This window comes from Setaria italica, chromosome VI (genome assembly GCF_000263155.2).
Source record: "Setaria italica strain Yugu1 chromosome VI, Setaria_italica_v2.0, whole genome shotgun sequence".
Lineage (NCBI taxonomy): Eukaryota > Viridiplantae > Streptophyta > Magnoliopsida > Poales > Poaceae > Setaria > Setaria italica.
Window position 1 is genome coordinate 23,437,449 of NC_028455.1, and position 72,089 is coordinate 23,509,537.

At 45.7% G+C, this 72,089-nt stretch overlaps 2 protein-coding genes across 2 annotated transcripts; both read left to right on the top strand.

Annotated features, from left to right (window-relative positions):
- Positions 1-16,808: 16,808 nt before the first annotated feature.
- On the top strand, positions 16,809-18,714 carry LOC101763431 (cytochrome P450 76C2). Its single transcript, XM_004973281.2, has 2 exons — positions 16,809-17,782; positions 17,908-18,714. The coding sequence occupies exons 1-2, from the start codon at positions 16,868-16,870 to the stop codon at positions 18,511-18,513; spliced, it is 1,521 nt and encodes a 506-aa protein (XP_004973338.1). The 5' UTR covers positions 16,809-16,867; the 3' UTR covers positions 18,514-18,714.
- Positions 18,715-66,335: 47,621 nt separating this feature from the next.
- On the top strand, positions 66,336-67,659 carry LOC101763837 (auxin-induced in root cultures protein 12). Its single transcript, XM_004973282.2, has one exon. The coding sequence runs from the start codon at positions 66,642-66,644 to the stop codon at positions 67,410-67,412; it is 771 nt and encodes a 256-aa protein (XP_004973339.1). The 5' UTR covers positions 66,336-66,641; the 3' UTR covers positions 67,413-67,659.
- The last annotated feature ends 4,430 nt before the right edge of the window (positions 67,660-72,089 follow it).

Consider the following 72,089-nt stretch of genomic DNA (forward strand, 5'->3'; position numbering starts at 1 on the left):
TTTGCAATCAGTTAGATATAACCTATTCACTTCTTGAATCAAGATGAAAGATGCTGGTTTTGCAGGGTCTGGGGCTAGTGAAAAATGAAGCAATGACTAATCAACGAGCCCCTCAGGAGATTACAGGTACCAATGTCTGGTCAATCGATATTGTTTTTACTCTAAATTTTATATTCTCGTTTTGATGGTTCAGGTTATGACCCTCCCGTGACTGAATTTTTTCCTGAGCACAAGAGACGCAGAGAGTAGACTGTGGAGATCTAGTTAATTTTGCCGATGCAGTGAGTCGTGGTGGACCCATGGCAATACATTTACAATGCATATGGACATTAGAGTATATGTCAGTTTATTTCCTCCTGGTGATTGGCTCGCACTGCTAGAGCCTTTTGGAAGCTGTAGAGGAAGAGAAAAAGAGAAATATCCAACTGCCCAAAGAGGTCCTCGACGAGATCGAGATCACCACCTAGTTGGAAGTCATGTTCTTGGAGCAATCCGGAGTGTAAATGTTTGATGTTGTAGTTTGTACTTTGTAGTAATCACAGATGTATAGAGATTTTTTGTTGACAAGATCAAGTGTCCATGTAGGATCTGTGCAATGATATGTAGATGGTTTGACATGATCTATATCACCTTTTCTTTTGATATGAAATATATATGGATGTTTCAAATTCTGGAATGTGATGGCTATGTTAAAAAAATGGTCTCTAACTTTTTTGCAAAATATAAACATGCATGCCTTATTTGTATGTGTTGAAAAAAATATATACTATCTTAAAGTGTGAATCTGGTTCAGTAATCCTCTTATGTGGTATAAAAAAGAAAAATGACAGATTCAGAATAGAGTGGAATATGGTAATCTGAATTTTTTTTCAGAAATTGTTGATTCCTTCATGGCAAAAGAACAACATTGCGAATGACCGGTTCATGACAAAAATTAATAAATGGCAAACGATATAGATTATATGGTCCCTTAAATAGCTGGTCCTTCTAAAACAATATAGATAAGTTCACATGTTCCAACCGACACAACTTAGATGAAAAATAAGCATGAGTAAAAACAAATTTCTGCTGTAACACAATAAGGTTACATATTTTCTTTATTTGTCGGTCCATCAAAATTCAATTTCCTAGCAGGCAACAACAATCAACCCCAAGTAAGAGACTTGTGTATCCTCCTCTAATATATGGAACACTCATGAAAGAAGAATTCCCATACCTATTGAAGTGTGGCATTGTGGTATTAGCAAATCTATCTTCAATCAATGGAGCAGCCACAGTCCAAGTCTTCCCATAGGCATCAGTTGCCAAGTGTGGCATTGTACTATTAGCATCAATGCTACCATCATTTAGATCCTGTCATAGAATATGAAAATGTTCATAAAAATAGCATGTAAGCAAATAATATGAAAAATGAATGCAGTCAAAGTCAAAAGTCTAACAATAAATTTCTTTGGACCAGCACCTTCATAACTATTTTCCGCTACGTTCTTTGATTCTTCTCCTGTAGTCAAACACATAAAGTTAATAATACAAGCATAGAATAAAAAATAATGCTAGAATTGGTACAATAAAAACCTTTCTTTTTAGCACTTTCTTCTTCTTGCCTGTATTCTTTTCAAGGGAGGTGGTCCCTCGTTTACTCTTTGCACCTTTTACCACCTCAGGAACTCTAAACGATATTGTACCTTTAAATGTATCTGTTGCGAAGTCAGCTGAAACAACAGGAGCCTCATTGGATTGCTCTTCCATCTTGCTTAGAGAATTATCTGCATCCAAATCCAACTTATCCATGGATTTCTCCAAAAGATCAAGAAGTTATTTTGACTTTGAACACTTCAATGCAATAGATGTTGCCTTCCATGAGATACGTGCGGCATGCATTTTTAAACTTTCCTCCTCAGGTCCTTGTTTCTTAATATAAAATCCTCTCTTTGCATATTTTGTCCATCTATGCAGTATATATTGCGAAGGCAAAATGAAAACATCGTTCACATTGAAGACTTTGAAGGCATGCTTGCAAAATATACTTATCAGATATGGATGCCATGTTTCATCAATTTGTATTAGATGCTGTATTATTGTAATTTCAAATTTGTATATATACGTACCTATGGATTCATACTTCTTGCAAGCACATGTAATGGTACTATCTGCTTTGTTGAATATGACAGTTGCTCCATAATCAGAATGCATATACGTAACCGTATATGTCAAAATTGACCCTTCAGTTTGCAACAACTTACAAGAGAATGAAAAATGTTTGTTAAATTCTTCCTCAAACTCTTTATACATCCTCCCTGTATATGACTCAGCTGCTGTCTTCAACAGAGGAATATGAGTAACTGGGCTCTTTCGACGTGAATTAAAATCTTCATCCAACTTATTATTACGAGGACTACTGGAACCTTCTCATATTCTTCAAGGAGTTCCGAAAGACCTAGTTTTCTATGAAATCTTTTCTTGAGTACATTATTCATACTTTTGCTCCTTTGGGTCGAGTTCATATTAGCTGTAAATGAGTCACGATACACGGCAGCCCATTTTGCCCTCAAATCATATAGGTTTACCATCCATTTGTTGTCCTCAAGGTTGTACTCACGCAACAATTCATCCCACTTCTTTCTGAAGTAAAACTCCGATCTGTCTTCATAGACACATCTCTTAAAATCAGGTAGAAATTTCTCAAGATGCTTTTGAATTACATGGCTGAGATGTTTAGCAGCATTAAGGTAAATATGCCACAAACAGAGGCGATGATTTATGTTTGGAAATACATAAGCAATTGCTCCTGCCATGGCCGCATCTTGATCAATGAAGATTGTGCTAGGATGTTTGCCTGACATTGCTGTTAGAAAGGTTTCAAAGAACCAAACAAATGATGGTATAGTCTCGTTAAACATCAATGCAGCCCCAAAAATTATAGTTTGCTTGTGATGGTTGGTTTCGAGGAATGGAGCAAAAGGCATTTCAAACTTATTAGTCTGAAATGTTATGTCAAATGACACAGCATCACCAAAGCATGCATAATCCATGATAGATTGGCTATCTACCCAAAAGAAATTAGCTATCCGACCATCTTTCTTGTCTATTTGCATGGCATAAAAAATATTGGATCCTCTATCTGCTTATGCTTCAAGTATTCTAGTAGTGTTTCCGTGTCATTGGAGTCGAAGTACTTCATGCACTCACGGCCAATCTCATTATTGCAATCCATTCATGATAATGGCACTTTGTCCACTCCTCCATAAAATTCCTTCACAAACTCAAAAACCTGGGCTGGCTTCATCCCGGATTCCCTTATCTGCCCAATTAGCTTCCTGTCCGCTTCTTGAACACTTCGTTGGGACCTCAGCTTCTCCCTTTTATTTGGACTAGCAAGGTAATCGTTGTGATCAAGTGCAACCTTTTTCATTATCGAAATCCCCTCTTTACTAATACTAAACTGAACACGAGCATCGCAATCGTGTCCTTGTAGTGTCCCTTGATGACTCAGTTTCTCGATGACCTTTGTTACTACAAACCAAATATTTCTGACGTAGAGTCCTATCTCCTCGTTGCTTTGTATGGCTCTTTCTAATACTAAACCCAATCTGTCCTATCTCCTTGTTGCTTTGTATGGCTCTTTCTAATACTAAACCCAGTCTTTCCAGCATAGGTGTTGTACATCTCATAAGCTTTATCCTCTGATTCGAAAGCCATTCGAACTTCAGTAATGATCATAGGTTGCACAACTTCATCAGCCATCTGTTGTACATTATTTCGAGAATTAATGTTACTTACCTTTGCGGTATGAAATATTATGCTCTTAGTTAAATAAATTATTTGTAATTTAGTTACCTTATCTTGTGATTTATCTGCTATTTCTTTAGGTATCATGCAACAAACTCTGATGTCATTGCCGGAGTAGTTCTGTGCAATCTAGCATATATATGGTCACAAATCAGTGGAGGTGGAGGTCATGTAACATGGTCAAACACACACGTGAAAACTCATGATGATCAAAGTATGTGAAGAAAAATATATACTTGCGTTGGCTGCATTCCGTTGTGTGCTAGGGCAGGCATAGACGATACCATAGGCGATGAGTCGAGAACATTGTCCTTCTCCTGGCTTCCTACCGCCATTGCAGCTGTGACATGTGGGGAGGCTTCTCCTGCCATGAAGTGCAGACTCCTAGCCTCCTTCTCCCATGACAGCTGCTATGGCTACGATGCTCGTCGAAGACTTCTATGGTGGCTGTTCTTCCTTGCCACTATCTAGGATCCCACAAATACATCCTCTCTTAGCGTCGCGGGCGTGAAGGGCTCCGGACATTACGGTGATGGAAGCCAGATCAAATTTCGGATGGGAGCCAATGGCCTGAGCCGCAAGCATCGGAGGAAGCCGAGTTGCGAGCCTTTCCCAGGTAGAAACGAGTGATGATGAGCGCAAGTGTCGAATCCGTCGAGCAGCCACACATCACCAATCTAGGGACGGGCTGCAGGGAAGGGACTCTACGGACCGTCCCTACCCAATTTTTTTCCATTTCACCACAAGATGGCCGACAATGTTTTTCCTCCTCGTGCCTTCAGTTGGTTGTGTAAAATCAGAGGGCACTAGTAGAGAATTGGCCTGTAGTCCCGGTTGGTAGGGTGCATATCTCCCGAAAATCCATCCGGGATAAACCAACCGGGACAGGGGGGTCTTTAGTCCCGGGTCTTTTAACCGGGAGTAAAGGTCACCCTTTAGTCCCAGTTATTGTCACCAACCGGGACTAAAGGGCCTGCCATGCCAGGCGCGGGACAAGCCCTTTAGTCCTGGTTGGTAAAAGCAACCGGGAGTAAAGGGTGCCCCTTTAGTCCCGGTTGGGTTTCCCAACCCGGAGTAAAGGGTTACCCTTTAGTTCTGGTTGGAATCCAACCGGGACTAAATGGCGCCCTGCATGGCACCCTGCCTGGCGCCTGAATTTTTCATGCATGCATCACGTACATAGTACCGCGGCCCTTTTGTTAACCTTTAGTAGTTGAGATTTTTTTTAGAATGAAATCAACTAGTATTTAAACGAATGGGATTTAATTATACAATTACTATATATATACACAATTCTTATACACAATTCAACTAGTACAAATCGATCATAATTAGCGCATAATATATATACAAATAAATCAAAGTATCTATCTACAATCTTCCCGTCGAGGTGTTGCTGATCAGAGTGTCTAATTGTCGTCCATCGTAATAAAATTCTCCTTTTGGATCTACCACCTCGTCCATTAGGAATCCAATGAGACCTTCACATATTGCCGCTACTGTTTCTTCCTTCAAGAGTCCTTGTTGAATATTTAACATCTATAATTTGGAAATTTGTGAAAGTTACACGAACAAATAAATATAAGGAGCTAGAAAATAATTAACTAGTAATAGTTTTATTTTACGTACTTTAAAGTTGTGCGGCGTCATCTTTAGTCCCTTGGGTCCCATAAAACTGTGCATGTGCTCACAGATGTAGTAGCCACATAGATTATTTCCGGGTTCCTGTCTTAAGGACTTCAGTGCGGAAAAAAATAAGTTATGAAATATTCGTGTTATACAATGTAATAAATGTGCAGACTTCATACGTACTGGGAAGTCTGTGTTCCATGAAAGTTTTTCTTTGAATGGACCTTTGTGTGTCCTTATGAATTGTTTCCATGCGCTGCGGATTGGAATAATGAATGATATAGTGTAACAGGGATAAAATTTAGGAAACAAACTTTTGCATAGAGATAAAGGTCTAGAATTATTACAAGCCTAGCATGTCTTGCATTTCTTGGTACTCCACCGGATCTTTTCTCAACGAATCGAAGACAGTGACGTGGCTTCTTTCAGGCTCAATTATAATAAGGATCCAGTGGAAGTTGCGTACGTAAAATGTTCATGCATATTAGAGCTAACTAACATGTAGAGATAAGGAAAAAGACAACGAAAGTAGACGGTATACACACACTTAGTTGAAGTTGTATGGAAGTAGTATGAAATCCTTGAATGTTTGCTTGTCTAGGAAATTGTATACTTCAACCAAGGTTTTTTCCGGCGCTAATTGTATCTGTTGTTGGTTAACTACAGATGGATCCATGAAGCCTATATGTAGGTACGCCTCTCGACGGTATGTCTGAATTAGCATCCTACATGAAATGGAAGACGAAGTTAGTACGGTGACGCACGCCAAAATTTACATGTAGAGATAAACGGACACTTACAGAACCCAAGTGCTGATCAGAGAGACGTCCAGGGCATCATGATGGTACACTTCGTATATATCCTTGAAGTCTAGCCACAACACTTTCTCGCCTTCGCCGTAAAAATCTATCGGTTTTACCTTCAGGCCGAGCATCTCCCTCGAGTCGGCGAATGCCATCATGTACCATTGATGGAATGCGTACATCTTTGTTGATAGCTTCTGTACCAATGAAGGCTTTACTAGAGGTTTGGCTAGCTCATAAAGCCATCTCGGCTCAGGGGGCGGTGCAGTTGGCGTCTCAACTTGCCCTAGGCATTCATCAAGTCCCAGACCTGTTTCTTGCATGAACTTCAATACTTCTGCTTGTTGATCCAAGGGCAATGCTTTTACCCTTTGAGCGTCTATTTTTGATAAATGGCTGAGGTTGGGGACAACACCACTGGAAGATGACTTTCCTTTCCTTTTATCCTTTTCATCAGCCTTTACTAAAGCCCGTTCATAGTTTGATAAGAGTGGTATCCTTTTCTTGGCTCCTTCTTCCATCCTGATAAAAAAGTTTAAATCTCTTCGATTTACTGGCGGTGGTTCCATCTCCCTTGCTTTTTTTTCTTCAGCTTGTTTCTTGAACCACTCACTGGCCTCTCGTTGGATTTCTGCCCACTGTTCCGCATGAGACATTGCCTCCCAGCGTTCCTTACGAGTCACTTCAGGCTCCTTTGTTTTCTTCTTTCTCTGTCTTTGCTTGGGAGGTGGTGCTCGTGACTTCTTTAGTGGTGGTGCAGATTCCTTCATGGGAGCCGCTCTTGGTGCCAGCGATGGTGATCGGGTAGGGGTGTTGTTATTGTCGTCATCGCTCCCACCACCAGGATGTGGTGGAGATGGAGACCTTGATATAGATGGAAGAGACAGTCCTGGAGCAGGTTGTGCAGGAGATAACGGTCTCGAGCTATGAGAAGAAGGTCGCTGCTGGGGATCTACGGGGAGCGGTCTTGAGCTCTGAGGAGATGGCTCCGTGCCGGGAATAATGATGTAGCGTTTTCGCCATAGAATGATCCCATGAAGCGCATCTGCCAGTGTCTTTTCCCCGTCGCCTCCCAGGAGGTCGAGCTCTAGACCTTCATATTGGCTATCAACTATTTGCTCTACGCGGACACTGGTGTAGCCAGGTGGAATCTCCATGCCATGACTGCTCTGCCCCGCCAGGGTTGCTAACGCACTCCCGTACGCTACCTGTACATATAGCAGAAGTAAACAAGTTAAACTCCGATCACGAGGTGTGGATCAATTGACAAGATTGCATAAATATTATGTATAAGTATACCTTAATAGTGAGGTTGCCGACCGGTGCATGCAGCTCACATGTGGTGCGTTGCGTGATGGCATCCACGGGGAATCGTTGCTCCTCCATGGGTAACCTAGGCGTCTGCGCATCGGGGACCCCTGTAGAAGCACAACTGCTCAAGAGGCGTTGAGAAGGGTTGGCGTTGTTAGGATTCGGCAATGCTCCAGATTGGGCCAACTCCGCAACTGCGTGGGCCACTCGACGATTGATTTCCTCCATCATTCTTTGTTCTTGTGCCTGCACTTTGGATTCTAGCATCTGCCGCCAGCTCTCCTCGATCTGTTCCTTTCTTCGCTTCTGACTTCTGTACGAGGCGCTGTCGCCTCGGAACCCTCGACAAGTCCTGGGTGCTCCGGATTACCGAGGGCCAATGTGAGCTCATCATTTTCTCGGTCCACCTTCAACCTCCCAGCCTTAGAATCTTCAATGTTCTTCACAAGATGTTCGGCCTTCTCACGTATTGTGTCAATGAAAATCAACGTCCCATCCTCTTGGCTCAGGGAGCCTCCATGAGCGTAGTACCAATTTTTTGATCATTCGGGCCATTCCATAGTTGCAGGTACGATTCCTTGTTCGATCAGATCTTGTTCCATCTTCCTCCATTTGGGAATTGCTGAGCCATAACCACCTCGCCCCAGATGATGATGGTAGCCCTTCTGACTAGCATTTGTAGTGTTGGTCATGATTTTTTTCACACCGTCTTCACTCCTCTTATATTCAACAAATGCATCCCAGTGGTCCCTCAACTTTGGCCACACATTGAAGTCTGGAGTTCGGCCCTTCTTAATGTAGTAGGTATCCAGCATCTTCTTGAATGTCTGGAATTGTGTAGCCATCTTCTTAAGCGTCCACGCTTTCACATCCTTCTCAATATATCCTTCGGGGAATGTGAAATTTCTCTTGATGTCTTCCCACAGCATATTCTTTTATCTCCAGGAGGGCGTACGAATTAGTGCTTCTGCCCTTCCATTCTTTGATGCTGATAGGCACGTTGTCCCGGACGATTGCCCCGATCTGACTCACGTACTTCTTTGCTACTTTCTCGGGAGCAACCGGCCTGCCCTCTTCTGTCATTCCGTGATGACAAGCCTCCCTTCCATCACCTTTGTACGACCTCGAGTCTTCTGCCCTTGCGTCGATCCAGAGGGCTAACAGTTCAAGATTCGTTAATTAGTACGTAGTAGTAACGGTGGCGTGAAACAATACAAGATTCGTTATATATACCTCGCCGGAACCTTCCGCAACGGTAAGGTGTTGCTGGGGCTCTTGCTCTTCATTCCCATTGGCGGACATGTTGAGGAACATGTCCGCCTGGGTGCCCTCTTCATCAGTGTACGATAGTGGAAGGTTGTCGCCACTACCATCACTAGCGATTATCTGCTCCATGAGATACCTTGCGGTCTCATCGTCTGCCATTTCAACTATTGATTGAAACATACATGGAATCATACATGACAGTCATAGAAATTGCCTTAGTTATATGTACATAAGGGTATATACATGAAATCATAAAATAACATGAATCCCACAAAGTCCGGAATATTTATACAAATTTCTACAAATTAGTAGTACTTGTACGAATTTCTAGCAATAACATGAATTTGTACAAATTTCTAGCAATAACATGAATTTTGTACGAATTTCTAGCAATAACATGAATTTGTATGAATTTCTAGCAATAACATGAATTTGTATGAATTTCGCGCGGTCGACGGTGCCTAGGTTGGGACGGCGGAGGCTGGGGCGGCGGAACGGCGGAGGCGGGGATGGAGCGAGGTGGCCGCAGCAACGATTAATTTCTACCAAATTTCTACTAATTTGTCCATATTTATTGGAATTTCTAGCAATAACATGAATTTTGTACGAATTTGTAGCAATAACATGAATTTTGTACGAATTTCTAGCAATAACATGAATTTGTACGAATTTCTAGCAATAACATGAATTTTGTACGAATTTCTAGCAATAACATGAATTTTGTACGAATTTCTAACAATAACATGAATTTTGTACGAATTTCTAGGAATAACATGAATTTGTACGAATTTCTAGCAATAACATGAATTTTGTACAAATTTCTTGCAATAACATGAATTTTGTACAAATTTCTAACAATAACATGAATTTTGTATGAATTTCTAGCTATAACATGAATTTGTACGAATTTCTAGCAATAACATGAATTTTGTACGAATTTCTAGCAATAACATGAATTTTGTCGACGGTGCCTAGGTTGGGACGGCGGCGGCCGGCGCGATGGAGGCGGGATGGCGGAGGCAGGGACGGAACCAGGGACGGTGCCTAGGTTGGGACGGTGGCGGTTAGGGCGGCGGGATGGTGGAGGCGGGGACGGAACCACGACGAAACACGATTCATTTCTAACCTAGGCGGAGCGACGAACCTAATTACTACTAATTTACACTAATTTGATTTTCTAACACATATACAAAAATCTATTGATGATCTAACTAATTACTACTCATTTCTATTTATTTTCTAACTTAAAAAAGGCCCTTGCTGATGCAAGCCGGTGGGCTTGCGTCAGCAAGGCGGTACTCCCGGCGCCAATGCCGGCGCAGTGGACCTCGTGCGCGGTCGACGGTGGTCGGGGCGACGAGGTGGCCGGGGCGGCGGGACGGCGGCGACCGGGGTGGTGGGACGGCGGAGGCGAGGACGGAGCGAAGGTGCGCAGGATGGCAGGATGGCGAAGGCGGGACGGCGATGAGGCGGCGACGAGGATGGAGGTGGCGATGAGGCCCCGCGATGGAGGTGGCCGGCGGCGATGAGGTAGGGGCCGGGGCGCGACGGAGGAGGATCGAGGCGGGCCGGGGCGATGGAGGAAGAGGCTGTCTGGGCGCGGTCAGGCGGTGGGACAACGACGGCCGGGGCAATGGGGGACGATGACGACAGCGGCCGGCGAGGGAGGCGGACGGGCGGCAACGGAGCAGAGCGCGCGCGGGATCTTGGCGAAAATTTCGCTAAGTGTAACTAGCGTGGGGGGTAGAAGGGGCTACAGTGCCTTTTAACCCCGCCTTTTATCCCGGTTCGTAATAGCACCCGAGACAAAAGGGACTTTTGTCTCGGGTCCCATCACCAACCGGGATAAAAGGCCCTCCCCCTTTTATCCCGGTTGGTGACGGGACCCGGGACAAAAAGGTGCATCCGCCAGGTGGGGCTGGGAGCCTACCCTTTTATCCCGGGTGCCACCACCAACCGGGATAAGAGTAAGGGCCTTTTATCCTGGTTGCCAACTGCAATCGGGATAAAAGGGTATGTCCCGACGGGAGTTGAAAACTACCCTTTTATCCCGGTTGCAATTTGCAACTGGGATAAAAGGGGAGCCTTTTGTCCCGGTTGCTGTTGGCACCCAGGACAAAAGGTCCTTTTCCCAGTTTTCTTCTCCCGTCTGTTTTTCGGAAATGGATTTTATTTATGTTTTCACTGCATTTCAGGATAAAAAACAAAAACCTTCACATATTTTGTACATGCAAAAATATATTTAATTAGCAAGTAAATTGACAATAAGTGTGATTTAGTCATTAATTCTGTACCAGTGCATTTAGCCTCTAAAATATTTTTTTACTGTATCGCTGTGATCAAGAAATTATTCAATTAAATAATTTCAATGCGCAAAAAAATCCATGTATGTATGTGGTTAACATTGTTCATGTTTATCTAATAAATCTTCACCTAACAAATTTAAGAACACATGAAATCATACATAGGGTAAATTAAAAATTGTATCAATTACTACACAAAGGTCATGTAAATTTAGCGCATTACAATACAACGTTGTAAAATTTCTTCTTCACGAAAGTTCCTTGATCATGATCGCGGCGTAAGTACGGAGCCTCTTCTTTAGATAGCAGGATGCTTGGATCAACTTCAACGGCGAATGGAGGCATGCCATCAAACTGAACATAATCATCTGATTGGTCTGTTTTATCCTCGACTCCCACAATTTTTCGTTTACCTGGAAGAAATATGTGGCACTTTCGCTCCCATGTCTCTTCTGGATTTCTCTTGGGTTTGCTACACATGTCCTTCACATAGAACACCTGATGCACATCATTGGCAAGTACGAATGGGTCATCACTGTATCCAGTCTTGCTCAGATCTACTATTGTCATTCCGTACTGATCTTTGGTTACGGCAGTTAGCTTCACCCAATTGCAAAGAAATAGAGGGATGTACAGCGGTCGATATTCGAGTTCCCATATCTCCTGTATGAAACCATAATATGACTCCTTGCTATTATTTCTGTCCATGGCATCTATGCGGACACCACTATTCTGGTTCGTGCTTTTCTGGTCCTGGGCTCTCGTGTAAAATGTATAACCATTTATCTCATAGCCTTGGAATTTGACGATTGTGCTAGCAGATCCCCTGGCTAACCAGGCAAGCTGTGGGTGAATCTCAGAGTTACACATAAGTTGTTGGCGCAACCAGGAGGGAAAAGTTTTCATGTGATGATGGGTAAGCCAAGCATCAGATTTGGTCGGGTTTTTGGAAACTACCATCTACCTGTGCTGCTCGATATACGGAGACACAAAGGATGACTGTGGTAGAACAGTGTAGTGTGCCTTGTCAAACAAATCAGTATCATTGCTCAAACTTGATTTCCTTCCAAGGGTGCCCATTCCTCGGAGCCTCCCCTCGTGGCGTGAAGTTGGAACCCCAATCGAGTCAATTGAATCAATAAAATCAACACAAAACTCGATCACCTCCTCTGTTCTATATCCCTTGGCGATGCTTCCTTCTGGACGGGCACGATTAAGAACATAGTTTTTTAGGACTGCCATGAACCTCTCGAAAGGCCACATATTGTGCAGGTATACAGGTCCGAGAATACCAATCTCTTTTACTAGGTGAACCAGTAAGTGCGTCATAATATTGAAGAAGGATGGTGGAAATAACAACTCAAAACTGACAAGACATTGCACCACATCGTTCTGTAGCTTTGATAGCTTGGATGGATCGATTGCCTTCTGCGAAATCGCATTGAGAAACACGCATAGCTTTACAAGCGGCAACCGGATATTTTCTAGGTCATCAACATGTGGCAACTGGGTCATCAACATGTGGCAGTCATGGGCCTTGAGATTTGTAAACTTCTTTTATTTCATATTTATTATTCCCTTTATATTCGAGGAGTACCCAGACGAGACCTTCATACTATTCAAGCATTCAAACATGCTATCCTTCTCTTCCTTGCTGAGAGTGCAACTGGCAGGACGTAAGTAGTGTTGTCCATTATCTCTCTTTTCCGGAAGTAGGTCATCTCATTACCCTATGGCTTTCAGGTCCCATCGTGCTTCCAATGTATCTTTCGAGGTCCCATAAACACCCATGAAGCCTAGCACATTCACGCAAAGATTCTTCATCAGGTGCATCACGTCTATTGCGTTGCGAACCTCTAGAATTTCCCAATAAGGTAGCTCCCAAAATATTGACTTTTTCTTCCACATGGGTGCATGTCCGTTATCGTCATTCGGAACAGGTTGGCTACCAAGACCCTTTCCAAAGACTACATTTACATCCTTTATCATCTCGAAGACATGCTTTCCATTATGGTGTGCATGTTTTTTACGATGGTCTGGCGTCCCTTTGAAATGCATCCCGCTCTTTCTCAGCTGGTGGTGAGCAGGGAGAAATCGACGATGACCCATATAGATGACCTTCTTACAATGCTTCAAATACATGCTGTCTGTGTCGTCTAAACAGTGGGTGCATGCCCGATATCCCTTATTTGTCTGTCCTGAAAGGTTACTCAGTGCAGGCCAATCATTGATGGTTACGAACAACAATGCTCGTAGATTAAAGATCTCTTGTCTATCCTCGTCCCACACATGTACACCTTCTTCCTTCCAGAGCTGTAAAAGGTCATCAACCAACAGTCTTAGGTACACGTCAATGTCGTTGCCGGGTTGTTTTGGGCCTTGGATAAGCACCGGCATCATAATGAACTTCCAGTTCATGCACAGCCAAGGAGGAAGGTTGAACATACATAGGGTCACAGGCCAAGTACTATGGCCACTACTCAACTCACCGAATGGATTGAATCCATCAGTACTTAAACCAAACCTTATGTTCCTTGCTTCACTTTCAAAGTCTGAGAATGCTCTATCAATTGATCTCCACTGTGCCCCATCTGCGGGGTGTCTCAGCATCTCATCTTCCTTACGGTCTTCTTTGTGCCATCGCATCAACTTAGCATTCGCCTTGTTCCTGAACAAGCGCTTCAAGCGTGGTATTATAGGGAAATACCATATCACCTTCGCGGGAACTCTCTTCTTGGGAGACTGCCCCACGACATCACCAGGATCATCTCACCTGATCTTATACCGTAGGGCTTCGCAGACGGGACAAGCATCCAATTTCTCGTATTCATCACCACGATAGAGGATACAGTCATTAGGGCATGCGTGTATCTTCTGAACATCCAATCCGAGAGGGCAAATAATCTATTTAGCTTCATATGTTGTGGACGGTAATTCATTATTCTCGGGGAGAATCTTCTTGACAATGTTCAACATCCCCTGAAATGCCTTATCGGACACACCATTTTTTGCCTTCCATTGCACAAATTGTAGTGTCGTACATAGTTTTTTATGGCCCTGCTGGCAACCTGGGTACAAGAATTTTTGGTGATCATCTATCATGCGCTGCAACTTTGCTGCTTCCTTCTTAGTTTCGCAATCTCTGTATGCATCTCGTATCACCTGATCAAGGTCATCAGTAGGGCTATTTTCTGCAAACTCATCTTCATCAGCCTCGCCCATTGTAGTACCTACAAAAGCTTGGCCTGCAACCGAGTCTGGAATGGTGTCATCTTCCTCCTCCTCCTCGCCATCTTCCATTATGACCCCTATTTCACCGTCTGGTCCAAACCAAATACTTAGGCATGAAACCGTATTTAAACAAGTAGCTGTGAATAGTCCCCCAGGAATCCTTTGAATACTCCTTCTTGTTATTGCATTGGAAGCATGAACAACATACGAACCCATTCTCTGGCTTGTTCGCTTTGGCCACTTCGAGAAAATAATGCAAGCCATCAATAAACACCTTGCTCCGCCTGTCTGCATTATACATCCATTGCCGGTCCATCTGCATCATATTACGCATGAAAATAGATTACACTTGACAATGGATTACGCGTGAAAATTGATTAAAGATCCAAACAACATGGTATAATACAATAACATGAAGATGAAAATACACATATTTTAATTAAAGATCCAAACAACATGATATAATACAACAAGCCATCCACTGGTTATTATCTAGGAGGACTTTAAGCATCCTTGGACGGTGAAGACGAAGGTTCCGCTGACCCAGCCTCATCCTTAGGTTTATTTGTGCCGCCTGAAACGGTAGTACTAAGTGGACATGAAACACCCAGGACTGAGGGTGGAGCATAACGACCAACAAAAGGAGGTTCCTCACCCGCAGCAATAGCTTCTTCATAACGTTGCTGCAAATAACGAAACATTGCTTTTTCCAGCGCGCTCTTTTTCTTCGGCTTATGCTGAGGGTCAACTATGATTTTTCCCTTGCCGAAAGAGGAACCACGATCACCCCCACCATCGCCACTTCCTCCAGTAGCAGAAGCCATCTATGTACAAAAATTATTACCTACTGCATAAGTTGTTGAACTTGAAGACCGTGATCATCTCGCGAGCATGTCCTCAACTGGGCGGCACCGCACTTCGTTATGAAAGAGGTTCGATTCTACGGAAAAGGGGACACGGTCACGATGTCCGTATCCACTCTTTCTCGTAGAATCGAACCTCCTTCTTGACATACGTTGCTGCTCGGCGGAGAACATCCTCTGCGAGATGACCACAGTATGCAAGTTCAACAAGTATGGATTTGAAAAACCTTATTGAATTTGATAAGTTCAACAAGTAGCAGAAGTCATCTATGTACAAAAATTCTTTCCTTACCACTGCAGAAGTTGTTGAACTTGAAGACCGTGATCATCTCGCGAGCATGTTCTCAACTGGGCGGCACCGCACTTCGTCATGAAAGAAGTTAGATGCTACGGAAAAGGGGACACGGTCGTGATGTCTGTATCCACTCTTTCTCATAGAATCGAACCTCCTTCTTGACATACGTTGCTGCTCGGCGGAGAATATCCTCGCAGAGATGAACACGGTATGCAAGTTCAACAAGTATGGATTTGAGAAACCAAATTGAATTTGATAAGATAAACCGTCTAGACAAGGTAGCATCATTCTTAAACCACTGCAAGAATGCATACTATAAATGACACATCAATCTCCCTCACATTCTAGCTCAAAATACTCTCTTCATTTTCTACTTCATCACATTCTAGGAAATAATCTTTCCATCTCCAAAGCATAAATCAAAGCATAAACGAGGATGAAGTAGCAAACCTTCACAACACTTGTGTTAGCTGAGTGAAATTCCCACGAAAATGAGGGAAAAAACTTCGGGCAGCACCTCCTTGCTTCGGCACCACCGGAGAGTAGGTGAAGGTCAGCTCTCTGTCAATGTGCTGGACTGGCTCGGGCTGGAGGAGGAAGAAAGTCCTCTGTCTTGGTATATAATGGGGGATGAGTTTTTATCCCGGTTAAAAACTCCAACCGAGATAAAAAGGAACACCTTTTGTCCCGGTTGAAAGTTTAGTCCCGGTTGGAGCCTCCAACCGGGACAAAAGGGTTCCGCCACCGACGCCCCACACCTAGCCGTTGCAACCAGGACTAAAGGGGGGCCTTTAGTCCCGGTTGCAACTACCAACCGGGACTAACTCTCCCCTCCATTTTTGCCTACCGTGGCGCACCCCCTTTTGTCCCGGGCCAACTTTAAACCGGGATAAAAGGGGGCGCATCGAAAGCCAATTCTCTACTAGTGGCAATAGGGAAAGCATGTCTTAGCCCGTTAGGAGCCGCCCTTCGTGTTTATATAGGTGCACAATTGGCACAAGATTTACACAAGTAACAACCTGGGAGAGCTGGCCAAAGAGTCCTAGTTACAACTCTATCTACAACAAGACTCTTTGGCCAATAAGTTGTTACAATATGATTACAAGACACGATAGGAACGAACTTAAATGTCGATACAAGTAGCTTCATGCATGGACTTTTCTAGTCTCTTATCCCGGCTTGGACTCCAACAACTGCTTTGTTTCCGTCTATGAACTGGAAATATCTACCTTTTCATATTGCTTCCAAGAAATCCTCCAACAGCTACTTTGCACTATAAATAGGTGTCGAAGTGCGTGTATGTCCCAAGCAACTCATTCCGAAGCACGAATCATTTTGCTCGAGATCGAGCACCTAGTGTAGCTAGCTGCAACTAAGATGGCTTCCTTCATCCTTGAAGGCCTAGGATGGCTTGTCGTCGGCCTCTTCTCCCTGTACATCTTCCAGCTGATCCGTGACTCTCGCCGGCGTCTCCCCCCTGGCCCCTGGCCGTCCAAGCCGATCATCGGCGACCTCCTCGACCTCGGGGAGCCCGGGCAGCAGCACCGCACCTTCCAGAAACTCTCCGAACGCTACGGTGACCTGATGTGCCTCCGCTTCGGCTCGGTGCCCCACGTGATCGTCTCCTCGCCGGAGGCGCTCCGCGAGGTCTTCCACGCCGGGGAAAACGGCAAGAAGGTGGACAACATCGCCGGCATCCCGAGCCTGGACGTGCTCACCGCCTGGGGCCACGACTCCCACACCATCTTCGCGCTCCCGAGCCTGGACGACAAGTGGCGCGCCGTCCGCAAGTTCGCCGCCGCGGAGATGCTCGCGCCCAGGCGGATCGCCGGCGCCGGCGCGATGATGCAGGCCAGGATCGTGGAGTCGCTGTACCGGTACCTGTCGGACCACGCAGCGCGCGGCACCACCGTCGCGATCAGGAACGCGGTGATGGACCCCATCCTGAGCCTGCTGCTGGGCCTGCTCTACTCCATCGACCTGGAGCCCAAGGAGAGGGCCATGTTCAGGGACACCATCGAGGAGATCGTCGAGATACTCGGGACCGGCAACGTCTCCGACATGTTCCCGGCGATCGCCCCCCTCGACCTCGAGGGCCTTCGCCGCAGGACCAAGACCCTGCTAGGCATCGTGTACCACCCCTTCGACGAGCAGGTCGTTCTGCGGCGGCGCAGCCGGGAAGCCGGGGAGCCACGCAAGAACGACGTGCTGGACACCGTCCTCGATAAGGAGAGCGAGTGGGAGAAGGAGGGGTCCCTGCTCAGCCCGGAGGTTATCAGAGTACTCCTCTCGGTACGTCCTCTACCTCTCTCTATCTCAGCTCCTTCAACTTCAATAATCATATCAGATGCATGCATTAACTATGTTATATATAAGTATATAACAATTACTGAATTGATCTTGTTGATTACATGTAGGACATATACGGCGCCGGAGGAAGCTCGACCGCGGCTCTCATGGAGTGGGGAATGGTGGATCTCATTCAGAACCCAGAGACAATGCACAAGGCCAAGGAGGAGCTCAAAAGGGTTCTTGGCGACAAGCCATTCATTGAAGAGTCCGACGTCGCCAAGCTCCCATACCTCCAAGCCGTCATCAAGGAGATGCTTCGTCTTCGAGTGGCGCTGCCATTGATGCCTCGCAAGACAGAGGCCGACATCGAGGTCAACGGCTACAGGATCCCTAAGAACACCAACGTGCTCGTCAACGCGTGGGCCATCAACCGCAACGCCCAGGCATGGCCCGACCCGCACAAGTTCATCCCGGAGAGGTTCCTTGACGGCGAGACCAGGAGCCACGTGGGCCAGGATTTTGACATGATCCCGTTCGGTCTCGGCCGCCGCATCTGCCCCGGGATGCCGCTTGCGATGAAGATGATACCCCTCATCCTTGGCACGCTGCTCCATCGCTTCGACTGGGAGCTCCCGGCCGAGGTCAAGGAGAGCGGGATCGACATGAAAGAGAAGTGTGGGGTCGTCTTGACTCTAGTCACCCCCCTCAAGGCCATTCCCAGGGAAATATGAGTACCGTATGGCTCATTTCATCCGGTAATTTGAAGTACGATCCATGTTTCTGATGAGCTGGTCTCCGCCTTTTTTCCGATAATTGTGTCTTTTTTTGTATGTGCTACTATCTTACAGGATACAGAGTATGTAAACGAACCTTATGGTGTTGAAATAAAATTATATGTCGGATTACTAAGCGCAGTTGCGCGAGGGCTCGTATCTCGTTTGCACTATGAATGGATTGATGTGCTTCTTCTATATTTGCTGTGCGACATCATCACCTACAAAGTGTGGAAAATTAGCAGGTCCAGTATTTTCCAGTGTACAAATTATGCCTATCTGCTTGCACCAGCTGCCGTTCAAGGAAAGTGGCAGCGCTTTACTGTCCAATGGAGTAGAGCGTGGTGACGACTAGTCGAGACAACCAAGTTCGTATTTGTTTCTTTGGCGACAAAGACGATGGCGACGCAGCCTGGGAACGTGGTAGGCGTAGTCGATCCTTCACGTCCTGCGAGCTTCCGAGCTTAGACCTGATAGCAGTAGCAGCCGATGCATGGATTGTTGGATTATCTGCACTAGGACTAGTCTCTACATATTTTGCGATTTCTTTTCTCAAACATTGCTGAAACATGATTTTTCATTCACTGTTTAGTGAGTTTTCTCTTCTCAAACATTAGTTGTATTCCCTCCGTCCCAAATTACTATTCGTGTTGATTTTTCTAGATACATAACTTTTACTACGTATCTAGATATAATATATATCTAGGTGCATATCAAATACTATGTAATACTATGTATCTAGAAAAACCAAGACGAATAGTAATTTGGGAAGGACGAAGTACTCTCTAGCCGCCTGAAGCTGATTCAGAGGAGCAGAAGCTAGAGATCAATAGATACACGTTGAGAAGTATACTGTGTAAAGCTGGAACCGGTCAAGCCACGAAGGAAGATCAGTGAATAACACCCGTTGAGAAGTACGCTGTGCCAACCCAATATTAAGGCATATATCGTTATAAACAATATCATCAAGGCATATAGTATATTATTGCATTGCACATGCAAGAGCATGGGTATACTTTTTGGAGCCTCTTGTCTTCTGAGATAATATAGCAGCTCCCTATTCGTTCAAACGCTAGCTGGACCGTTCAACCGGCGGCATGGTGTAACAAATGATTGATGACTGAGGTGAGAAACTTAGGCTTCGCGACAGCAAAAATGAATTCTCTCGACTACTGGTCTTCCTTCGTGGAATTGGCGAGCCTTGTGTTCCTTGACAAGTTGACAGTGGCAAGAAATTCGAAACCGCCGGAGGGGACGACGACCAAGGCGATACCAATGGACGTTATCCTTAATGCTTGTTCTGAAAACGACGCAGAGCAACCCAGTAAAGTTTACTGCCCCAAGGCGTGGCAGGGCAGGATAGAGCTCCTCTTTTTTGAGGATTAGAGTCTAAAAACTCTTTGTAACCCTTAGTTGTATATATCCATCACGTGGATATAGTAGGCTGGATTTTATCAAGAAAGTTTACGCTGAATTGGTATGCACGTTTTGTCTCTATGTGCCTTTTTCCCTCGAGGTCCCTTCAATTTATTGATGTGGACACAATGTGGCTCCGTGCATGAGCGGACGTTGCACCAACCGGCCGGATTTGACCGAGAAGAGAAACCTTGGCTAGCTCTGTCCTATTCATATCCAGATTTGATCGAGATGGTTGGACGGGTAAACTATGCTTAGTGTATTTTAGGTGTTGTTTGTTGGAGTTGTTCCAAATTCACTCCAGGATATAGGCCGGGCTTCTGACGGAGCGAAGCGGAGGCCCGTCGCCGGAGGTTTGGGCCAGAGCTTTGGTTGCTGTTAGGGTTCATGACGACGTCGATGAAGTTTGATCTTCCGCTGCTGAACTACGACACGCGGTTCTCGCTATGGCAAGTCAAGATGCGGGGGATTCTGGCGCAGACTCATGACTATGATGAGGCGCTGGATAGTTTCAGAAAGAGGAAGGCCGAGTGGACTCCAGAAGAGATCTGCAAGGATCAGAAGGCGCTCGCCCTAATACAGTTGCATCTTCATAATGATATTTTGCAGGAGTGTCTGAAAGAGAAAACTGCTGCAGAACTATGGCTGAAACTAGAATCGATCTGTATGTCCAAGGATCTAACCAGTAAGATGCAGATGAAGATGAAGCTGTTCACCCTGAAGATGAAGGAGGAGGATTCAGTGATGAGCCACATCGCTGAATTCAAGAAGATCGTCGCCGACCTAGTGTCGATGGAGGTGAAGTATGATGATGAGGACTTAGGTCTTTTACTGCTATGTTCTTTGCCAAATTCGTGTGCAAATTTTCGTGACACCATACTTTTGAGCCGTGATGAACTAACCCTAAAGGAAGTTTATGAGGCTCTCCAGTCTAGGGAGAAGATGAGAGGCATGGTGCAGAATGACAGGACATCATCCTCCAAGGGCGATGTTTTGTATGTGAGAGGCAGAACTGAAAACAGATCCTCCAATGATGGCAATGATGGAAGAAAAAACTACGAAAGGAGAGGCCGTTCAAAGTCCAAGCCGCATGGTAATAAAAAGTTTTGTGTTTATTGCAAGCTGACAAATCATAATGTTGAGGATTGCAGAAAAGTACAAAATAAGGAGAAGAGAAAAACAAGTCGGCTGGTAAGGTCTTTGTTGCTGCTGCTGCGTCTGATGATGATTCTGGAGATTGTCTGGTAGTATTTGCTGGTTGTGTTGTTGGTCATGATGAATGGATTCTCGATTTCGCATGTTCATTTCATATTTGCACTAACAGAAATTGATTTAGCTCGTATAAGCCTGTGCAGAAAGGGGATGTTATGCGGATGGGAGATGATAACCCGTGTGACATTGTGGGGATTGGATCAGTTCAGATCAAGACTGATGATGGAATGACACGCACGCTGAAAAACGTCAGGTATATACCAGGGATGTCCAAAAATCTTATCTCATTGAGCATGCTTGATGCAGAAGGTTACAAAACGTCAAGTACTCTTGATTATGTTCATGCTGATTTATGAGGCCCTTCCCGTAAGTCCTCACTTGGTGGTGCTCGTTACATGCTTACAATTATTGATGATTAGTCTAGAAGGGTTTGGCCTTATTTTCTGAAACAGAAAGATGATACTTTTGCTGCTTTTAAGGACTGGAAAGTAATGATAGAAAGGCAAACTGAAAGGAAGGTAAAATTGCTTCGTACTGATAATGGTGGAGAATTTTGTTCGCGTGAATTTAATGATTATTGCAGATCGGAAGGCATTGTTAGGCATCACAGCATACCCCATACTTCTCAACAGAATGGTGTGGCCGAACGCATGAACAGAACCATCATATCCAAGGCCCGTTGCATGCTGTCTAATGCCAGGATGAGCAAGCATTTTTGGGCTGAAGCTGCTAATACTGCCTGTTACTTGATAAACAGGTCACCTTCTATTCCACTAAATAAAAGAACTCCAATTGAGGTATGGTCTGGTACGCCTGCTGATTATTCACAGTTGAAAGTTTTTGGATGCACTGCTTATGCTCATGTTGATAATGGAAAATTAGAGCCTAGAGCTGTTAAGTGTCTTTTCCTTGGTTATAGTTTGGGAGTCAAAGGCTATAAATTGTGGAATCCTGAAATAGGAAAGACTTTTATGAGATGGAGTGTTGTTTTCAATGAATCTGTGATGTTTACTGACAGTTTGCCCTTAGATCATGTTCCAGAAAAAGAGCTGCAGCGTATGCGCATGCAGGTGGAGCATGTTGACGATGATACAGGTGTGCAGGTGGAGCCTGTTGATGAGCATGGTGACCATGATAACAATGTTGCTGAGGATGATGCTCATCATGATGTTCAGCAAACTCCTCCTATTTTGCAGTTAGAGGAGGATTTACCTATTGCTCAACGCAAGTCAAAAAGGACAATTGCACCTCCTAAGCGTCTTATTGAAGAGTGTAATTTTTCTTACTATGCTTTGAGTTGTGCTGAACAGGTGGAGAATGTTCATGAGCCAGCAACCTACAAAGAAGCTATTCGTTGTGGTGATACTGAGAATTGGATTTCTGCTATGCATGAGGAGATGCAGTCTCTTGAGAAGAACAGTACATGGGAGATTGTACCTTTGCCTAAGAATAAGAAGACCATCAGCTGCAAATGGATCTTCAAGAGAAAGGAGGGCTTATCTCCAAGCGAGCCTCCAAAGATCTAAGTGGTAAAACACAGTTCAATTCCGGGTGTTGACTACAATGATGTGTTCTCTCCAGTGGTAAAACACAGTTCAATTCGTACTTTCCTTAGTATTGTTGCTTCACATGATCTTGAGCTTGAGCAGTTAGATGTGAAGACTGCGTTTTTGCATGGAGAGCTTGAGGAGGACATATACATGGACCAACCAGAAGGGTTCATAGTGCCTGGCAAGGAAAAATATGTGTGCAAGTTGAAGAGATCCTTGTATGGTTTGAAACAGTCCCCTCGTCAGTGGAACAAGAGGTTTGATTCATTTATGTTAGCACACAGTTTTAAAAGATCTAAGTATGATAGATGTGTTTACATCAAGCATGTTAATGGATCACCTATATATTTGCTGTTATATGTTGATGATATGCTGATTGCTGCCAAGAGTAAGATTGAAATCACTAAGTTAAAGAAGCTATTGAGTAGTGGTTTTGATATGAAAGATCTTGGTAGTGCTAAGAAAATTCTTGGTATGGAAATTAGTAGAGACAGAAAATCTGGTTTGCTATTTCTTAGTCAACAAAATTATATCAAGAAAGTTCTTTAGCGTTTCAACATGCAAAATGCTAAGGCTGTTAGTACCCCTATTGCACCTCACTTTAAGTTGTTAGCTGCTCAGTGTCCTAGTACAGATGCAGAGATTGAATACATGTCAAGGGTTCCTTATTCTAGTGTTGTTGGGTCTTTGATGTATGCCATGGTTTGCTCTCATCCAGATTTGTCATATGCTATGAGTCTTGTTAGTAGATATATGTCTAATCCTGGCAAAGAACATTGGAGGGCAGTTCAGTGGATTTTCAGGTATCTCAGAGGCACAACAGATTCCTGTTTAAAGTTTGGAAGAACTGATAAGGGTCTTATTGGCTATGTGGATTCTGATTATGCTGCTGATCTGGACAGGCGAAGATCACTTACACGTTATGTGTTTACTGTTGGCAGCTGTGCTGTGAGTTGGAGGGCTACTTTACAGTCAGTTGTTGCTTTGTCTACTACTGAAGCAGAATATATGGCTATTTGTGAAGCGTGCAAAGAATTAATTTGGCTGAAAGGTTTGTACGCTGAGCTTTGTGGAGTTGAATCTTGCATAAGTTTGCACTGTGATAGTCAAAGTGCAATTTACCTCACTAAAGATCAGATGTTCCATGAGAGAACTAAGCACATAGATATCAAGTATCATTTTGTGCGTGATGTGATTGAAGAAGGTAAGCTGAAGGTATGCAAGATTAGTACTCATGATAATCCTGCTGATATGATGACAAAACCTATTCCTGTTGCTAAGTTTGAGCTGTGCTCAAGCTTAGTTGGTTTAATTGGATAGTCCAAGAGACTATAGTTGTCACCAGTGGTTTTCTATCTTTGTTATGTTCAGGATGAAGGGTTGATTTATGATACAAGATGAATTTGTTTCAAGGTGGAGTTTGTTGGAGTTGTTCCAAATTCACTCCAGGATATAGGCCGGGCTTCTGACGGAGCGAAGCGGAGGCCCGTCTCGCCCCTGTGCTCGGGGGGGTGCGGGGGGCGGAGCCCTCCGCGGTACAGTACGGTATATACACCCTTGCTAGGGTTTCGTGGAGACTTGATTCTCTTGTAAGCCGCCACAGGCGTTTAACCCAAAACTCTTGAGATAGTGAGATTGTTGCTGGCTGGTGCCCATGGTTTTTCCCCTTCACATCGGAGGGGTTTTCCACGTTAAATCGTGTGTCTCCTCTGTAGCTTGATTCTTTACTTCATATTCCTACACGTCGTCCATAACATTGTTTCCATTGTCTATTCACATGATGATCACATCAAAGTATTAACAACATGCTCTGAGCCTCTAACCAACGAACCATCCGAGCCTGTTCGCTTTAGCTTATAAGCCGGCTGAAAAGCTGAAACAACTGATTTGTTGTAAGAGAAAAACATTGTTTGGTGGCTGATAAGCCGACTGAATAAGCTGAAGCGAACAGTACACTTAACTTTGATGATACAACCAGCTTTCTTGATAACTTATTTCATACCACGCCAATAACATGACCGGGTTTGCTATCTTGTCTCAGAAGCCACCTCGATATAATAGGTTGGGTTCGCTAATCATTCAGTGATCATTCCTGATTTTCGGTTGCATGGACCTTGACTAATTCTGTATACTACTTTTATATATTTGGAGGTTACGATACGTATTCGTCGGACCAACGTAGCATGATCTGAGATCCTTTTATTGATTTGATGGATTTGTCTGAATTTGTGCCTTGTGAAAACATTGTCTAAATTGTTTACTTTGAACCCTCAACTACTAAAACCATTTAAGTTTTCAACCTTGGAACGAATGTTTAGCCCAAGCTTATATAGAAGCTATATATAGCCTAAATAACTTTTATTGATTTGATGGATTTGTCTGAATTTGTGCCTTCTGAAAACATTATCTAAATTGTTTACTTTGAACCCTCAACTACTAAAACCATTTAAGTTTTCAACCTTGGAACGAATGTTTAGCCCAAGCTTATATAGAAGCTATATATAGCCTAAATAAATACCATCACTTGTAGAGAACTGACTTTCGATGCTCCCCCTTTTGTCTCGGTTTAAAGTTGGCCCGGGACAAAAGGGGGTGCGCCATGGTAGGCAAAAATGGAGGAAAGATTTACTCTCGGTTGGTATCTGCAACCGGGATTAAAGGCCCCCCTTTAGTCCCGGTTCACTAGTAGAGAATTGGCTTTCGATGCGCCCCCTTTTGTCCCGGTTTAAAGTTGGCCCGGGACAAAAGGGGGTGCGCCACGGTAGGCAAAAATGGAGGGGAGAGTTAGTCCCGGTTGGTAGTTGCAACCGGGACTAAAGGCCCCCCTTTAGTCCTGGTTGCAACGGCTAGGTGTGGGGCGTCGGTGGCGGAACCCTTTTGTCCCGGTTGGAGGCTCCAACCGGGACTAAACTTTCAACCGGGACAAAAGGTGTTCCTTTTTATCTCGGTTGGAGTTTTTAACCGGGATAAAAACTCATCCCCCATTATATACCAAGACAGAGGACTTTCTTCCTCCTCCAGCCCGAGCCAGTCCAGCACATTGACAGAGAGCTGACCTTCACCTACTCTCCGGTGGTGCCGAAGCAAGGAGGTGCTGCCCGAAGTTTTTTCCCTCATTTTCGTGGGAATTTCACTCAGCCAACACAAGTGTTGTGAAGGTTTGCTACTTCATCCTCGTGTTATGCTTTGATTTATGCTTTGGAGATGGAAAGATTATTTGCTAGAATCTGATGCAGTAGAAAATGGAGGGGTATTTTGAGCTAGAATGTGAGGGAGATTGATGTGTCATATATAGTATGCATTCTTACAGTGGGTTAAGAATGATGCTACCTTGTCTAGACAGTTTATCTTATCAAATTCAATAAGGTTTTTTCAAATCCATACTTGTTGAACTTGCATATCGTGTTTGTCTCGGCAAGGATGTTCTCCGCCGAGCAACAACGTATGTTAAGAAGGAGGTTCGATTCTACAAGAAAGAGTGGATACGGACATCGTGACCATGTCCCCTTTTCTGTTGAATCGAACCTCTTTCATGACGAAGTGCGGTGCCGTCCAGTTGAGAACATGCTCGCGAGATGATCACGGTCTTCAAGTTCAACAACTTCTGCAGTGCTAAGGTAAGAATTTTTGTACATAGATGGCTTCTGCTACTTGTTGAACTTATCAAATTTAATATGGTTTTTCAAATCCATACTTGTTGAACTTGCATACCGTGTTCATCTCTGCGAGGATGTTATCCGCCGAGCAGCAACGTATGTTAAGAAGGAGGTTCGATTCTACAAGAAAGAGTGGATACGGACATCGTGACCGTGTCCCCTTTTCCGTAGCATCGAACCTCTTTTATGACGAAGTGCGGTGCCGCCCAGTTGAGGACATGCTTGGAAGATGATCACGGTCTTCAAGTTCAACAACTTATGCAGTGTTAAGGTAATAATTTTTGTACATAGATGGCTTCTACTACTGGAGGAAGTGGCGATGGTGGGGGCGATCGTGGTTCCCCTTTCGTCAAGGGGAAAATCATAGTTGGCCCTCAGCATAAGCCGAAGAAAATGAGCGCGCTGGAAAAAGCAATGGATGGCCAAGGATGCTTAATATCCTCCTAGATAATAACCAGTGGATGGCTTGTTGTATTGTATCATGTTGTTTGGATCTTTAATTTAAATATGTGTATTTGGATCTTCATGTTGTTGTATTGTACCATTTTGTTTGGATCTTTAATCAATTTTCACACATAATCCATTGTCAAGTGTAATCCATTTTCATGCGTAATACGATGCAGATGGACCGGCAATGGATGTATAATGCAGACAGGCGGAGCAAGGTGTTTATTGATGGCTTGCATTATTTTCTCAAAGTGGCCAAAGCGAAGAAGTCAGAGAATGGGTTCGTATGTTGTCCATGCTTCCAATGCAATAACAAGAAGGAGTATTCAAAGGATTCCTGGGGGACTATTCATAGCCACTTGTTTAAATACGGTTTCATGTCTAACTATATGGTTTGGACCAAGCACGGTGAATGAGGAGTCGTAATGGAAGATGGCGAGGAGGAGGAGGAAGATGACACCATTCCGGACTGGGTTGCAGGCCAAGCTTTTGCAGGTAGTACAATGGGCGAGGCTGATGAAGATGAGTTTGCAGAAAATGGCCCTACTGATGACCTTGGTCATGTGATACGAGATGCACATAGAGATTGCAAAACTGAGAAGGAAGCAGCAAAGTTGCAGCGCCATAAAAATGTTGTACCCAGGTTGCTAGCAGGGCCATAAAAAACTAGGTACGACACTAGAATTTGTGCAATGGAAGGCAAAAAATGGTGTGTCCGATAAGGCATTTCAAGGGATGTTGAACATTCTCAAGAAGATTCTTCCCGAGAATAATGAATTACCGTCCACAACATATGAAGCTAAACAGATTATTTGCCCTCTCGAATTGGATGTTCAGAAGATACACGCATGCCCTCATGACTGTATCCTGTATCGTGGTGATGAATACGAGAAATTGGATGGTTGTTCCGTCTACGAAGCGCTGCGGTATAAGATCAGACGAGATGATCCTAGTGATGTCGAGGGGCAGTCTCCCAAGAAGAGAGTTCCCGCGAAGGTGATGTGGTATTCCCTATAATACCACGCTTGAAGTGCTTGTTCAGGAACAAGGCGAATGCTAAGTTGATGCGATGACACAAAGAAGAACGTATGGAAGATGATATGCTAAGACACCCCGCAGATGGGGCCTAGTGGAGATCAATTGATAGAGCATTCCCGAGGTTTGAAAGTGAAGCAATGAACATAAGGTTTGGTTTAAGTACTGATGGATTCAATCCATTCGGTGAGTTGAGTAGTAGCCATAGTACTTGGCCTGTGACCCTATGTATGTTCAACCTTCCTCCTTGGCTATGCATGAAGTGGAAGGTCATTATGATGCCGGCGCTTATCCAAGGCCCAAAACAACCCGGTAACAACATTGACGTGTACCTAAGACCGTTGGTTGATGACCTTTTACAGCTCTGGAAGGAAGAAGGTGTACGTGTGTGGGATGAGGATAGACAAGAGATCTTTAATCTACGAGCATTGTTGTTCGTAACCATCAATGATTGGCCTGCACTGAGTAACCTTTCGGGACAGACAAATAAGGGATATCGGGCATGCACCCACTGTTTAGACGACACAGACAGCATGTATTTGAAGCACTGTAAGAAGGTCGTCTATATGGGTCATCGTCGATTTCTCCTTGCTCACCACCAGCTGAGAAAGAGCGGGATGCATTTCAAAGGGGTGCCAGACCATCGTAAAAAACCTGCACACCGTAATGGAAAGTGTGTCTTCGAGATGATGAAGGATGTAAATTTAGTCTTTGGAAAGGGTCTTGGTAGCCAACCTGTTCCGAACGACGATAACGAACATGCACCCATGTGGAAGAAAAATTCAATATTTTGGGAGCTACCTTATTGGGAAATCCTAGAGGTTCGCAACGTAATAGACGTGATGCACCTGACGAAGAATCTTTGCGTAAACGTGCTAGGCTTCATGGGTGTTTATGGAACCTCGAAAGATACATTGGAAGCACGACAGGACCTGAAAGCCATGGGGCAACGAGATGACCTACATCCGGAAAAGCGAGATAATGGACAGCACTACTTATGTCCTGCCAGTTATACTCTCAGCAAGGAAGAGAAGGATAGCATGTTTGAATGCTTGAATAGTATGAAGGTCCCGTCTGGGTACTCCTCGAATATAAAGGGAATAATAAATATGAAACAAAAGAAGTTTACAAATCTCAAGGTCCATGACTGCCACATGTTGATGACCCAGTTGCTTCCGGTTGCACTGAGGGGTGTTCTACCAGAAAATGTCCGGTTGCCGCTTGTAAAGCTATGCACGTTTCTCAATGCGATTTCACAGAAGGAAATCGATCCATCCAAGCTATCAAAGCTACAGAACGATGTGGTGCAATGTCTTGTTAGTTTTGAGTTGTTATTTCCACCATCCTTCTTCAATATTATGACGCACTTACTCGTTCATCTAGTAAAAGAGATTGGTATTCTTGGACCTGTATACCTGCACAATATGTGGCCTTTCGAGAGGTTCATGGCAGTCCTAAAAAACTATGTTCTTAATCGTGCCCGTCCAAAAGGAAGCATTGCCAAGGGATATGGAACAGAGGAGGTGATCGAGTTTTGCGTTGATTTTATTGATTCAATTGACTCGATTGGGGTTCTAACTTCACGCCACGAGAGGAGGCTCCGAGGAATGGGCACCCTTGTAAGGAAATCAAGTTTGAGCAATGATACTGATTTGTTCAACAAGGCACACTACACTGTTCTACAACAGTCATCCTTTGTGTCTCCGTATATCGAGCAGCACAAGCAGATGGTAGTTTTCAAACACCCGACCAAATCCGATGCTTGGCTTACCCGTCATCACATGGAAACTTTTCCCTCCTGGTTGCGCCAACAACTTATGGGTAACTCTGAGATTCACCCACAGCTTGTCTGGTTAGCCAGGGGACCTGCTAGCACAATCGTCAAATTCGAAGGCTATGAGATAAATGGTTACACATTTTACACGAGAGCCCAGGACCAGAAAAGCACGAACCAGAATAGTGGTGCCCGCATAGATGCCATGGACAGAAATAATAGCAAGGAGTCATATTATGGTTTCATACAGGAGATATGGGAACTCGAATACGGACCGTTGTACATCCCTCTATTTCTTTGCAATTGGGTGAAGCTAACTGCCGTAACCAAAGATCAGTACGGAATGACAATAGTAGATCTGAGCAAGACTGGATACAATGATGATTCATTCGTACTTGCCAATGATGTGCATCAGGTGTTCTATGTGAAGGATATGTGTAGCAAACCCAAGAGAAATCCAGAAGAGACATGGGAGCGAAAGTGCCACATAGTTCTTCCAGGTAAAAGGAAAATCGTGGGAGTCGAGGATAAAACAGACCAATCAGATGATTATGATCAGTTTGATGGCATGCCTCCATTCGCAGCTGAAGTTGATCCAAGCATCCTGCTATCCAAGGAAGAGGCTCCATACTTACGCCGCAATCATGATCAAGGAACTTTCGTGAAGAAGAAATTTTACAATGTTGTATTGTAATGCGCTAAATTTACATGACCTTTGTGTAGTACTTGATACAATTTTTAATTTACCCTATGTATGATTTCATGTGTTCTTAAATTTGTTAGGTGAAGATTTATTAGATAAACATGAACAATAGTAACCACATACATACATGGATTTTTTTACGCGTTGAAATTATTTAATTGAATAATTTCTTGATCACGGCGATGCAGTAAAATAAATATTTTAGAGGCTAAATGAACTGGTATAGAATTAATGACTACATCACACTTATTGTCAATATACTCGCTAATTAAATATATTTTTGCATGTACAAAATATGTGAAGGTTTTTGTTTTTCATCTTGAAATGCAGTGAAAATATAAATAAAATCCATTTCCAAAAAACAGGTGGGAGACGAAAAATGGGAAAAGGCCCTTTTGTCCCGTGTGCCAACAGCAACCGGGACAAAAGATCCCCCCTTTTATCCTGGTTGCAAACTGCAACCAGGATAAAAGGGTAGTTTTCGACTCGTGCCGGGACGTACCCTTTTATCCCAGTTACAATTGGCAACCGGGATAAAAGGGGGGCCCTTTTGTCCCGGTTGGTGGTGGCACTCGGGATAAAAGGGTAGACTCCCAATCCCTCCTGGTGGACGTACCCTTGTATCGTGGGTTCCATCACCAACCGGGATAAAAGGGCGGCCTTTTATCCCGGTTGGTAATGGGACCCGGGACAAAAGGTCCTTTAGTCCCGGGTGCCATTACGAATCAGGATAAAGAGGGGGGGGGGGATAAAAGGCACTGTAGCCTCTTCTACCCCCCATGCCAGTTACACTTAGCCAAAATTTCGCCAAAATCTCGCGCTCTGCTCCATCGCCGCCCGTCCGCCTCCCTCGCCTGCGCCGTCGTCGTCGTCCCCCATTGCCCCAGCCATTGTTGTCCCGCCGCCCGACCACCTCGCCCGCGCACAGACAGCCTCCTCCTCCATCGCCCCGGCTCGCCTCGATCCTCCTCCGTCGCGCCCCGGCCCCTCAACCTCGTCGCCGCCGGCCGCCTCCATCGCGGGGCCTTGTCGCCACCTCCGTCCTCGTCGCCGCCTCTATTGCACGCGCTGCCTCGTCGCCCCTCATCGTCGGTCGCCTCCGTCCGGCGTTTGCTTCGCTCCGTCCTCGCCTCCGCTGTCCCGCCGCCACAGCCACCGCCGTCCCGCCACCCCGGCCACCATCGACCGCGCGAGGTCCGCCAGCACTGGCGTCGGGAGTACCGCTCTTGCTGACGCAAGCCCACCGCTTGCGTCAGCAAGGGCCTTTTTTTAGTTAGAAAATAAATAGAAATGAGTAGTAATTAGTTAGAAAATCAATAGATATTTGTATATGTGTTAGAAAATTAAATTAGTAGAAATTAGTAGTAATTAGTTAGTCGCTCCGCCTAGGTTAGAAATGAATCGTGTTTCATTGTGGTTCAATCCTTCGCATAGGAGACGGTAGCTAACTCTAGAGACGCCCGTCCTCACTTCAGCCTAGGTTAGAAATTAATCGTTGCTGCGGCCACCTCGCTCCATCCCCGCCTCCGCCGTCCCGCCGCCCCGACCGCCGCCGTCCCAACCTAGGCACCGCCGACCGCGCGAGGTCCGCCGGCACTAGCGCCGTGAACGAATTTGTTACAAAATCAATAGATATTTGTATATTAGTTAGAAAATCAAATTAGTAGGAATTACTAGTAATTAGTAGTAATTTGCTAGAAATTCCAATAAATATGTACAAATTAGTAGAAATTTGGTAGAAATTCGTACAAAGTACTACTAATTTGTTGAAATTTGTATAAACATTCCGGACTTTGTGGGATTCATGCTATTGTAAAATTAGTAGTAATTAGTAGTAATTTGCTAGAAATTCCAATAAATATGTATAAATTAGTAGAAATTTGGTAGAAATTCGTACAAAGTACTACTAATTTGTTGAAATTTGTATAAACATTCCGGACTATGTGGGATTCATGTTATTGTAAAATTAGTAGTAACTAGTAGTAATTTGCTAGAAATTCCAATGAATATGTATAAATTAGTAGATATTTGGTAGAAATTCATACAAAGTACTATTAATTTGTTGAAATTTGTATAAACATTTCGGACTTTGTGGGATTCATGTTATTTTATGATTTTATGTATATACCCTTATGTACATATAACTAAGGCGATTTCTATGACTGTCATGTATGATTCCATGTATGTTTCAATCAATAGTTGAAGTGGAGCAGATAATCGCTGGTGATGGTAGTGGCGACAACCTTCCACTATCATACACCGATGAAGAGGGCACGCAGGCGGACATGTTCCTCAACATGTCCGCCGATGGGAATGAAGAGCATGAGCCCCAGCAACACCTTGCCGTGGCGGAAGGTTCCGGCGAGGTATATATAACGAATCTTGTATTGTTTCACGCCACCGTTACTACTACGTACTAATTAACGAATCTTGAATTGTTAGCCCTTTGGATCGACGCAAGGGCAGAAGACCCGAGGTCATAGAAAGATGATGGAAGGAAGGCTTGTCATCACGGAAGTGACAGAAGAGGGTAGGCCGGTTGCTCCCAAGAAAGTAGCAAAGAAGTACGTGAGTCAGATCGGGGCAATCGTCTGGGACAACGTTCCTATCAGCATCAGAGAATGGAAGGGCAGAAGCACTAATCCGTATGCCCTCCTGGAGACAGAAAAGAATATGCTGTGGGAAGACGTCAGGAGACATTTCACATTCCCCGAAGGATATATTGAAAAGGATGTGAAAGCGTGGACGCTGAAGAAGATGGCTACACAATTCCAGACATTCAAGAAGATGCTGGATGCCCACTACATTAAGAAGGGCTGAACTCCAGACTTCAACGCGTGGCCAAAGTTGAGGGACCACTAGGAGGCATTTGTTGAATATAAGAGGAGTGAAGACGGTGTGAAAAAGATCCTGACCAACACTGCAAATGCTAGTCAGAAGGGCTACCATCATCATCTGGGGTGAGGTGGTTATGGCACAGCAATTCCCAAGTGGAGGAAGATGGAACAAGATCTGATCGAACGGGGAATCGTACCTGCAACTATCGAATGGCCAGAACGATCAAAAAATTGGTATTACGCTCATGGAGGCTCCCTGAGCCAAGAGGATGGGATGTTGATTTTCAATGACACAATACGTGAGAAGGCCGAACGTCTTATGAAGAACATTGAAGATTCTAAGGCTGGGAGATTGAAGGTGGACTGAGAGAATGATGAGCTCACATTGGCCCTTGGTAATCCTGAGCACCCAAGACGTTGCCGAGGGTTTGGGGTCATTCTGTGGAAGTTTGCTTTCCGAGGTGACAGTGCATCGTACAGAAGCCGCAAGCGAAGAAAGGAATAGATCGAGGAGAGCTGGCGGCATATGCTAGAATTTAAAGTGCAGGCACAAGAAAAAAGAATGATGGAGGAAATCAATCGTTGAGTGGCCCACGCAGTTGCGGAGTTGGCCCAATCTGGAGCATTGCCGAATGCAAACTACGCCAGCCCTTCTCAACGCCTCTTGAGCAGTTGTGCTTCTACAGGGGTCCCCGATGCGCAGACGCCCAGGTTACCCGTGGAGGAGCAACGGTTCCCCGTGGATGCCATCACCCAACGCACCACATGTGAGCTGCATGCACCAGTCGGCAACCTCACTATTAAGGTATACTTATACATAATATTTATGCAATCTTGTCAATTGATCCATGCCTCATGATCGGACTTTAATAACTTGTTTACTTCTACTATATGTACAGGTAGCGTACGGGAGTGCGTTAGCAACCCTGGCGGGGCAGAGCAGTCATGCCATTGGAAAAGACACTGGAAGATGTGCTTCATGGGATCATTCTATGGCGAAAATGCTACATCATTATTTCCAGCACGGAGCCATCTCCTCAGAGCTCAAGACCGCTCCCCGTAGATCCGCAGCAGCGACCTTCTCCTCATAGCTCAAGACCGTCATCTCCTGCACAACCTGCTCCAGGACCGGCGCTTCCTGCTATATCAAGGTCTCCATCTCCACCACATCCTGGTGGTGGGAGCGACGACGACAATAACAACACTCCTCCCCGATCACCGTCGTCGGCACCAAGAGCTGCCCCCATGAAGGAACTTGCAGCACCACTAAAGAAGTCACGAGCACCACCTCCCAAGCAAAGACAGAGAAAGAAGAAAACAAAGGAGCCTGAAGTGACTCGTAAGGAATGCTGGGAGACAATGACTCATGTGGAACAGTGGGCAGAAATCCAACGAGAGGCCAGTGAGTGGTTCAAGAAACAAGCAGAAGAAAAAAAGTAAGGGAGATGGAGCCACCACCAGTAAATCGAAGAGATTTAAACTTTTTTATCAGGATGGAAGAAGGAGCCAAGAAAAGGATACCACTCTTATCAAACAATGAATGGGCTTTAGTAAAGGCTCATTAAAAGGATAAAAGGAAAGGAAAGTCATCTTCCAGTGGTGCTGTCCCTGACCTCAGCCATTTATCAAAAAAAGACGCTCAAAAGGTAGCAGCAATGCCCTTGGATCAACATGTAGAAGTATTGAAATTCATGCAAGGAACAGGTCTGGGACTTGATGAATGCTTAGGGCAAGTTGAGACGCCAACTGCACCGCCCCCTGAGCCGAGATGGCCTTATGAGCTAGGCAAACCTCTTGTAAGGCCCAATCTGGTACGGAAGCTATCAACAAAGATGTACGCATTCCATCAATGGTACATGATGGCATCCGCCGACTCGAGGGAGATGCTCGGCCTGAAGGTAAAACCAATAGATTTTTACAGCGAAGGCGAGAAAGTGTTGTGGCTAGACTTGAAGGATATATACGAAGTGTACCATCATAATGCCCTGAACGTCTCTCTGATCAGCGCTTGGGTTCTGTAAGTGTCCGTTTATCTCTACATGCAAATTTTGGCGTGCGTCACCGTACTAACTTCGTCTTCCATTTTATGTAGAATGCTAATTCAGACGTGCTGACGAGAGGCGTACCTACATATAGGCTTCATGGATCCATCTGTAGTTAACCAACAATAGATACAATTAGCGCCAGAAAAAACCTTGGTGGAAGTATACAATTTCCTAGACAAACAAACATTCAAGGATTTCATACTACTTCCATACAACTTCAACTAAGTGTGTGTATACTGTCTACTTTCGTTGTCTTTTTCCTTATCTCTACATGTTAGTTAGCTCTAATATGCATGAACATTTTACGTACGCAGCTTCCACTGGATCCTTATTATAATTGAGCCTGAAAGGAGCCACGTCACTGTCTTTGATTCGTTGAGGAAAGATCCAGTGGAGTACCAAGACATGCAAGACATGCTAGGCTTGTAATAATTCTGGACCTTTATCTCTATGCAAAAGTTTGTTTCCTAAATTTTATCCTTGTTACACTATATTAGTCATTATTCTAATCCATAGCGCATGGAAACAATTCATATGGACACACAAAGGTCCATTCAAAGAAAAACTTACATGGAACACAGACTTCCCGGTACGTATGAAGTCTACACATTTATTACATTGTATAACATGAATATTTCATAACTTATTTTTTTCCGCACTGAAGTGCTTAAGATAGGAACCCGGAAATAATCTATATGGCTACTACATTTGTGAGCACATGCACAGTTTTATGGGACCCAAGGGACTAAAGATGACGCCGCACAACTTTAAAGTACGTAAAATAAAACTATTACTAGTTAATTATTTTCTAGCTCCTTATATTTATTTGTTCGTGTAACATTCACAAATTTTCAAATTATAGATGTTAAATATTCAACAAGGACTCTTGAAGGAAGAAAGAGTGGCGGCAATATGTGAAGGTCTCATTGGATTCCTAATGGACGAGGTGGTAAATCCAAAAGGAGAATTTTATTACGATGGACGACAATTAGACGCTCCGATCAGCAACACCTCGACGGGAAGATTGTAGATATATACTTTGATTTATTTGTATATATAATATGCACTAATTATGATCGATTTGTACTAGTTGAATTGTGTATATGAATTGTGTATATGAATTGTGTATATATATAGTAATTGTATAATTACAAATCTCATTCGTTTAAATACTAGTTGATTTCATTCTAAAAAAATCTCAACTACTAAAGGTTAACAAAAGGGCCGCGGTACTACGTACGTGATGCATGCATGAAAATTTCAGGCGCCAGGCAGGGTGCCATGCAGGGTGCCATTTAGTCCCGGTTGGATTCCAACCAGGACTAAAGGGTAACCCTTTACTCCCGGTTGGGAAACCCAACCGGGACTAAAGGTGCACCCTTTACTCCCGGTTGCTTTTACCATCCAGGAGTAAAGGGTCTGTTCCGCGCCTGGCGTCGCAGGCCCTTTAGTCCCGGTTGGTGACACCAACCAGGACGAAAGGTTGACCTTTACTCCCGGTTGAAAGACCCGGGACTAAAGCCCCCCCCACTTTTGTCCCGGTTGGTTTATCCCAGATGGATTTTCGGGAGATATGCACCCTACCAACTGGGACTAAAGGCCAATTCTCTACTAGTCGTTGTAACGGCTAGTTCTGGGGTGTCGGTGGTGTGACCCTTTTGTCCCGGTTGGTAATTCCAACCGGGAGTAAACTTTCAACCGGGACAAAAGGTGTTCCTTTTTGTCTCGGTTGGAGTTTTTAACCGGGATAAAAACTCATCCCCATTATATACCAAGATAGAGGCCTTTCTTTCTCCTCCAGCCTGAGCCAGTCCACCACATAGATAGAGAGCTGAGCTTCACCACTCTTCGGTGGTGCCGAAGCAAGGGAGGTGCTGCCCGAATTTTTTTTCCCTCATTTTTGTGGGAATTTCACTCAGCCAACACAAGTGTTGTGAAGGTTTGCTACTTCATCCTCTTGTTATGCTTTGATTTATGCTTTGGAGATGGAAAGTTTATTTGCTAGAATGTGATGAAGTAGAAAATGGAGAGGTATTTTGAGCTAGAATGTGAGGGAGATTGATGTGTCATATATAGTATGTATTCTTGCAGTGGGTTAAGAATGATGCTACCTTGTCTAGACGGTTTATCTTATCAAATTCAATATGGTTCTTCAAATCCAGACTTGTTGAACTTGCCTACCGTGTTCATCTCTGTAAGGATGTTCTGCGCGGAGCAGCAACGTATGTCAAGAAGGAGGTTCGATTCTACGAGAAAGAGTGGATACAGACATCATGACCATGTCCACTTTTCTGTAGAATCGAACCTCTTTCATGATGAAGTGCGGTGCCACCCAATTGAGGACAGGCTCGCGAGATGATCATGGTCTTCAAGTTGAACAACTTCTACAGTGGTAAGGTAAGAATTTTTGTACATAGATGGCTTCTTGTAACGCCTGCAAAAACTACCAATTTAAATCACCCGTTAAAAATGCATTCCAAATTTTTTTAATGACCGTTGAGCCCCAACAAATCTTCTCGTTCCCGTCGGACCCGCCGTTCTGGCCCCGATGTCGTCAACCCTCGTTTTCCGTTCCCCGTACTTTTTGCCGCGTGCCCGTCATATCCATCACGCATGCCGTCAAATCCCGCAATTTCCGCCGTCTCCCTCCTTTTCTTTTCCCTCCTTTTTCCTCCTATTTCTTTCTTCTTTTTCCCTTCTCCTTCTTCCTTCTCTTTCTTCCTCCTTCCTCTCTCTCCTTTCTTTTCCGTGCCTCCTTTTCCTTTGGCACCTGGCGCCCGGCACCTTGCCCCTGGTGCCGCTCCCCCGCACGCGCGTGCCCGGCCATGCGCGCTAGGCCCAGCCAGTGCCGCGCCGCACCCCGCGCCTGCTCGCACCCAGCCCCGCGCCGCACCTACCTGCCCCGCCCGCGCCGCACCCGCACCACCTCCTACCGCGCCGGCCCCACGCCATGCGCGCTCGCCTTCCCACGCACTCGCCCACGCGCACGCCCAAGCCGGGTCAACCGCGCCGCGCCGCCCGCTCCGCGCCAAGCCGCCGTCGCGTCGCCGCTCTGTGCGCCGGCCCGCACGCCGCCCCCTCCCAGCACGCCTCCCCATGCTGGTCGCCGCCCCTGTGCCCTCATTGACCATGCCGCGCCTTCCCGCCACGCCATTCACGCGGAGCACCGCTTCGGCACACCACCGGCCGAGATTCGCGGCTCCCCTCGGAGACCGCCAGCCACCAAGCTCCTCTCGTCACCTATAAAAGGGGTGTCGAGCCCCTGCTGCCTCCCCACACCACCGGCGCCATCCTCCGAGCTCGCCCGGCCCTCCTCTTTCCACCCCCCGTGCGCCAACCGCCGCCGCCGCCAAAAGCTCCGCCGCCATCTCCTTGCCGCCGTCAGCCCCCTTGCTCCGGCCACCAATCTCCTGAGGTGACCCCTCAAATGAGTTCCCCTTACTTCCTTCTACCTCTCCCCCACTCGGCCAGCCACCGGCGAGGTCCGACCGGACCGGCCCCCACCACCGGTTCCCTCCTCTCTCATTCCCCTGTTTCGGCCAAGGAAGAAGAAGGAGGAAAGCCCTCCATCCTCGATTTACCCCTTTCTTTTCTCATATTTACAATCCGGCCCTTCCACCTCTCTCCAGGGATTCTCACAGATGAGCCCTTCTACTTTTTAGAATAATTACAAATAGGTCCCTGGTTCTCGCAATTCAGTCCTAAACCTCCTAATTAAGCCCCTAATCCATGTTTAACTCGTCATTTCATGCGCCAAACATCCTCCAATTGATCCCAAATTCGACCACGGCCTCCTCTCATATATTTCCGCCGAAGCATATCCAAATTTCATGAAAATATCCCTCCTACCTATTTTCCACTTACGTTTCCTGTTCAGAGCTCAACGGGTAAAATCTTATTTCCTTTTTATTTATTGTGTACTCGTTTGTGTGTGCCGTAGATCGCGGAGTACCCGAGGAGGAGCACGAGGAGGAGTTCGACCGCGAGCTCGAGCCCGAGGACCAGTACCACGAGCAGGAGCTCCCGGAGGGCTTTAAGAACGGCAAGTCCAATCTCACCCCTTCGATGCATATTTAATATCCAGTTTTTCAAACACAACCTATTGGCCTGTTTTATAAAATGCATATTGTTTTATCGCAAGACATGGTTGGATAGCCACCCCTTGATTGTTATGATTATTCCTTGTTGTCCTATATTTGTCTCTAAATATGAGTTGCTCTGTTTAGATGATAAATACTGCTAGAATGCATAGGAGCTCGTCACTCATATTCAATCATGACTACACTTGTTTAATCAGGAAATAATTGTGTGCATGTTTTCAAATGAGGAAATGGGTTTTCAGGTGTAAAGAGAGGTGATGCATAGATGAGATGGATGGGTGTTTCTTGTGTGAAATACCAGAATGTTGGGCTCGTACCTTAGTGGTTGAGCAAGGTTGGGAGATATCCATCTTGTCATGGTTAAGGACCGAGTTGATGTGTCATCTTGCCTAATTCAACCATCGTGCAACCACTCGACCGTTGTATGGGCAACGGCTTAGCATAAACCCCACTAGCTAAACTGCTAGGCTTCAGGTGTGCTGGTGAGCAACGGGAGCCCGTGGAAAAGGAGTAAGCTCTTGGTGACTTAGGTCCTGGTTTCGACCTCGTGGATGGGTCAATAACCCCTTTGGTGCTTCCGTGTTGACTAGTCAGTTTTGGGCTAAGGTGGGTAATGGCTTTGCTAGGATCCGCACCGTCACTAAGGTGATCATGTTACGGTACCCTACTTGTGGGAAAAGTGTACAACCTCTGCAGAGTTAAAACCTATCCAGGTAGTCGTGTCCACGGCATTGGACGAGTTATGGCTTGGTCACATAACTAGCATTTGGAGATGGTTGGTTTTTATGGCGTGTGTTGGATTTTGGACGTGTCCGGAAGTTGTGCCGTGCGCTACGACGGACGGGGAGTCCGGTAGCGATAAAACTTGGATCCTTTGTGTAGGGTCAACCCCACTCAATGTTTCGGTTACTAAATAAAATACTTTGTGACTCTTTGAAAATGAACCCTTGCATGTGTTAAAAATCTAGCTTTATTGCAAATGAACCTTAACCTTATCCTTGTTATATCCTGTGCATATTCTTGCTGTATCCCCCTCTGTGATGGGGTTGGACTTGTTGAGTACTTTTGTACTCACCCCTCGCGCCCAGCCCAGCCCCGCGCCGCGCCTACCTGCCTCGCCCGTGCCGCCTCCTATCGCGCCAGCCCCAAGCCATGCGCGCTCGCCTGCCCACGCACTCGCCCACGATTACACCCAGGCCGGGTCAACCGCGCCGCACCGCCCGCTTCGCGCCAAGCCGCCGTCGCGTCACCACCCTGTGCGCCGGTCCGCCCGCCGGCCACCGCACATCGCCCCCTCCCAACACGCCTCCCCACGTCGATCACCGCCCCTGTGCCCTCGTCGACCGCGCAGGGGGGCGGAAAGAGGAGGGCCGGGCGAGCTCGGGGGTGGTGCCGGTGGTGTGGGGCGGCGGCAGGGCTCAACCCCATTTTATAGGCGGCGGGAAGGGCAACGGCGCACGAGGCGGCAAGGCCGGTGACTTGACGGCGGCCAAACCTGTCCGGCCGGTGGCGTGCCGGAGTGGACGTGCACGTTGATGGTGTGGTGGGGAGGCGCGGTCGTCGAGGGTGTACAGGTGCGGCGACTGCACGGGGAGGCGCGCCGGGAGGAGGCGGTGTGCGGCGGCCGGCGGGCGACCCGGCATGGCCGGCGGCGCAAGGCGCAGCACACGCGGCCGAGCGCCGATGGGACGGGGTGAGCAGCGGCCTGGCGCGGGCGGATGAGCGCACGCGAGAGCGTGCGGCAGGCAGCATCTGGGCGGCCGGGCGCGGGCGGACGGCAATGGTCAGCGTGTGCGCGTGCGGGTGGAGCCGGCGCGGCGTGGGCAGGTGCGCGGGCGAGCGTGGGCCAGCGAGGCACGTGGCCCAACGCGGCTCGTCGCATGAAGCGGCGCCAGGGGCAAGGTGCTGGGCGCTAGGTGCTAGAGGAAAAAAAAAAGGAGGGGGCAGTGGGAAGAACAGAAGGAGAGGGAGAGGAAGAAAGGAGGAAGGAGAAATGAGAAGAAAGGAAAAGAGAGAAAAGAGAGGGAAAAAGGAGAAGGAAAAAGAGGAGGAAAAAGGGAGGGGCGGTTCGGCGAAAGTTGCGGGATTTGACCGGCATGCATGATGGATTTGACGGGGACGCGGCGAAAATTACGGGGAACGGAAAAAAGAGGGTTGACGATGTCGAGGCCGGAACGGTGGGTCCGACTGAAAGGAAAAGATTTGTCGGGGCTCAACGGTCGGAAAAATTTGGAAGGCATTTTTAACGAGTGTTTTAAATTGGTAATTTTTATGGGCGTTACAAACCTACCCCACTTAAATTGAATCTCGTCCTCGAGATTCGGCTGAATTCTAAAAAGATGGGGAAACTCCTTCTTTAACGCATCCTCACGTTCCCAAGTAGCTTCTTCTTCACCATGCCTACTCCATTGGACTCTGCAAATCCGCACTACTGAATTCCTTATCATCCTGGTGACGGTGTCCAGAATCTTGACGGGCACCTCCTGATACCGCAGATCCTTTTGCAAATCTATGGTTTCCACCGGTACTTGCTCTTCTGGCTCTCTTAGGCATTTTCTTAGCTGGGACACATGGAATACCGGGTGTATATCCGACATTTCTTCAGGCAGTTGAATATGGTATGCCACAGCTCCAAGTCTCTTTAACACCTGGTATGGTCCAATATACCGAGGGGCTAATTTTCCTTGCACTTGGAACCTTCGAGTACCTCGAATCGGGGAAACTTTCAGGTATACGAAGTCCCCTTCATTGAAAATCAACTCTCGTCTTCTTTTATCTGAGTAACTCTTCTGCCTAGACTGTGCTGCCTTCAGCTTCTCTCGTATTTCAGCCACTCGTTCTTCTGTTTCTTTGATAAAGGTGGGTCCCACTAGAGTGCGTTCTCCTGCTTCCGACCACATCAACGGGGTCCTGCACTTTCTTCCATAGAGAGCCTCAAACGGTGACATGCCTAAGCTGGCTTGGTAACTATTGTTATATGAGAACTCTACATAGGGTAGACTCTGTTCCCAGTCCTAGCCATAAGTAAGGACAGATACCCTCAACATGTCTTCCATAATCTGATTCACTCTTTCAATTTGGCCATCGGTCTGGGGGTGATAGGCTGAACTAAAATCCAGCTTGGTGCCCATAGCTTTATGCAGACTTTTCTAGATTCTAGAGGTAAATTGGGTCCCTCTATTTGAAACAATTCTGCTAGGCACACCATGTAGCTTCACTATATTGTCCACATAGAGCCGAGCTAGCCTTTCTCCACCATAGGTAGTTCGTACAGGTAAGTAGTGGGCAACTTTAGTGAGTCGGTCCACTATTACCGATATGGAGTCATTTCCTTTTTGAGTCTTGGGCAAACCCACTACAAAATCCATGCCAATCTCGTCCCATTTCCAAACTGGAATGGGTAGTGGTTGCAGTAGGCCGGCTGGCTTCTGGTGTTCGGCTTTAACGCTTTGGCAAATATCGCACTGTGCGACGAACTGGGCTATGTCCGCTTTCATCCCATTCCACCAGTACTTCTGTTTTAGGTCCATATACATCTTGGTGGATCCCGGGTGGATGGAATATGCTGAGTTATGGGCCTCATCCATGATGGTTTGCCGGAAATCACCTTCCTTGGGCACACAAATCCTATCCTTGTACCACAAGGTCCCTTTTTCATCCACTCTGAAGTCTGGGGCTTTATTCTCTCTGGTTTGCTTGCGAATTCTTACAAAGTCCTGATCTGAACCTATGGGGATACGAGGTAGGCTACACTAGCGCAAATCAAAATTTCTACCGCGTATAACCAGGAAGAACTGCCGTATAAGGATCACGGGATTACCACTCGACGCACTACTGGTGCGGAAGATGTAGATATGCGTCGATGCAGTGAAGACGATCACGTAGTCGTACGTAGTCGATCAACGTAGTTGTACGTAGTCGATCACGTCACGTCCAGCAGCTCCTCCACGTGCAGCAAGATCGCCTCCGATGCCGTGGCTCGTCGTGGCTCGTCGGCGGCTCGTCGATGGCTCGTCCAAGTGCTGCAGGTGCAACACCTCCAAGGTATCCACACGTGCAGGAAGGAAGCGTCGCAAGCCGGACTGCTAGATCCGTGAGTTGCAACAGGCGAGGGCGTGGGAGGCGCGGCAGGTGTGTTTCGCCAAAAGGTGTGAACCCTAGGGCGCCCCCACCCCTCTATTTATAGAGGTTCCTGACGGGCCTCTGGATCCGAGGTCCATTAGTACTTCTAAACCTAATCCAACTTGGATCAGATCCGAATTGGGCTTCCAGCCCCTTAAGTGTGTGACCCTATGGGTTCGAATACGTATAGACATGGCCCGAGTACTCCTACTTGGCCCAATAGTCGGTAGCGGCCTCTAGCAAGACGTGCCAACTCCTATACGCACACGAAGATCATATCAGACGAACCATCACAACATAATATACATGCTATTCCCTTTGCCTCACGATATTTGGTCTAGCTTCAAGCCGACCGCTCTTTCTCGATCCTGTGATTCGGAATCCCTTTGTAGGTTAACTCTTAACCGTACGTAGCATGGCCATGCATTTTTCGGATCCGATCACTCGAGGGGCCCAGAGATATCACTCTCAATCAGAGAGGGGCAAATCCCATCTTGACTGACCATGTCTCATAGCATGCTTCTTGACAAACCCGAAAGCTACCTTTATAACTACCCTGTTACGGCGTAGCGTTTGATAGCCCCTAAGTAGGTCGATCCACATCTAGAATACATGCGACAGTCTCAGGTCTAAGGACAAAGCGTATATGTTGTTTAAAGAGAGAACTACTTCTCGTGTTGGGTCAGTCCTAGCACATGTCTCCACATGTGTCCACATTATTAGTTCAACATCTCCATGTCCATGACTTGTGAAACATAGTCATCAACTAATACATGTGCTAGTCTAATATTCATGTGTGTCCTCACATGAACTCCGACTAGGGACAACTTTAGAATAACCATACAAGTAAAGAGTTTCACATACAATTCACACAATTGCAAAACAATTCAAGTAGCCTTCAATGGATATTCAATGAACACAACATACAAATCATGGATACAAATGGAATATCATCATCTCTATGATTGCCTCTAGGGCATACCTCCAACAGTCTCCCACTTGCACTAGATTCAATCTAGAAGGTACCTAATACCCATAGCTCTTACATGCGCATCATGCTTAGCCTGCAGGAGTGGTTTTGTCAACGGATCAGAAATGTTGAGATCCGTGTGTATTTTGCATATCTTGATCTCACCCCGGTTAACAAAGTCTCAAATGAGATGAAATCACCGCATTACGTGTTTGTTCTTCTGGTGGTTCCTTGGCTCGTTTGCTTGCGCAATTGCCCCATTGTTATCATAGTAGAGATTCAATGGGCTGGATGCATTCGGGAACACACCAAGCTCAATGAGGAAATTCCTTATCCAAACACCCTCCTTCGCGGCTTCCGAAGCCACGATGTACTCAGCTTCTGTCGTAGAATCGGCCACCGTCTCTTGCTTGGAACTCTTCCAACTAACAACACCACCATTTAGCGTGAACACAAATCCTGATTGTGACTTTGAATCATGTCTGTCGGTTTGAAAACTAGCAACGGTGTAACCTATTACAACGAGCTCCTCCTCACCTCCATAGACAAGGAACATATCTTTAGTCCTTCTCAAGTACTTAAGAATGTTTTTCACCGCTGTCCAGTGACTCTCACCTGGATTAGATTGGTGTCTGCTTGTCATATTTAGCGCATATGAAACATCTGGGCAAGTACTTATCATTGCATACATGATAGATCCAATAGCCGAGGCATATGACACTCTACTCATGCGATCCCGCTCATCAGCAGTCGAAGGACACTGAGTCTTGCTGAGATGTATGCCATGTGACATAGGCAAGAACCCTTTCTTTGCCTCTTCCATGCTGAACCGCTTCAACACTTTGTCAATGTAAGTATCTTGGCTTAAACCAATAAGCCTTCTCGATCTATCTCTATAGATCTTAATACCCAGAATATATGCCGCTTCCCCTAAGTCCTTCATCGAAAAACTATTTTTCAGTGAAGTCTTTACGGACTCAAGCATAGGAATGTTATTTCCAATCAGTAATATGTCATCCACATATAAGATTAGAAATACTACAGAGCTCCCACTAACCTTCTTGTAAACACAAGACTTCATTCTTGGTGAAGTCAAACCCTTTGACCACTTCATCAAAACGAATGTTCCAACTCCTAGATGCTTGCTTCAATTCATAAATGGATCTCTGAAGCTTGCATACCTTTCCAGCATTTTTCGGATCGACAAAACCCTCGGGTTGTATCATATACACGTCCTCAGCTAGGTTTCCATTCAGGAAAGCTGTCTTGACATCCATCTGCCATATCTCATAATCGAAATATGCAGCTATAGCTAGAATAATCCAAATGGACTTAAGCATCACTACGGGCAAGAAGGTCTCGTCGTAGTCAACTCCTTGAACTTGTCGAAAACCTTTTGCGACAAGTTGTGCTTTATAGATGTGAACATTTCCATCCATGTCCTTTTTCTTCTTATAGATCCACTTGCACTCTATGGCTTTAACACCATCAGGCGGGTCAACCAAGTTCCAAACTTGATTGTCTCCCATGGACTCTATTTCGGATTGCATGGCATTCTGCCATTTTTCGGAGTCTGGGTCCATCATTGCTTCTGCATATGTCGCAGGCTCATCATTGTCCAACAATAATATTTCCCGCATTTCGCGGAGCCTTGCCGACTTTCGTGGTTGTGGCGGTGCTTCTCTTGCCATGGGTATCTCAACTTGTTCTGCTACGTTAGCATCACTCATTGATTCTTGCCCGATCGGCTCATCTTGAACTTCTTCAAGATGCACTGTCTTTCCACTCTTTTCTCCTTTGAGAAACTCTTTCTCTAGGAGAACCCCGTTCCGAGCGACAAACACTTTGCCTTCTGATCGGTTGTAGAAATAATATCCCAAAGTTTCCTTTGGATATCCCACGAAAATGCACTTATCCGACTTGGGTGTGATCTTGTCCGACTGAAGTCGCTTGACAAAAACTTCACATCCCCAAATCTTTAGAAAAGACAAACTAGGAACCTTTTCAGTCCATATCTCATATGGTGTCTTAACTACGGATTTAGATGGTACCCTATTAAGTGTGAAAGCTGCTGTTTCTAGAGCGTATCCCCAAAATGACAACGGTAGGTCCGACTGGCTCATCATTGATCGAACCATGTCTAACAAAGTTCGATTACGTCGCTTGGACACACCGTTTCTCTGAGGTGTTCCAGGCGGCGTAAGTTGTGGAACAATTCCGCAACTCTTTAGATGATTGCTAAACTCGTGGCTCAAATACTCGCCTCCACGATCAGATCGTAAGGCCTTAATTTTCTTGCCACGCTGATTTTCAACTTCATTTTGAAATTCCTTGAACTTTTCAAAGGTTTCAGACTTGTGCCTCATCAAGTAGACATAGCCATATCTACTAAAATCATCAGTGAAAGTTATGAAGTATTGGAATCCTCCTCTAGCCGTTGTGCTCATTGGTCCGCATACATCACTATGTACGAGTTCCAACAAGTCTACTGCTCTCTCAGGAAATCCTGTGAAAGGCATCTTGGTCATCTTGCCTAGCAAGCAAGCCTCACATGTCTCGTATGATTCAAAATCAAACGAAGTTAGAAGTCCATCAGAATGGAGCTTCTTCATGCGCTTTTCACTTATATGACCCAAACGACAATGCCATAAGTAGGTAGAACTCAAATCATTAGGCCGAGGCCTTTTAGCACTTACATTACAGACAGGTGAACCATCAAGATTTAAAACAAATAATCCATTCACAATGGGTGCAAAAGCCATAAACATATTATTCTTAGAGATCACACAACCATTGTTTTCACTCGCAAATGAATAACCATCCTTCATCAAGCATGAAGGAGATAAAATGTTTCGACTTAAACTAGGAACAAAATAAGAATTATTCAACTCCATAATAAATCCTGATAGGAGGTGGAGTTGCATCGTCCCGACGGTCAAAGCAGCAACTCTTGCATTATTGCCCACGCAGAAATCAACTTCTCCTCTTTCCACGCTTCTACTTCTTATCATTCCCTGCATCGAATTGCAAATATGAGCAACCGATCCGGTATCAAATACCCAAGAATTAATAATTGTATCAGCGAGAAATATGTTGTCTATAACATTAATAACAAGCGTACCTGAGGTAGAAGTACTCTTACTTTCGCCATTCTTCAAGGAAGCTAGGTACTGCTTGCAGTTTCTCTTCCAGTGACCAAGTTCATGACAGTAAAAGCACTCTTTGTCTGGAGCAGGTCCAGGTCCAGCTTTAACATTGGGCGGTGGGTTTGGCTTGGACGTTCCAGCCTTGCCCTTCTTCTTCCAAGAATTGCCCTTCTTCTTAAAGCTGGGCTTGTTCTGTATCGCCATCACATGGCTGGTACTAGCGCTTTTCTTGATGTCAGCCTCTGCTGTCTTGAGCATACCACACAATTCATTAAAACCCTTCTCCGTCCCATGCATATGGTAGTTCGAGATGAAGTTCCCATAGCTAGGCGGAAGAGATGAAAGAATGAAATCAGTGGCCAACTCTTGGCCCAGTGGGAAGCCTAGCTTCTCCAACCGTTGAGTGTAACCAACCATCTTGATTACGTGTGGTCCTACTGCTGCGCCTTCTGCTAGCTTGCTCTCAACAAAGGCCTTAGACACATTGAACCTTTCAGTCCTGGCCTGTGTTTGGAACATGTCTCTAAGCGCCACGATCATATCATGCGCCTCATGGTTTGTTTCGAACTGCATCTGCAGCTCGGGTTCCATGCAAGCAAGCATAAGGCAGCTTACTTCAAGGTTAGCATCACATGCTTTCTTGTAAGCATTCTTAGTAGCAGCGGGTGCATCATCAGCAGGTTCTTCTGGTAGTGGGTTGTCTAGAACATCTTCCTTTTTCTCAGCCCTGAGAACAATTCTCAGGTTACAGATCCAATACAAGTAGTTTGTTCCATTCAACTTGTCCTTCTCAAGGACCGAACGCAAAGCAAACGATGTGGTGGTGTTGCTAGGTGCCATTTAATCTACAACAAAAGTAATGCAAAATACACTAAGACAAACGTATCCATGATAGAGCAAATTACATTAAACTATTTTAACAGTATCTACTCCCACTAAAATCAATATCCCTCTATTGAAACTTAGTGATTCAGGATCCACAACTAACAAGTTTACTAGTGAGCTTTAGCATCACCGCTAGCAAACGAGGTAGATCGGTAAGCAACTTTTGCTAATCATGTCACATATGACTCCTGTTGTTGGGTGACATCTCGATGTCTCGGCGCCCAACCTTTATGCCCCAAGGTCCTTAACCGTTAAGATAACCTTGTTAAGCAAACCAACCCTTATGCGTGTAAGTGTCCGACACAAACCCGTCTAGTCAAGGAAAACTAGTGGTACCCTAATTTCATAGACCCACCACTAATTGTACAAGACATGGGACGGTGCAAGTTTTAGTTGGGAGGGCATACTAACTTAAACTTTGTGAGGGATCGTTCTACTTCTAACATCACAGCATGCCGAAAGTAAAACATAAACAGAATAGCATTCACACAGCTTGTGACACAGTATGGCCCGTTTTCATATGGTGATCTCCATCTCCATAGAACCTGTTCACCATGGTGATCTCCATCTCCATGTTCCATGTGCGCCATCCTCCTGGTGATGAGTCCTCCAAGAACTAGAGCATGCTATTACGCCTAATAGCTAGTAAAGAATCGAGTAATGAAGATTACATAGTTGCTTGGATCATCACAGATTGGTACGCAGACCATTAAATACAATAAAGTGACAACACATATGGCTCCTGCCGTGTTGCCGTACGCGCGACACGCAGGTCACGAATGAGTTACACACATGCATCACATACACAAGGGGGCCATACTGATCACAAGATACATACATACATCCTGCAAAATAGAGTTAGGCGTCCTAACGTTCCAAACTTCGGAGGCCCAAAACTCCATCTTCCAAGCCGAATTTGGGAAATCTAATTTCGCCAAAAACGGCAAAGCCGTTGAATTTCATGTGTAACTTTTTCTGTAGATCAATTTTCATATAAAATTCGCCCCATTCCGAGATCGTACCGAAAAGTTACGGCTTATTTACCGAAGCATACGCATACGGCAAAAATCCCGACCCCGGCATTAGATCCCATCTACTATTGCACATCTAATGCGCCTGGCGTATGACCCTGGATTTCGATTTGACCAATCATATTGATCTTCCCTCACTGCAACTGGATTTACGTGTATCACTTAACTCCGATGGCGGAAACCGACCGGTAGGAGTATGTCGTTACACTACCATTGCAGCAAGGGCACGAAAACAGGACATAGATCAAACGGAAAACTCGCATATCTCCATATGCACACATCCCGAATCCAAAACTAAGCAGCTACGGCTCTGATACCACTATGGGGATATGAGGTAGGCTACACTAGCGCAAATCAAAATTTCTACCGCGTATAACCTGGAAGAACTGCCGTATAAGGATCACGGGATTACCACTCGACGCACTACTGATGCGGAAGATGTAGATATGCGTCGATGCAGTGAAGACGATCACGTAGTCGTACGTAGTCGATCAACGTAGTTGTACGTAGTCGATCACGTCACGTCCAGCAGCTCCTCCACGTGCAGCAAGATCGCCTCCGGTGCCGCGGCTCGTCGTCGGCTCGTCGTGGCTCGTCGGCGGCTCGTCGATGGCTCGTCCAAGTGCTGCAGGTGCAACACCTCCAAGGTATCCACACGTGTAGGAAGGAAGCGTCGCAAGCCGGACTGCTAGATCTGCGAGTTGCAACAGGCGAGGGCGTGGGAGGCGCGGCAGGTGTGTTTCGCCAAAAGGTGTGAACCCTAGGGCGCCCCCACCCCTCTATTTATAGAGGTTCCTGACGGGCCTCTGGATCCGAGGCCCATTAGTACTTCTAAACCTAATCCAACTCGGATCAGATCCGAATTGGGCTTCCAGCCCCTTAAGTGTGTGACCCTATGGGTTCGAATACGTATAGACATGGCCTGAGTACTCCTACTCGTCCCAATAGTCGGTAGCGGCCTCTAGCAAGACGTGCCAACTCCTATACGCACACGAAGATTATATCAGACGAACCATCACAACATAATATACATGCTATTCCCTTTGCCTCACGATATTTGGTCTAGCTTCAAGCCGACCGCTCTTTCTCGATCCTGTGATTCGGAATCCCTTTGTAGGTTAACTCTTAACCGTACGTAGCATGGCCATGCATTTTTCGGATCCGATCACTCGAGGGGCCCAGAGATATCACTCTCAATCAGAGAGGGGCAAATCCCATCTTGACTGACCATGTCTCATAGCATGCTTCTTGACAAGCCCGAAAGCTACCTTTATAACTACCCTGTTACGGCGTAGCGTTTGATAGCCCCTAAGTAGGTCGATCCACATCTAGAATACATGCGACAGTCTCAGGTCTAAGGACAAAGCGTATATGTTGTTTAAAGAGAGAACTACTTCTCGTGTTGGGTCAGTCCTAGCACATGTCTCCACATGTGTCCACATTATTAGTTCAACATCTCCATGTCCATGACTTGTGAAACATAGTCATCAACTAATACATGTGCTAGTCTAATATTCATGTGTGTCCTCACATGAACTCCGACTAGGGACAACTTTAGAATAACCATACAAGTAAAGAGTTTCACATACAATTCACACAATTGCAAAACAATTCAAGTAGCCTTCAATGGATATTCAATGAACACAACATACAAATCATGGATACAAATGGAATATCATCATCTCTATGATTGCCTCTAGGGCATACCTCCAACAAAACCTTGGGCCTTTCGGATTCTATCCTCCAAAGTGGGCTGAACACTTAGCTTGTGGCTGGTATTCTGAGGGATGATGTGTACATTTAATCAGGCCATTTCCTCCTGCAAGTAGGGGTCCTTAGGTTCGATCTGTCCATAGGATTTTCTGCTTAAGGCATCCGCTACCACGTTAGCCTTACCGGGGTGGTAGTGAATTTCCAGATTATAATCCTTGACCAACTCTAACCACCTTCTTTGCCTTAAATTCAGATTTGGTTGAGTGAAGATATATTTTAGGCTCTTGTGGTTGGTGTAAATCTCACACTTGTTCCCCATTAGGTAATGCCTCTAGATCTTGAGAGCATGCACTACTGCTGCAAATTCCAAATCATGGGTGGGGTAATTTTGTTCATGGGGCTTAAGTTGGCGGGACGCATAGGCCACTACCCTCCCATCCTGCATAAGGACACACCCTAACCCTTGTCGGGAAGCGTCACAATCAATGACAAAGTCCCGCTGGATATCCGGTAGGGTCAATACTGGGGCGGTCGTCAATCTTCTCTTAAGTTCTTGAAAACTCCTCTCACATGACTCTGTCCAAATAAATTTCTTATCCTTCCTGAGAAACTCTGTCATGGGCCGGGCTATTTTAGAGAATCCTTCAATAAACCTCCAATAGTACCCAACTAGACAAAGAAAGCTCCTGATTTCACTAACATTAGTGGGTTGCTGCCAGTTGGAGACGGCTTCAACTTTCTCAGGATCAACTGCTACTCCTTCTGCAGTCAAAATATGGCCAAGAAATGCCACTTTCTCGAGCCAAAATTCACATTTGCTGAATTTAGCATAGAGTCGGTGGGCTCTCAATTTCCCTAACACTACTCGTAGATGTTGTTCATGCTCTTGGACACTCTTGGAGTAAATAAGTATGTCGTCGATAAAGACCATGACAAACTTATCTAACTTTTCCATAAACACCTTGTTCATGAGGTTCATGAAATAAGCAGGGGCATTGGTCAGTCCAAAGGACATCACTGTAAATTCAAACTGGCCATAGCGGGTGACAAAAGCTGTCTTCGGGATATCACTTTCCTTGATCTTGAGCTGATGGTAACCTGATCTCAAATCTATTTTGGAGAAATATTTGGCTCCTTTCAACTGATCAAATAGGTCATCTATTCTGGGGACGGGGTATTTATTCTTGATGGTGACTTCGTTCAGTGCGTGATAATCCACACACATCCTCATGCTTCCGTCTTTCTTCTTGACAAAGAGCACTGGGGCTCCCCACGGGGACGAGCTAGGTCTGATAAAGCCACTCTGTTGCAGTTCACCTAACTGTTTTCTTCAGCTCTGCCAACTCGGATGCTGCCATTCTATAGGGTCTCTTGGCTATAGGGGAGGTTCTAGGGATAAGGTCGATTACAAACTCTATATCCCTGTCTGGGTATTCACTCACTACCGGAACTCCTTCTACGGCCTTCGCTTCCATGTTAAAAACCATTGGGTCGTGTCCACTTCCCCGAGTGTGATAGGTCACTTGTACACCATCCCGATTAACCAGACGTACTACCTTATCAGCACATCCTATGTGACCATCGTGTAGGCTTAACCAATCCATTCCAAGGATCACATCTATCCCCTTAGACTCAAGTACTACTAAGTCTGCTAGGAATTCTACCCCACTTAAATTGATCCTTACCCGGGAACAACCTAGTCGACACTGGATGTCGGCTCCAGGCGTCCGGGTTATTAGGGGTACCTTTAGTAGTACTGTAGGTATGTGGTGCTTATCCACAAAGCCTGATGATATAAATGAATGTGATACTCCAGAATCGAAGAGTATTGTTGCCAAGACTGAGCTGACTAGAAACTCACCGAGTACCATGCCCTGAGCTTCTTGAGCCTCTTGCACGCTGATGTGGTTGACGCGGGCTCATTCGAACGACTGTTGGGGCTGCCTAATATGCTGGCTATTGTTGTTGTTGCTGGGGTTGTTGTTGCTACGGACGGGAACATGGTTGGCTCCTGACACTGCTGCCCTTGGCCCAGTCACTGCGTTGGAGAAGGCTGATGCAGCTGGCTTGTTGGCGTAGGGGCAGTTGGCAATGAAATGCCCCGGCTCACGGCAGTTGAAGCATGCCCTGCTATTGTTGGTGACTTGACTAGCGCTGTTCTGTGGGGCCTTGGCAGGGTTCTGGTTTCTGAATGGGGCATTGGTCTGATGGGAACCGGAGGCTTGAGACTGGGTCCGGTACTGCATGGGAGCTTGGGACCTGGGCATGGGGTGACCAAAGCTCCTTGGTTTCTAGAACCTATCCTGCTGGTGGGCCTTGTTGTCCAGGAACCGACGCTTGTTGTCCCTCCTTTCATCTGCTTTGGCCCTCTCAGTCAGAATGGCCATGTTCATCAGAGTGTTGAAATCAGGGTAGATCTGAGGAGTAAGCAGGGCGGTTTTTCTTGACGGGCAGGTAGAACCTCATCGGTGTGCGGCCGATGTGCCTCTCATAAATCTGGCACAGGTAGCGCAGGGCTTTCTGAGCTGCCACCTGGTAAGTGTCCTTCCACCGGAAACCAGTGACAGACACGTTCCAAGGCTAAATGTCGGGGAAGCAACTGCTCCTGCCCACATAGATGGTCATCTCACACCGGAGAGTCCCACGGTCTTCATACTCCCGACTAGAGTACTCCAGGCGCTCATAAATCCCGAGACAGTCCATGCAGGCGAACAACAACCTGAGAAAACTGGGCTCTTCCAGGCAATGGTTGTTGACCCATCCTTCTTCGGCCATCTGGAAAGAATCGGGGTGTAAATCAGTTTTGCAATTAAGCAGAGGAAGCAAGAAATTTTGTAAATCATTTATTTTGGTCAAAAAGGCTTTTCCGGTCCTAATGGTTACATCCTACAGCCAACGATGGCTCTAATACCACCTGAAGCGTCCCCACATAAGTAGAGACTAAATGTGATCCAATTATCAGTCCCAGGAGGCTGATAACACATTTATTCAACAGATAGTTCAGAAACCGTACAGCTCCCGAAGGAGCGGGCGGGCAAGCCACACCCAAACTAAAACTAGAGCGATAACAATACAAATCCAAGTTGCAGTCCAGTCGGACTCCGGGCTGCAATCGGAACTATGCGTCAGCGGAAGCATCCTGCAAAAGGGCCAACACCGCAGGCAGCGTTGGGTGCAGACGCAATCTCCTACTCGAAATCCTCGGCGACGTAGTCCGGATCCTCCTCTGAAGCAACAAAACAGGGGTGAGTACAAAGGTACTCAACAAGTTCAACCCCATCCACGGAGGGGGATACAACAAGAATTTGCACAGGATACAACAAGGATAAGGTTAAGGTTCATTTGCAATAAAGCTAGATTTTCAACACATGCATGGGTTCATTTTCAAAGAGTTTTCGTAAAGCATTTTATTTAGTAACCGACACATCAAGTGGGGTTGATCCTACACCAAGGATCCAAGTTTTATCGTTACCGGACTCCCCGTCCGCTGTAGCGCACGGCACAACTCCCGGACACTTCCAAAATCCAACACACAACGTATAAACCAACCATCTCCAAAAGCTAGTTATGTGACCAAGCCGTAACTCGTCCAATACCATGGACACGGCTACCCGGATAGGTTTTAACTCTGCAGAGGTTGTACACTTTTCCCACAAGTAGGGTACTGCAGCACGATCACCTTAGTGCCGGTGCGGATCCTAACAAAGCCATTACCCACCTTAGCCAAAACTGACTAGTCAACACGGAAGCACCCAAGGGGTTATCGACACATCCACGAGGTCAAAACCGGGACCTAAGTCACCAAGAGCTTAATCCTTTTCCATGGGCTCCCGTTGCTCACCAGCACATCTGAAGCCTAGCAGTTTAGCTAGTGGGGTTTATGCTAAGCCGTTGCCCATACAACGGTCGAGTGGTTGCACGATGGTTGAATTAGGCAAGATGACATATCAACTCGGTCCTTAACCATGACAAGATGGATATCACCCAACCTCGCTCAACCACTAAGGTACGAGCTCAACAATCCGGCATTTCACACAAGAAACACCCATCCATCTCATCCATGCACCACTTTTCTTTACACCCGAAAACCCATCTCCTCAGATGAACACACTCACACATTTATTTTCTGAATAAACAAGTGTAGTCATGATTGATTAAGAATAACGAGTTCCTAAGCTTTCTAGCAGTATTTATCATCTAAACAGAGCAACTCATATTTAGAGACAAATATAGGACAACAAGGAATAATCATAACAATCAAGGAGTAGCTATCCAACCATGTCTTGCGATAAAACAATATGCATTTTATAAAACAGGCCAATAGGTTGTGTTTGAAAAACTAGGTATTAAATATGCATCAAAGGCTGAGGTTGGACTTGCCGTTCTCAAAGCCCTCCAGGAGCTCCTGCTCGCGGTACTGGTCCTCAGGCTCGGGCTCGCGGTCGAACTCCTCCTCGGGTACTCCGCGATCTACGGCACACACAAACGAGCACACAATAAATAAAAAGGAAATAAGATTTTACCCGTTGAGCTCTGAACAGGAAACGTGAACGAAAAATAGGTAGGAGGGGTATTTTTATGAAATTTGGATATGCCTCGGCGGAAATATATGCGAGGAGGCCGTGGTCAAATTTGGGATCAATTGGAGGAAGTTTGGCGCATGAAATGACGAGTTAAACAGGGATTAGGGGCTTAATTAGGAGGTTTAGGACTAAATTGCGAGAATCGGGGACCTATTTGTAATTTTTCTAAAAAGTGGAAGGGCTCATATGTGAGAATCCTTGGAGAGAGGTGGAAGGACCGGATTGTAAATAGAAGAAAGTAGAGGGGCAGATCAAAAATCAAAGTTCTTTTCTCCTTCTTCTTTCCTCTGGTTCAGAATAGAGGTGGGGGGGAGAGGCACGACCGGCGGCGGGCCGGCCGGCTTGGCTTGCCGGCGGCGAGGCCGAGCGGTGGGGGAGGGGGAGGGGGAGGAGAGGATGGGGAACCCATTTGAGGGGTCACCTCGGGCGATTGGTGGCCGGAGCAAGGGGGCCGACGGCGGCAAGGAGGCGGCAGCGGAGCTTCTGGCGGTGACGGCGGTTGGCGCAGGGGGGCAAAAAGAGGAGGGGCGGGCGAGCTCGGGGGTGGTGCCAGTAGTGTGGGGAGGCAGCAGGGGCTTGGCCACCCTTTTATAGGCGGTGGGAAGGGCGACGGCGCACAAGGCGGCAGGGCCGGTGACTTGACGGCGGCCGAACCTGTCCGGCCGGTGGCGTGCCAGAGTGGACATGCACGTGGATGGCGTGGTGGGGAGGCGCGGTTGTCGAGGGTGCATAGGTGCGGCGACTGCACGAGGAGGCGCGTCGGGAGGGGGCAGTGTGCGGCGGCCGGCAGCGCGTGGCGCGGCACGCACGGCGTGGAGCCGACGGGATGGGGTGAGCGGCGGCCTGGCGCGGGCGGACAGGCAGGTGGCGCGTCGCGGCGCGGGAGGGCGCGGGTGTGGGTGGCGCGGCGCAGCGTGGCGCGGGCAGGCGCACGCGCGTGGGCGTGGGCCAGCGTGGCGCGCGGCCTGAAGCGGCGCTAGGGGCAAGGCGCTGGGCGCCAGGTGCCAGAGGAAAAAAAAGGAGGGGGCAGTGGGAAGAAGAGAAGGAGAGAGAGAGGAAGAAAGGAGGAAGGAGAAAGGAGAAGAAAGGAAAAGAGAGAAAAGAGAGGGAAAAAGGATAAGGAAAAAGAGGAGGAAAAATGGAGGGGCGGTTTGGCGAAAGTTGCGGGATTTGACCAGCACGCGTGATGGATTTGACGGGCACGCGGCGAAAATTACGGGGAACGGAAAAAAGAGGGTTGACGCGTCGGGGCCGGAACGGCGGGTCTGACTGAAAAGAAAAGATTTGTCGGGGCTCAATGGTCGGAAAAATTTGGAAGGCATTTTTAACGAGTGTTTTAAATTGGTAATTTTTACGGGCGTTACACGATTGCAGCCCGGAGTCCGACTGGACTGCAACTTGGATTTGTATTATTATCGCTTTAGTTTTACTTTGGGTGTGGCTTGCCCGCCCGCTCCTCCGGGAGCTGTACGGTTTCTGAACTATCTGTTGAATAAATGTGTTATCAGCCTCCTGGGACTGATAATTGGATCACATTTAGTCTCTACTTATGTGGAGACGCTTCACTTCTGCTACTGGAGGAAGTGGTGATGGTGGGGGTGATGGCTTCTGCATCTTTTGCACCATAGAGAAGCTATAGCCTAAATAAATATGCAAAAATAAATAGTATTATGGGACATGCAAATAGTGTACATAACTAAATAAAACAACTTCACTTGGGCCCATTATACATTGTTTTTGCTTAAGAACAAATTGATTTGTTTTTTTTTGCTTGAGAACCAGTTGATTATAGGCCCTGTTTGTATCCGCTTATTTCCCGCTTATCGATGGAAATAAGCCATAAGCCCACTCAAGCACCTTGATTATTTCCCGCTTACTACGTAAGCCACTTAGTTCACAATCTGGGAAACAACTAGCGTCCGGCTTATCCTATACGCAGGCCGGGAGGCGCTTCTGGGGTAAGCGAACCATTTTTTCCCCGCTACCCTCACCCACCGACGCCTCCAGCCATCCGCCCCCACACCTCCCGCGATCGCTGCCGGCTCCCATCCGCCGCCAGCTCTCGTACGCCGCCAGCTCCCGTACGCCACCAGATCCCATCGCCGGCTCCCGTCCGCCTGCCGATCCCACCGCCGCCGCTCGGTTCCTATCCGCCGCCGCCGCTCGGTTCCCATCCGCTGCCACCGCCCCCACACCTCCCGCGACCGCCACCGACTCCCATCCGCCTCCAGTTCCCATCCACTGCCGCCGCCCCTGCAACCGATGCCGCGCCCGCAGATCCCATTGCCGGGTCCCGTCCGCCAAGCTTGGGCCCTGGCGGCTTGGCCCCCACCGCCGGGCTTGGCCCGTGCCGCCTTCCTCCCCTGCCCGCCTTCCTCCGCACCCTCACCGAGCACCAGGACTCCATTGCAGGTCGGTCGCCGCACTTGCCGCCGAGACAATTGCTACTCTAGTCTTGCTGCTCTTTGTTCATTTTTTGTTCTTGCAGTATTATGGAAGTGCAAAATCGGGGGATTACTGTTGCTTTGGTGCTTGCATTGTCATCACTTGCTCTTAATGCCGCACCCTGTTGCTTTTGTGCTTTAAAAGATGACATTGATATGGGTGCATTGTGTGATGCTATTGCTGTCGCTATGGTTTCATGATTCGTTGTTGTACCCATGATAGATGTTTCCATACTAGACCGATCTATCATATGAATTTCATATTATTGTAATGTAATTTCTATTTAACAAACTCCAAAGGCATTAGAATTATTGTCTTCTCCTCAAATTCACAATAAAAATGAGCTATTATCAGCCTCGGGGGCATTCAGGTCAATTTACGAAACAGGACAGACAATCGACACAAAATAATCAGGATTGTCAAACACCCTGCTTATTCAGACAGCAAATTCTCCAGACAGCAGGCTTATCTAATAAGCCTGCTTGCCAGATAAGCGAGTTCCAGAAAAGCGTATACAAACAGGGCCCATGTAAGGTGGGATAACCGGTGGGTAGTGGCCGGTGCTGGGGCAAGGAGCAGTTAAATTAGGAAGGGTTGGGTCGAAAGCCAGCGATGGGTTGTGGGCAGGCAGCGCTATGGCGAGGCAGCCGCTAACTAGGGTGGAGGATGAGGGGACGGGGCGGAGGATAGTCGCGGAGGAGGAAGATGACGTAGAAGTAGGTTTGATGGGTGAAATCCATCTCTTATCTTGCTTCCGTGAGCTAGATAGGAGCCTCCGAACTAGAGCCCCATGTTCGGAGGCGCACCAGGTTGCACCAGCGAAACGTGGAGCCATACTGCTTGCTTGTCGGTTGATGCCAGTGCGCAGGAAGGATAGGACGCGGCCGGTTTTCTCCATGCGCACGGTTTTCTACAGGGTTTACGCCGGTTCGGACTTTAGGAGCACGGATGGCTCTGTGTCACTATAGAAGCATTCTTAAACGAAACTTTTCCAACTTGTTTTCTGCCTTCATTTACTAACGTCACTTTTAAACAAAGAGTGATTGAGATGGCAACAATGGGTGACTGAGGCAGCGATCCAGGTTAACTTCTACAAAAGTTTGACATTTCTAAATTATAATGAGGACTCTGTTTATTACCATTTTGTAATTATATTTAAAACTATTGCAAAGGTATGAGCTGAGTTGTGTACCTTCTTGTGAGAACTTTTCAAGCGGGTTCAACACTCAGCGCGGATGCTCTTAGCTGCTTTAAACCTATTACTACAAAGGTGTGAACTGAGTTTAGCTCAGTTAGTTAGGTGTTCCTTTTGGTGAGAGATGTTCAACCGGGTTCAACACTCAGAATGGGTGCTCTTAGCGTTGCTACTCTTTTAGCGGCAATATCTAGGTGTCCTTCGAAGATGCTCACAATGTATGAGTCAACGCATAACCTATCATGTGAGCATTTTCAACAGATTGTGCTAGTAGAATTTAAGATTAACGAAGTCACCACAAAATGCATCTTCTGATCGAGTGGTATAAATAACAATTATATGCATAAACATGAGCACTCGTACTAAGTTGAGATCTTAAACCTGATAATGAGGCTCAAAATATGAAAAACCTAACTATATGATCGCGCCCTCGTTTTGCATTACAATGTGTTTCCTCATCAAGGTGCAGTATATCAACAGGTGACTCTGTTTCTCCTCCTAATACGTGTCTATTGTAGCAATTGTTCGGGTAGCAATTGTTCGGGACCTATGACGCATTCGGACCCTCGATGTCGCTGGCGTTCGTGGGGGCACCGTGTCCGGGACCTCACTCTTAAGTGTCAACACACATGAATGAATAATAATAAGCTAGAAGTATAAGCATCCGTTCTGAGTCCAAAGACTTAGCCCTCACCGCCGGCAACGCTCGCCGGAGACGATGAGGAACACTCCTGGAACACACACGAACAACTCTGGAACGCCAAGAACTATTGTGCCGCAACCGTGCGACGTTTTCCGACTCTTTCATTGCTTAAATAGAGGAAGCAAACTAATGGCCGTAGCCGCTAACTCCATGAACGCACGCACGCCATGCTGCCTAAACTTGTCGCGCCATCCCACGACACGCGGTCACATGCCGTGCGCTACGGACTCTGAAAAACAGAAACGATCTAAGCCACTTGATGAACTCTCGCATGCATCAGGCTCCCTAAGACGTGCTCGCACACGAGCTCAAGTTATTGGAAGCAAAAACAGACCTGACACGACCCTGAACAAAGTAGGATTACCAACAAGACCCAGACTTGGATCCGGGCCAATCCCATGAACCTAGCTAAATGAGCTGCCACATTTTGCGTTAGTTTCTACTCGTTGCCTCGTCTAGGTGCAGTACATCGCCGGGTGACTGTTTCTCCTGAGATATCTCTAACTAGCAAGGTGCCCTGCAAATAGTCGCGGGTAGCTTGTTTTACATGAAGTAAATTTATTCAAATGATTTTATTTTGATTTTTTAATTCTCATTGTTTTGTCTACATTTGCCCAAGGTATCAACTTCTTTTATCATCATATTTTGTGGCACAAAATATATATTCATGACAAAAGGATATCTAAAAAATTGTTTGCGCCCAACCTCTCCGGCGTCCTCATTGCCAATGTCCTAATGTGGGTACCCTATGCTTGCTTTGCCACTTCAAGTGTATCTCCCAGTCATGGCTCGTGTTTGTGCTATGACCACGGCAAATGGTTGTACATGGACTACGGCCTTTTTTTTTACCCTAGATTACCCTAGGTTGTATAACCAAGCTTATATAATAATCTCAAGTAGTAAAAAATAGTCCACATTATAATCTAGAGTATATAATTATAATTTAGATTATATAATCTAAGTTCCCACATTATGATAGTCCTATCATAGCTATCCATACAAATTTATTTCATATCATAATATGATCTTTTACCAAACTGACCATTGAAATTGGTACCTTTGTTTTCTCTCTCCATTCGGCTTCCTTCTCCCCCTCTCCTTTCCCTAACCTGGCTAGATTCGGTAGGATTCTAGTTGTAATAGTACTATATTATTTTAGAAAAAGATTATTGTAATATGTATCTTAGTGATATTTTAGTATAATTTTAAATGAGTAGTCAAATATTTTTTTGATTCTCTCCAATATAGTTATTTTTATCCATTAACCTAGACCCAAAAATTTATCCATTATTTTTATCTCCTTAGATTCTTCTTCCTTCTTCGGTAACTAAGCTGCCCTGCAACTTTATTACTATAAATATTCTTGGAGCTCATATGGAGAGTCTAGGAGGTCTGGTTTGAGTTTCCAATCTTGTATGCTTTTCCTCTTCTCTGATGACACTTTGAACATCATCACCTTCTCTAATAGGATATTTAGTGCAATTTACATGGCCCGTCTTGTTGCCGAGGTTTAGTCTGTCGTAACTTTATTAGGGGCATCATGCTTCCCACCCAGCTAGAGATTGGACCATCCACCTTTTCTGGTATTCTATGGATGTGAATGAAATTATCTTGCATGCTTTCAATCCAGGATGGTAAATGCACCATTTTAGGGTCTGTTTGCAACGGAGGCTTTTCAAAGGAATTTTGAAGGAATTCCATTCCTGCGTTTTGCTGATGTCATGGTGCGTTTGGGATGGAGGAATGCAACTTCCCGTTCCTATGGAAAGTTTTGCTCTCCTTCACAGAACGCAGGACTCTAAACATCCACTCCAATGCAATTTTTTCGCTGAAGCCCGAGGTGAGCGAGAAGGAAGAGAGGGACTGGAGCTGTTGCCGAGTCTCTATGTTGCACGAAGCAGGAAGAAGCAGTTGAGCACTGCCGCCGGTGACCTGCTTCCGCACCGCCGTCCTCCAGAGCTGGCGAGCAGATTTCATCATGGCCTCCTAAGCTCCTTTGTTGGCCGTCTCTTCCCTCAATGAAGGCTTCTTGTGACATTGTGACGAGTAGGGGTGGGCCTACATGTATTCAAGAGTATTCAAGGGATTCAGTTGGATACCCATTATTTTTTTACAAACATTTGTATATATAGTCTATAACATGTATATATAAATTCTAAAAATACATATCATCTCACCAAGCTTACTAGCCCACTTCCAGTCCCTCCCGAAGGCCCAAACGTGGCCTAAATTTAGCTCAGAGGCCTCCAATCCTCCCAAGTCCTGACTCCCTCTCATTCGGTCGTTCGTCCCCGACGGCCCGACTCCCCGAATCCCGAACCGGTGAACCCTAGACCTAGACGGCCGGCGGCAGCAGGATCAAGCGGTGCCGCGGAGGGCAGATTCAGTAGGCCAGCGGCTGGAGGTGACGAGCACCATGGTGGAGCTTCGGAGCCGCGAAGGGCCGAGGGCGCCGGCCGTGGGGGCACCGGCCGCTAAGGCAGTGCGCAGCAGGCCGGCAAGCGACCGGCATCGAGGCAACTCAGCACGGCGGCAAGCAGCTCCTTATCCCATTCTCCCATCCTCCAGCACGGCAGCAGCAAGCCGGTCATTTTGTAGGACTGCCATTAGCTGAGTTGTGAATTTGTAAGTTAATATTGCTAAATTGACATCTTATTTCAACATGTTAGTGGCTGCAATTTAGAAATGTCTATGAATTTGTGTCAACCATGGCAGTGACTGTGAGGCAGTGATCATTACATGAAATAGTATCCTGAAACTTAAGTGATTTTATTTTTACATGAACAGATTCACAACTGATTTTAGTTCTTTATTGGATAGAGGTATGCCATAAACTAGGATTAGGACTGTTCAAAATTTTTTTACCCCGTTATCATTTTGAATACCAATGCTCCAAATCCTGGGCCCGCCCCTGTGGCGAGGCCAACGACTCGTGGCTGCTAATGTCTTCTCGGTCGCGCATTGGCTCGAGACAGTGCTGCTGCTCGAGGCTACAGACGATCAGAGAGAGAGAAGGAAGATGACTCATGGACCAGAGCAAAGGGATGGACAGGAGAACGATACGAGTGGATAAGGATGTTATGTTACGAACTATGGCTGGACTAAGACCATGGACTGTAGGTCCCGCATGTAAGCGAGAGTTGGAGGAGATAAAATACCTTATGCCATCGTGAATGCATCTGTTAATTGATCTGTAACTAAAGTATAAAAAGTGCAATCCATCTTGAATGATTTTCAGGTTTTCTGGTTCCTGTGTCTCAAATTCATCCATTCCAAGCGTCTCTTCCTGTCTATTTCCTGTATTTTTCCAATCCTGTTTTTGACCAATACCCCATTCTTATTCCTGCGTTTTTTTCCATTACTCTGTTTTGTATTCCTGCATTCCAAACAGCCCTTATATTTGCACAAAGTTTCCGTATAATCATTGTGTGTATTGCCAATCTGTTTTTTATTTTCCTCTGGATCTGTAAATGTTGGAAGCAAACAATCTCGCAGGGATGTCTTGGTAAAGACAATTAGTAATTGTAATTATAGGAGAATAATTTATTTTTTGAACGATTGCGTTATTTATGAAAGGAATCTGTTGTAAAATAAAATAGCAAAATTTGAGATTGAATCATTGCCAAATCTACAGTGGTGCTGCTGGCCATGGCCAATTGCTATTTCGAAGCAAAATCAAAACAAAAGGATGGCAAACGGCTTAAGGCACGTTCTAATGTTCCTTGTCTTGACATCTCTTTTAGGGTGTGTTTGGTTGCATGCACCACATGATACATGCATGGATGATCCTGGATGGGATGGTTCAACCAATTTACTTGTACCATATGGGATGATCCTGGATGGGATGGTTCAACCAATTTACTTGTACCATGTGGTTCACTCTAATTAGTAGAATAATATATTAAGTGGGATGGCCTCATCCTAGATGAGTTGGTCCAATTCACCCAACCAAACAAAATGATCATTATTATTTTGAATCATTTCATACATGAATCAAATGATACAACCAACCAAACACACCTTTAGACTCTGTTCGTATTACTCTGCCTTCGTCCAATCCTGCTTATTGCAGCCGCACACACAAATGCTGACCACGGCCACCCAGGCAAGCTGCACAGTGCTCCTGATCAAGCCGTCGATCGAGACAGAATATACTTGAACAGGCTGCTGGTCAGAGTAACATTCGACCATGTCAAGCGACTACTCCGGTTCTTCATCTTGCTTGATCGGCTTGATCTCGCTTGATCCGCTTTTTAAATAATATTGTTTTATTATTTGTGATTTTGTGGTGGCATACATACATTAGCACCTCGCAGTTAATTCGGCTTGGTCATCGTGGAGTCACGTGGAGATAGGCTTTCAAGTCACTCAACGCCTTCGATAAAATTTTGGACCAGCGCAACGCACCACCTTGCCCACGTGCACGCACAGGGATTCTACAGTCTACTCTGGATGAACTCCGCGAACTCCTCGCGGACCGGGAGGCCGTACTCGTGTACGTTGCGTAAGCCAAACATGTGAGGCTATCATGATAACAGACTTAAATCTCTGTAGCAGCTGAAATAATGGGGGAATTCGAGAGAAAAATTTTGTGCTTCCACTGCAAACCAACGTACTCATTGGAAATAGGAAGCACTTGTGTGCTATTATTTCTAGGGCTTATCATCTTTAATCATCTTTTCCTAATAAAACTTCTAGAAATGGAGCGCAAGAGATATTGATGAGATGAAAAGAAATCAAATATATAGCTGTATTTCCACACGGACTCTCTAGTTAAAATCTTTTCCATTAGATCATCAAAAATCAACCGCTCCATATATAGGCGACCACGCCTCTCCTCAGCGGCTGCAGCTGAGTGCTCTATGCTTCAGGACTGTTTACACAATATTATTGCCCTCTCAAATACTCCTGTCACTCGCCTGCTGAACCGATCCACGCCTGTCACTTCGAGCAATGCATACAAAACTCTCCACCAAGACGACCCTCCCGACCCGGATGCCAAGTTGCCAACCGCTTTTGGAACACCAAACTGCCTACCAAAGTTAAGTTCTTCCGATGGCTCCTCCATCCCAGTCGGCTTAATACTCGAGCTATTCTTTACCATAAGAATATTCGCACCCTTGAAGAATCCTTTTGCGAAGTTTGTCATGGTGAACTCGAGACTGCGGATCATATCTTCACGGTTTGTCCCATCGCTGTGGATGTTTGGCAAATGGCAACACCTTGGTATTTTGGTTCGCAATGGAAGCTACGCCATGCCTTGGATTTTCGGCACCGAGCTGTGTCCCTACCTGATCAAGTTCGCTTGGAGGTCATGGTGCTTTTTCTCTGGCAACTTTGGAAGGCCCGAAACAGCCTCATCTTAGACAAGAGGTCCTCTACTTCTACTGCGATCATTGGAAGAATCCTCCGTGACATTGACACTTCTTTTTTGAAATGGAAAGATTACCTTCCATTAATCACTGGCTCTAGGCCGGTCGCGTGACATTTACTCTTGGATGTGTATATTTGGGAATTGTAAGCCTTACTTGCGTGTTTGGCGTGATTTTATTTTTGCCTTGCTGTAATTCTTTCTGCCTCGTCTCCGGACTGAGAGCTCATGTTTAGGCAATATCTTGTATATTTGGTAGGTGTATGCATGTGGGGATTCATCATATTTTAATTCCGAAATTAATTATTATATAGTTGTATTGGATATTGACTGTTGGGTTGATCTAGACCTTTAGATCTTCATAAAATCCAATAGTGTATATTCTTATCTTTTTTCGATTATAATGTGGTAATTTCAGATCCTCTCGATGAACGTGATGGTTTCTTTTAACACTATTGTATTAAAATAACTAAGGTACCCCGTGCAAATAGCGTGGGTAGTTTTCATACTAACAATTTTGCTCTTGTTTTACATGAAATAAATTTATTCAATTGATCTTATTTCGATTTTTTAATTCTTATTGTTTTGTCTACATCATTTAGACCAAGGTACCAACTTCTTTTATTCACAACAATCCATGTGATGAACTAGGAACAAAATATATTAGTAATAGCAAAGATAGAATAGGAAAGTACAGGTCAAAAGTGGCTTCGATGTAATATTCACGTTTCCAGCACCGCGTTTGCACATACCCATCATAGAAAATTCGTCTTCGACATTCACTACAGAGATGCTTGCAACGAGCATCATCTATCTGCTCTCTTTCGAGCTTTGCGTTGACGTGACTGTCAACGTCCCGGCTCGTTTTCCACGGAAATTTGGCCACATATCCTTGACAGGAATCATCAACCATTGATTTTTGATGGAACATTGCAAGCTGCAACTGATGCGACCGAGTCCCCACTCGTGTTCCGTTTTTTGTCGCCACAGTTCATTACCCCCAATCCATTCAAATTAATCACCTACTTCCAAGAAAAAGAATTAAGCTCAGTCCACTCCTTGATAGTTGATACAAATCCTCCACACTACAACAAAGCAGCACAGGCGGCGGCGGCTGGAGGAGTGAGCGGATCAACTCCAATTGCACATGGCTTCAACGCCGCCGCTGCAGCTCGCGCTGCTCCTCCTCGTCGTGGCCTTGCCGGCGGCCATGTCCGCGTCGTGCGCCGGTGAGCACTTCCCATCAGGGAGGACCTACGTGACGTGCGAGGACCTCCCGTCCCTCGGCGCCGCGCTGCACTGGACCTACGACGCGTCCGTGCCCTCGCTGTCGCTGGCGTTCGTGGCCGCGCCGGCGGCGCCCGGCGGGTGGGTGGCGTGGGGCATCAACCCCAGCGGCGGCGGCATGGTCGGCGCGCAGGCGCTACTGGTGCTCGCGGGCGACGCCGCCACCTCCGCGGCGTCGGCCGTCAGGACCTACAACATCACCGGCTACGCGCCGCTCGGCAAGGCCTCGACGCCCATCGCGTTCCAGGCCACCGGCCTCGCCGCCGACGTGGGCGTTGGCGGGAAGGTCCGGTTGTACGCCACGCTGCGGCTGGACACGGGGATGAAGAAGGTGGTGAACCACGTGTGGCAGGTCGGGTCCTCCGTGACCAGAGGGGCGCCCGACATACACGCCATGGATGCTGAAAACCTCGCCGCCAGGGGCAAGTTGGTCCTCTCCGACGGGGCCGCGGCGAGCCCTCCCGCGCTCGCCGGCGGCCCGTCCAGCTCCGGCGAGGGTAGCGGCGATGGATCGCCCCCGTTAAGCAGGACGATCTCACGGGCGGCAGACACGGCCAGAGTCTCGGCGCCGGCACTCGTGCTACTCGCGTTGCTGGGTTTCTTGACGACGACGATGGTATTGGTAGCATAGCTGCTCCTGTAAACTACGTACATCATTGCATTTTTTGTGCCCTTTTGTTTATTTCTTTTTTGTCATGTTTCAGTTCTAGATGCATAGATCACAAAACAAATTCAACAGAATCCGTAGTCACATAAATAGTAAGAGCTAAAAGAAACTGCACTACTCTGTTTTGGAATTAGACTACTCTGTTTTCTACTCTGATCTGGACTTAAATCGATGATCAACAATCATTTACAGTAGTAGTTGTTATTTTCCATTTATCTTTGGCAGCTACTGATCACACTCTAGTTTTTCAACCAGCACGAGTGTTGAGCGCTTACTGCTCGGGGCATTACGGTCATCAGAGTTAAATATTGAGGCGATCATTGTTTGCATCATCCCTCTCCCTTTCTTTTACTCTGTTGTATGATTGCAAGCACTGTCTCCACTCAATTCTTGCAAATTGATAGGTTGGTCCAGTAGAGTACATTCCCATGGTTCCCCCAAAAAGTAGGAGAGAAAGACCAGCAGCTATCATACGCATTGGATCACGACGGCGGCTTTGCTGTGGAAAGCCCGGACCATAGATGCACGCCTATCACTAGTGCTCATGATTATGCATACAAGGTGCTTGATATCTGCAAAGCGCTTGCCGGACGACGGATAGAGGAGGTTGTGGCGGTCGGCATCAGGGTTCAGGGATTGTAGCATGATCGTCTTGGCCACTTCAGCAGCGGCGCGTAGTAATCTTAATTACTTGGTCCGTCAATGGCACAACAGGTTGCCATGACAAGGTGGTGACCACAACCACAACAGACGGCGACGCTTAGCCCAGGCGGTCAATCTGGCTTAGCAGATACAGTCGTGCAAGTGGATCGCTTCGTCCCCAGCGTGCTGTCGTTGTCCCTTTCGACTGATCGGGGTGCTTGGGCAAGTCTTGGCCTATTGCGCTCTGCATGGCATGAACGTTTGGACTATGGTAATGGCTATACATCGGATAGGTGTTGGAACATTTTTTGTTGCCTGAAGATTTCCCGTGTGCATCTATGGTATGAATTAATTCGACCTAATATCGGTTCGGTGGCCCAATGTGGGTGTCAGCCGAGCGTCGGTCTTCTACCGCTGGCCTGCTGCGATGTGCTATGCTGCTGCTTCAGTTTCTTTTTCCCTCCGTTACTTGTTTTCTTTTAGTCTATTTTCATTTTCTACTTATTTTTATTTTGACGGAATTAACCGGGGAGCCCCTACCTATTTCTTTTAGTCTATTTTCATTTTCTACTTATTTTTATTTTGACGGAATTAGCCGGGGAGCCCCTACCTATTTTTTTCATATATATAAAGATGGAATATGTACAGGCGTGTGATACACAGGAATTAAACCTAAAAGAAAAGGAAAATATACATTAGAGACTACTCAGCCAAACCAAGATGGAATCCCTGAACATCAAATTCACCTAACCAACTTCACCTCCTTCTCAAGCAAATGGCGCGATCTAGCAAACGAAAGAACTTCTCCATAAAAAATGATAGCATTTCTGTGGTACCAGATAGACCAGCAGGTATAATGATCACTTCCCTGCAAATCATATTTCCAAACTGCTGCCTAGCCTGTATAATCATGTCTAGTGAATCAAGAGAGGTATTCCAGTGAATTCACAAAAAAATCCAGCAAGCTTAACTGAAAGGGCAGTCAACGAATAAGTGGAACCTTGATCCTTCCGCACGTTCCACACATTGCACTCAAAAAGTTCCAAGAACATATGCTTGCGATGCAATATATTCGTGATCTACAAGGAATAGCTAGAAGAAGAATTTGTGTTTATTTTGTACCTTGGATTTTCACATCCATTTAAAGAGAGGCGATGCTAGCAATGATCCACGAAGTTTGCCATATGCTTTTTTAGACGTGAAGACAGTAGAGCTCCAAATATAGGTCCACTAATCAAAGTGTTGCTCAACAAGATTCAGCCCTTCAATCATCTCCTGGAGAACAGTCATCTGCGTTGAAGCCTCGGACGAGAGAGGCAACCAAAAATTCCTACCAATTGTATTGGACAGGAATGTTTTAACTGAGATATTTAGATTTCTGACAAAGGAGAAAAGTTGAGGGAATTTCTACTGAAGTATACCCAAGTCCCAAAGATCTTTCCAAAATACAAGAGAGTTGCCAAGGTTTTTGCAGGAGGCAATCATATGGAAGTTATCCGAGAGATTCATAAGATACCTCCACCAAAAAGAGCCTACATTATGCCTAGCATCAGGTGGCTTAAGGCAGTTCCATGTCAGGTGCGCAAAAGTGTTGACGGCAGTTAGTACATCAAGTTGTGAACCGCAAGCGCATGGATCCGTTGTAGGTTTTCCCTCAATCCATGGAATAAGAGATTTGCATGCTTAACTAAGCACTAATCTATATAACCAAAAGCTCTTTGTATAGGATAAGGTTATGCTAACAAAAAAACTAAGTAGTCTAGATCAAAGTAGATAGAGAGTAAAGGGTGCAAACAAGATAGGTCGAACGCTGGTCCTAGGGATATAGGATCATCTGAAGATGAAATCGCCATGCATGAAAGAACTAGATCTAAGTGTTATCATGAGTGGATGTGAACCATGCCCAAAACTTTTCCTCTCACATATTGTCACTACACAAGGGTCCTCAACTATCGGACAATAAGACCATGGCATGATGATACTTCTAGGTAGGCAATAAAGCAACCCAAAGTAGGGCTGGCCAGCCATTACATGAAAGAGCATAGTTAAGATATGATTGATAACAAATAGATCTTAAACAAGAGATTAAGCGATTACAAATAAAGATCTCCATACAACCCCGAGGTCAAACAAAGACTTTACCCCATGATCTTACACATGTTGACACAATTTGGGGTAAAGGATGCCATGTAGATCAGCTGAACCAAAGACGATGACGAATGGGAGCAGAAAAGCCCCAGGCGTCGGCCTAGGCACCTCCAAGCCGATTGGCTTGGGAGGTTTCTGCCTCCTCTGGTGCTTCGCTTCGCGTGGCCTCCTATAGATCCAATCTTCTCTCCGTTTCCCGACCTTATGGCGGCGGCGGATGATGTTTGCTTGGTGTTTCCTCTCCTCTCCAACTCCTCTTCATTGTAATCCATGAGAGGGTATTTATAGTCCTTCAGTAGTTAAATAGCACTAAAAGTGTATCAATAACGAGCGTGAACACCAAGGCAGGTTTGCCTTTTTGTAGAACTTATCCAAGAACTTGAGTAGCAAGGCTGTGTTCTGGGTTCTCACGTTCATAATTCCAAGGCCCCCTTCCTAGACCGACATCCATGCTTCCAGGCCACAAGTCAGCCATTTCCCTTAGTTATGCCACTTCCATTCCACAAGGAATGTTTTATACATTTGTCTACTTGGTCCAAGATTTTCTACTTATTTTCTTATTTTTTCTCTCTTATCGAAGCTGACCAACATCTTTTCTTTTTCTTTTTCTTTTTCTTTTTCTTTATCTTATTTCTTTTTCTATTTCCTGTTCGTTTTCTTTTCTTTTTCCTTTTCTTTTTCTTTCTCTTCTCTTCTCTATCTTATTTCTTTTATTTTCTTAATTTTGTATCATTTATCTTTGTTCTTATGTCTGAATCTTAGCAAATATATGTTTGTTCTTATGTCTGATCTTAGCAATTAAATATATGTTACTTTGTGGACTAAATTTTTCGCCTATGATAATAATTTTGTTTGCAACGTTCACACGTTTGTTCTCAATGTAAAACAGCTTATTCGCATGTGTAGCCATTTTTCACTTTTGTAGACTAATTTATTCTGGATGTTAAATTATTTGTACATTCTATTTAATATTTAGTTTGCAAAGAACAAACATTTATTCCTATTATTCAAGTTACACCGGTAAAAATGTTCTAGCTTCATACAATTTTTTAAAAAATTATCCAAACATATTTAATTGCAGTCTTATTTTTGGAATCTTGTCATAATAAGGGCATGTTTGGGATTGCTCTACTTCAGAAAAAATAGCTCCACCTCATCAACTCCACATTTCTTCAGCTCCACTATACCAACTCCAAAAAACATGGAGCTGGTCAATCTATTTGGCTGTCAATGTTACTCCAGCTCTACAAATTGTACGATTTGGTGGGAATAACCTGTCTTGCCCTGGTTGCATCTTCTAGAGAGAGCCAATGGGGATCTGTTTCGCTAGTTTTGACGACTAGTAGCAGTTCAATCGAACGAGGCCAAAGGTGACGGCAATGGCAGAAAGCGATGGGACACGCGAGGGAGAAGAAAGGGCGGACGAGCTCGTTCTCTTTTCCTTTGCGAAGTTACATCGGAAACTATGCAACTAGTGGTACTAGTGGGTAATTACTCCACAACTCCATGTGGATATTTGAATTGTTGTTTTCTAGAGCACCTCTTGAGAAGCTCAACAAAATCCCTAGAGTTGGCCCCAGATCTATATTTTTTCTGGAGCTTGAGTTGGTGGATCTAAAGGTGTTTGGCTAGGAGATTTAGGAGTGGAGCTGGAAAACATAAAGTGGAGCTATCCTAAAACATAGAGTGGAGCTATCCCAAATATTTTATTATTTACAAATGCTTCGTAATCCACAGCAATTAGATTTTAAGATTAGAAATTATTTATAATGCTTTTCTAAATAAAACAAAAGGCTTAAGTTAGGTTACTTAAGAAAATAATTGAGGATTAATCTTTTATGGGTAGATTAG

Excerpts from the sequence above, each read along its gene's own strand:
- LOC101763431 (XM_004973281.2), top strand. The coding sequence starts at position 16,868 with ATGGCTTCCTTCATCCTTGAAGGCCTAGGATGGCTTGTCGTCGGCCTC. Across the intron at positions 17,783-17,907 it reads TTATCAGAGTACTCCTCTCG|GACATATACGGCGCCGGAGG; the intron begins GTACGTCCTCTA and ends GATTACATGTAG.
- LOC101763837 (XM_004973282.2), top strand. The coding sequence starts at position 66,642 with ATGGCTTCAACGCCGCCGCTGCAGCTCGCGCTGCTCCTCCTCGTCGTG.